The 72089-nt window shown below is 41.5% G+C and overlaps 1 protein-coding gene across 1 annotated transcript; it reads right to left on the reverse strand.

The window, feature by feature from the left end:
- Window positions 1–25985: 25985 nt before the first annotated feature.
- On the reverse strand, window positions 25986–52199 carry gata3 (GATA binding protein 3). The gene is given in 7 exon segments (XM_073066520.1): window positions 25986–28120; window positions 28122–28265; window positions 40020–40145; window positions 44785–44930; window positions 49314–49853; window positions 51233–51612; window positions 52045–52199. Coding segments are annotated over 6 exon segments (1347 nt in total). The 5' UTR covers window positions 51468–51612; window positions 52045–52199; the 3' UTR covers window positions 25986–27964.
- Between the last annotated feature and the right edge of the window lie 19890 nt (window positions 52200–72089).

Consider the following 72089-nt stretch of genomic DNA (forward strand, 5'->3'; position numbering starts at 1 on the left):
AGGAACATTTTCTTCCCCTCTGCCACCAGATTTCTGAACGGACAAAGAACCTACGCTCACTACCTCCATATTTTTTGTTTGCTCTCTTTTTACACTACTTATTTAATTTATATATATATATATCTTGTATAATTGTAATGTATAGTTGTTTTTATTATGTATTGCATTGTACTGCTGAAACAAAGCAACTATTTTTAATACACATGCCAGTGATATTAAACCTGGTTCTGATTCTAACATCATTTAACATCAAATAAACGAAAGGGTAGCATTAACACTGTATCCCTAAATCCCCTTGAACTCAATCAGGATCAGGTTTAATATCGCCGGCATATGCCGTGAGCTTTGTTATTTTTCCCCAGCAGTATATTTCAATACGTTTAGTAAATAGTGCAATAAGAGAGAAAAAAAAGTTTAGTAAACAGTTAAGAATCTGATTTAATCCAGACCAGGAAAGGATGGAAGATTTCACCCATTGACAAGTCATTAATTAAACAGATAAGATTTCATGACTAGCCAGTGGCTTTGTCGTTATCGATAGGCAATCACTAATTTCAAGTGAGCAGCTGAACTTAATTCAGAATCAGAGTCAGGTTTAATATGACTGGCATATGTCATGAATTATTTTTTTGCTTTAGGGCAGCAGTACATTGTAATAGGACGCCAGAAGTTCCTCCCGATGCACAAAGTGTAAAAGAAAGGTGAGAGTGGATATTAGACGACTGGAAAATGATGCTGCAGAGGTAGTAACGGGAGGCAAGGAAATAACAGATGAATTGAATAAATACTTTGCATCATATTTCATTGTGGAAGACACTAGCAGTATGGCATCGGGGGAATGAAGTATGTGAAGTTACCATAAATAGAGAGAATGCTTTAGAAAGCTGTAAGGTCTGAGGATAGATAAGTCACCTATGCTGTATAGCCCAGAGTTCTCAAAGAGGTGGTTGAAGAGATCATGGAGGCATTAGCAATGAACTTTCTAGAATCTCTAGATTCTGGAATGGTTCCAGAAGACTGGAAAATTGCAAATGTCACTCCGCTCTTCAAGAAGGGAGAGAGGCAGAAGAAAGGAAATTATAGGCCAGTTAGTCTGACTTCAGTGGTTGGGAAGGTGTTGGAGTCGATAAGTAAGGATGAGGCCTCAGGATGCTTAAAGGGACATGATAAAACAGGCTAAAGTCAGCATGGTTTCTTCAAGGGGAAATCTTGCCTGAGAAATCTATTGTAATTCTTTGAAAAAGTATCAAGCAGGATAAACAAAGGAGGATTGGATGATGCTGTGCACTTGGATTTTCAGAAGGCCTTTGACAAGGTCCAACACGTGAGGCTGCTTAACAAGCTACAAGCCCATGGTATTACAGAAAAGATTCTAGCATGGATAAAGCAGTGGCTGATTGGCAGGAGGCAAAGAGTGGGAATAAAGGAAGCCTTTTCTGACTGGCTGCCAATGACTAATGGTGTTCCACAGGGGTCGGCGTTGGGACCAATCTTTTTCCTTTATATATCAATGATTTGGATGCTGGAATTGATGGCATTGTTGAAAGGTTCGCAGACGATATGAAGATAGGTGTAATGGCAGGTAGTTTTGAGGGAATAAAGAAGCTACGGAAGGACTCAGTCAGATTAGGAGAATGGGCAAAGAAATGGCAGATGGACAGTTTCGGGAAGTGTTTGGGCATGCATGTTGGTAAAAGAAATGAAAGGGTTGACTATTCTCTAAATGGAGAGAAAATACAAAAAAACTGAGACACAAAGGGACTTGGGAGCCCTCATGCAGGATTCCCTAAAGGTTAATTTGCAGGTTGAGTCAGTGGTGAGGAAGGCAAATGCAATGTTAGCATTCATTTCAAGAGAACTAGAATATAAAAGCAAGGATGTAATGTTGAAATTATATAAAGCCCTGGTGAGGCCTCACTTGGAATATTGTGAACAGGCTTGGGCCCCTTATCTTAGAAGGGATGTGCTGAAACTGGAGAGGATTCAAAGCAGACTCATGAAAATGATTCCAGGATTGAATGGCTTGTCATATGAAGAACGCCTTACAGCTCTGGGCCTGTGAGGTGAGGGCATCCGCCAGGTCAGGTCAGAGTTGACTGTGGATATTGTGTCCTAGCTGTCTAGATACACAAGCCTGGGCAGTACAATATGGAGAGCAAGCTGCTACCCATGTAGCAATCTCCTCCTCTCCACACATCTGATGAACCCAAAGGAATGGCAGACCGATATGGATTGGTACCAGCAGCATCACAGGAGTTGCCAGTCAACATTGAACTCAATGTAGGTCTCTCTTAGGTATTCCTGCTCTGGATTTTTCCCTCAGGGTTTACTCCCAAAGCCTTCCCCACTCATGAGTGGATATAGCTGCAAGGCAGTGGAGGTTTGAGTTCAGATTTTTCCTTCTCCTAGATGAGCTGCCTACCATGGCTAGCAATCCCCCATCTGCCTGAAGTGACTGGTTTTTAGGCACCAGTAACCCACCTTTACCCCTCCTCCTATCAGTAGAAACAGTTCTGTCAGGCTTAGTACCTAAGCCACACGTGAAGGCCAGGAGTTGTACTTGGTTGTCCGAGGCTATTTAATAAGTAGTGGAAGCTAGTTGCCATTACCACCCCAGCTATAACAACCTTAAGCAACCAGTCACTGGGCCTCAATTCACTAGAGTTCAGAAGAATGAGGGGTGACCTCATTGAAACCTATCAAATGGTGAAAGTCCTTGATAGAGTGGATGTGGAGAATCTAAAACCAACGAATACAGCCTCAGAATAGAGGGGCATCCTTTAAGAACAGAGATTAAGAGGAATTTCTTTAGACAGACGGTGGTGGTGAATCTGTGGAATTCTTTGCCACAGGCAGCTGTGGAGGCCGAGTGTTTATGTATATTTAAGGCAGAAGTTGATTGATTAGGGTATGAAGGGATATGGGGTGAAGGCAGAAGATTGGGGCTGAGAGGAAAATTGGATCAGCCTTGATGAAATGGCAGAGCAGACTCGATGGGCCAAATGGGCTAATTCTGCTCCTACATCTCATGGTCTTATGGTCTAATACATAAAAGAATACTGTAAGGTACGATAATAAAAAAACATATCTATAAGTAGTGAAATAGTGTTGATGGGTTCATGGACCATTCAGAAATTAGGTGGGACTTCCGGTAAGATGGCGATTGTTTAGCTGCTCCGAACTTTTGTTCCGTTACTGTCTCTATCTTTGCACTAAATGTCTCCATTTTTTAAACCTTAGTTAGGAATTTTTTCGGTATCTCTTACTTGCCTGTGAACATATCTAACTTACAATGTCTAGCAAGAGTTCTAAATCCGGGAGAAAGGAAGTTCCGGTTCTTTCAGACGAGACCCTGGCTGCGCTCGGAAAGCTCCGAGACGAAATTTTAAAGGAATTTAAAACCGCTTTCAAACAGTTGGAAGAAAAACTGGATCGGATCAACGATAAAGTGGACAAGCATGCCGAACACCTATCTCGCATCGATTCAACGTCTGAAGATTTAGAAAGTCGTGTTCGATACTTGGAGACTCTCTGTTCCAGCTTAGAAGAAAAATGTAACAAATTCCTTTCCAAAATGGTGGATCTCGAAAATAGCAGCAGACGCTGCAATCTTAGAATTCTTGGATTGCCAGAGGCGACCGAACATGGACCAACGTGAAGTTTTTCGCCAAGTTTCTCTGTGAGATATTCGGGAAAGATTTGCTTCCGAACCCACCTGAGCTTGAACGGGCACACAGAGTCTACGTTCCCTCCGGAATTCTGGGCTCCCGTCCACGACCAGTAATCTTGTGCTTCCATCAATACCAGGTAAAACACAGTCTGATTGTAGAGGCACGTCGCAGGGGATCTTTTACTTTCCAGGATACAACCATTCGCTTTGTGGAAGATTTTGCACCCCAGACCTTAAAGATGCGCACTGAGTTCAAAGGTGCAATGAAAGTACTTTTTGAACGTGGTTTGAAACCCTCTCTTCGTACTCCTGCCGATCTACAAATCAAGCTTAATACTGGAAAATACAAGTGGTTCAAATCAGTGAAGGAAGCTGAAGCATTTGTGGCAAGTCTTCCGGCTATCCAGTCATCTTCGGAATCTGATCGGACATCCTAAAATGGTGGATAAGTACTCCTCGTAGTAAAATTACTTTTTCTGGACTCAGACTTTACTTGAATCACTCAGACATTATTCATTGAAACTCTAAGGGCTGTTGACAATCTCTCCCGGGATTTGGTGTGTGTGTAATCTATTTTTATTCTTGTATAACTTTATCTACAGAGTTCTACAACTGACTCTAACTTGTTTTGGAGGTTCGAAGTCTTTAGTGAAGGTCTCCCCGTTTGTTGGTTCACAGTTTAATTGCTGATTTATTTTTCCTTTTTTTAATATTTATTTATTTTTTCTTTTCTTTTCTTCACCCCTTTTTTCTAATCTCTGAATTTTTTTCTCTCCTCTCTGTAAATGGTTGATAAATACTCATCTTGAATTTATAATTTTCCCTTTCCTCTCTTTTTTTTTACCTTTTTTTTCCCTTTCTCTTACTTTATTCTTCAATAATTTTTCGCGGGTAGGTTAGTTTTGGTTTTCTTCCGATTTTCTCTGTATTAAGTTTTATATTTCTGCAGAAGGTGTTCTAATCTGTAGTTATGTTTTCTAGTGCATAAACTAGTTACTATTTGCTATAGTATTTATATGGAACCGTTGTTAATGACACAGATCTGGAAGTTGTATTTGGGTTACTTTTTTTGGTAGAGCTAGCTACTTGTTTTGGTAGCCGTCTAGTTTTGGGTTGTGTGGGTGGGGTGAATTTTCCAGTTCCAACATCACTCACTGTATTTATTGTTTCTCCTTATTGCTCAGGACATGTATATGTTTTGATTTTACGAATCTATGTTTACGTCTCTGCTCCCAAACTGCTATTGTACTGCTTGACTTTTTATATGCCTGCTGCCTTTTATGCATTAGTAATTGATAATGGCTAGTGCACTTAAATTCGTGAGCTGGAATGTAAAGGGATTGAATCACCCTGTTAAAAGGAGGAAGGTATTCTCACATATCAAACAACTCAAAGCTGACATTGCTTTCCTTCAAGAAACTCATATTCGTTGTTTTGATAACTCCCGGCTTCTGTCAAAGTGGGTGGGTCAGCATTTTCATTCATCCTTTGCCGCTAAAGCTAGAGGAGTCTCCATTCTTATTAACTCAAATATTCCTTTTGAACTCCATAATAAAATATCTGATACAAATGGCCGTTTTATTATTGTTTCTGGTAAACTATATAACACTAAAGTTGCACTAGCAAACCTGTATGCCCCCAACTTTGATGATGTTAACTTTTTTGAACGGTTTTTTTCCTCACTACCAGACTTAAACTCATACTCTCTTATACTGGGTGGTGACTTCAACTGTTGGTTGGATCCTAAACTGGATCGATCGTCCTCTGTTACCAGATCACCTACTAAATCTGCCTTAGCTATCCAATCGTTTCTCTCTAATTTTGGTATCTCTGATATATGGCGTTTCCTCCATCCTACAGAGAGAGATTATTCTTTTTTCTCACATGTTCACCATACCTTCACTAGAATTGACTATTTCTTACTCGATAACCAACTTATCCCATTTGCCCACTCTTGTGACTATCAGAGTATACTGATTTCTGACCATGCCCCAATTACCCTCTCTCTGAACTTTCCTGGTCTCCCTCAGAGGAATAAACACTGGCGGTTTGATTCAACTTTATTATTGGATGATGATTTTGTAAAATTTATTAAGGATCAGATAACCTTTTATTTTAACACTAATACATCACCTGAAGTGCCATCCCAGATTGTCTGGGATGCCATGAAAGCATATCTGAGGGGTCAAATAATCTCTTACACAGCAAATCTCAACAGAAGATCCCGTGCAGATCGATCAGACCTCATTAACCAGATTAAAGATTTGGATCAAATATATGCCCAAACTAAGAACCCTGAATTATACAAGAAGCGCGTTGAACTCCAAACTAAATTTAACCTTCTGTCCTTAAGCATGAAGGAGGTGTGGGATGGGATGAAGATCATCACCGGATGCGGTGCAAAGCGGGGGGCAAACATAAGTGGAGATGTGGAGAAAGCGAACCAGCTGAACAACTTCTTCAACAGGTTCGACAGCACAATCTCATCCTCACCGCAGAAATCCACACCAGGCTTACTTCCCTCACAGGAAAATAGCCACTCACAGGAGACCTTGCCCACGCCCAGGATTACAGCTGCACAGGTGGAAGGTCAACTGAGGAAGATCTGTACCAGCAAGGCGGCTGGACCGGATGGAGTTTCCCCACGATTACTGAGGGCCTGTGCGACTGAGCTGGGAGAACCACTACAGCGCATCTTCAAAATGAGCCTGGAGCAGAGAAGAGTACCCAGACAGTGGAAAACATCCTGTATTGTCCCGGTACCGAAGAAACCACAACCAAAGGAGTTGAATGACTTCAGACCTGTTGCCTTGACGTCGCACGTGATGAAGACCATGGAGCGGCTGATAATACAGAATCTGAGGCCACAAACCAGGCACGCCCAGGATCCTCTTCAGTTTGCGTATAAGGAGAAGGTGGGAGTGGAGGATGCTATCACGTATTTGCTGCACAAATCACTCTCTCACCTAGATGGGATCAGTTGTGCTGTGAGGATTACATTCCTTGACTTCTCTAGTGCCTTTAACACCATCCAGCCCAAGATCTTAAGGCACAAACTAACGGAGATGGGAGTAGACTCTCACATGGTGGATTGGATAGTGGACTACTTGACAGATAGACCTCAGTATGTGCGGTTGGGAGACTGTAGGTCTGACACGGTGGTCAGCAGCACAGGAGCGCCGCAGGGAACCGTACTCTCTCCGGTCGTGTTCACGCTGTACACATCAGACTTCCAATATAACTCGGAGTCCTGCCATGTGCAGAAGTTCGCTGATGACACGGCCATAGTGGGGTGTGTCAGGAATGGACAGGAGGAGGAGTATAGGAAACTGATACAGGACTTTGTGATATGGTGCAACTCAAACTACCTGTGTCTCAATATCACCAAGACCAAGGAGATGGTGGTGGACTTTAGGAGATCTAGGCCTCATATGGAGCCAGTGATCATTAATGGAGAATGTGTGGAGCAGGTTAAGACCTACAAGTATCTGGGAGTACAGTTAGACGAGAAGCTAGACTGGACTGCCAACACAGATGCCTTGTGCAGGAAGGCACAGAGTCGACTGTACTTCCTTAGAAGGTTGGCGTCATTCAATGTCTGTAGTGAGATGCTGAAGATATTCTATAGGTCAGTTGTGGAGAGCGCCCTCTTCTTTGTGGTGGCGTGTTGGGGAGGAAGCATTAAGAAGAGGGACGCCTCACGTCTTAATAAGCTGGTAAGGAAGGCGGGCTCGGTCGTGGGCAAAGTACTGGAGAGTTTAACATCGGTAGCTGAGCGAAGGGCGCTGAGTAGGCTACGGTCAATTATGGAAAACTCTGAACATCCTCTACATAGCACCATCCAGAGACAGAGAAGCAGTTTCAGCGACAGGTTACTATCGATGCAATGCTCCTCAGACAGGATGAAGAGGTCAATACTCCCCAATGCCATTAGGCTTTACAATTCAACCGCCAGGACTTAAGAACTTTTTAAAAGCTATTATTAATGCTTTTTGAGATAGTGATTTAGATGCATATCATATTTTTTACTGAGTTAAGTATTGTATGTAATCAGTTTTGCTACAACAAGTGTATGGGACATTGGAAAAAAAGTTGAATTTCCCCATGGGGATGAATAAAGTATCTATCTATCTATCTATCTATCTATCTATCTATCTATCTCAACCTGTCAAACGCCAACTTCTTGAAAGCAAGAGTCGCTTTTACATTCATGGGGATAAGTCTGGTAAATTCCTAGCCAATCAGCTGAGGCGTTCCAAAGCCAAACAACATATTACAAAGATCCGGAAGGAGAACGGAGACTTTACATCGGATCATTTAGAAATTAATGACGCATTTAAAATTTTTTATTCTCGGCTTTATTCCTCTGAATCTCTGAATGACAATATCTCTGTTGATCAATTTTTACAGAATCTGAATATCCCCTCACTTTCATCTGATTTCAAAGCCAAACTCAATGCGCCTATATCATCAGAAGAAATATCTTTTGCAATTTCTGCACTGTCCTCAGGGAAATCTCCTGGACCTGATGGGTTCCCTGTAGAATTTTATAAATCATTCTCTTCACTTCTTTCTCCTCAGTTACTTTCAGTATTATCTGACTCATTTAATTACGGCAAATTGCCACCCTCTTTCAATGAGGCATCTATTATTCTTCTTTTAAAAAAGGGCAAAGACCCAACAGAGTGTTCCTCGTACAGGCCGATCTCTCTGCTCAATGTCGATGTAAAGATCTTAGCTAAAGTGTTGGCTCATAGATTAGAAACCGTTATTCCCTCCATTATCTCTGATGACCAAACAGGCTTTATTAAAAACCGTCTCCCTTTTTTTAACATTCGGCGTCTATTTAATATCTTATACTCAGCTCCAACTGGGACTCCTGAATGTGTTATTTCCCTCGATGCGGAGAAAGCATTTGATCGTATAGAGTGGAACTACCTTTTTGCAGTCTTAGAAAAATTTGACCTTGGCCAAAGTTTCATCTCTTGGATCCAATTGCTGTACCTGTGTCCTACTGCTTCTGTTTTAACTAATTTTCAGAAATCCCAAGTATTTAATCTCAAACGTGGCACCCGTCAGGGATGCCCCTTAAGTCCCTTTCTCTTTGATTTGGCTATAGAACCTCTGGTGATAGCATTTCGAAACTGTCCTGAATTGACCAGGATTTGGAGAGGGGGTGTTGAGCATAAAGTTTCTCTCTATGCTGATGACTTATTACTCTTTCTCTCAAATCCGTCTACATCCTTACCTCTAATGTTTTCACTTCTTGACCAGTTTAGCCAGATCTCTGGCTATAAACTTAATTTACATAAGAGTGAACTTTTCCCAATTAATAAAGAAGCACAAGAACTAATATTTTGTGATCTCCCTTTTAAAGTAGTCCATAATCAGTTTACTTATCTTGGAATTACAGTCACAAGGAAGTTTAAAGATCTCTTTCGTGAAAACTTTGTCAATCTTTCATATGCTATAAAACAGAGTCTGGTACAATGGTCACCTCTATCTATGTCTTTGGTAGGTCGTATTAATGTTGTTAAAATGTATGTTCTCCCCAAATTTTTATACTTATTTCAATCTATCCCAATTTTTATTCCTAAATCTTTTTTTGATTCCTTAGACTCTATTATTTTGTCATATCTGTGGCAGAATAAGCGCTCTAGAATTAATAAAGTTTATCTCCAAAAATCTAAAAAAGAGGGTGGCATGGCTTTACCTAACTTTCGCTTATATTATTGGGCAGCTAATATACGTTGTGCTACCTTCTTGTCTTTCTTCCACGGCCAACCCGAGTGCCCTAACTGGGCGGCAATGGAGTTGAGCTCCACTAAAGAATTATCTATCTCTGCACTTCTTGGCTCTGCACTCCCTAGTAGTCTGCCCAGATCAATAGCTAATCCTCTGGTTAGACACACTTTGCGTATGTGGACTCAGTTCAGGAAATGCTATGGTTTCCAGGGGTTTTCCGTTTCTAGCCCTGTCGCACATAATCACCTTTTTTTACCTACTACGTACGATTCGGCATTCCATGTTTGGTATAGGAAGGGCATTAGACATTTTGAAGATCTTTTCATTGATAATCGCTTCGCTTCTTTTCAGCAGCTCTCTGTTAAGTTCAACCTGCCTAATGCTCATTTTTTCAGATATCTCCAAATCCGGCACTTTATTGCTCCTTTAATTCCTAACCTTCCTGAAATGCCTGCGAAAAATGCTATGGACCTATTTCTTTCCATTAATCCACTAGGTAAAGGTTTAATATCAATTATCTGAGATAAACTAGCAGCCTTACGACGGGCCCCTGTGGATAAAATTAAAATGGCCTGGGAGCAGGATTTAAATATCTCCTTATCCGAGGAGAGCTGGGACTCAGTTCTCAAATCGGTTAACTCAACCTCCCTTTGTGCTCGCCATTGCCTTTTACAGTTAAGATTGTTCATAGAGCCCATATGTCTAAATCTAAACTATCTCGATTTTACCCTGGCATTAGTCCGCTCTGTGATAAATGCAAGAGGGGCGTGGCCTCTCTCATCCATATGTACTGGTTCTGTCCTAGCTTGGAGAAATTCTGGAAAGATGTCTTCACTACGTTATTGTGTATTCTGAATCAGCACCTAGAACCAAACCCCTTAATTGCTTTGTTCGGTTTCTGGGGCGAGACAGATTTACGTCTGAGTCCGACCAAATGCTGAATATTATCCTTTGCCTCTCTCCTGGCTAGACGCTTGATCCTCCTTAGATGGAGAGATGTCGCCCCGCCCACTCATGCTCAATGGCTTAACGACATCATGGCCTGCTTGGACCTCGAAAAAATTCATTATTCAGTTCTTAATTCGGATCTAAAGTTCCATAAGGTCTGGGGACCTTTTATCGAGTACTTTCATAACCTTCCTCTTGACTAGGGTTTTTTTTTCTTTTTTTTTCTTCTTTTCGGTCCCTTGCTTTCAGCTCCCTTTTTTTTCTGGTAGTAGGCATTACTATCCTCTGTTGCTAAGTGTATTCACAGTCTGGGAGTTTGACTGTCCTGACTTATACTCTCTATATTGTGTTGTGGTCGGTCTGGAGTTGTTGTCGTTTTTTTCTTGTGTTGTGGGGCTTGGGGAGGACACTAAGCTTACTTGTCTTTAATTTAGGTGCTTTTTTGTTAAATTCTCTTCCTTTGTAACATATTGTTATTGTATGCTTAATTTTGCACTGTATTAATGCTCCTCACTGGGATTTGGGGTTTTTAATTTGTAAAATGTTTTGAAAAACTAATAAAAAAATTTAAAAAAAAGAAGAAATCAGGTGGCAGAGGGGAAGAAGCTGTTCCTAAGATGTTGAGTGCGTGTCTTCAGGCTCCTGTACCTCCTCCCTGATGGTAGTAATGTGAAGAGCAGGTGCCCTGAAAGGTGTGGTTCCTCGGTGATGATGTCATCTTCTTGAGGCATCACCTTGACTGTCTTGATATCCATAAAGATATCCATTTCTGCCATGAATTTATCAAGCAGCTATGTACCTACGACTCTGTTAAGTAGACAATCAAAATATTTCATGACCTTCATGAGTCAAGGAACTTCTTCTCAACTCTGGTCCTGAATGGTTGACCACTTAGTTTCCGACTGAGGCTCCGGGGGGTTCCCAACCTCGAGACCTCAGTTAATGGTACGGGTGCATGGCTTAAGAAAGGTAGGGAACCCCTGCTGTGGCCAGTGCAGCCAGGAGAAGCATTCACCTCACTTCCACCTGGTTCACAAATAGGTGCATTCCAATGAGGTCACCTGTCATCCTTTTAAACACAAGAGTGTACAGGGACAGTGTAATTAATAAGATGAAACTGCCAGCCAAGGAATTAGTCTGTGAATTTATTCTGCATTCCTTTTATCACAGCCTTGAATATAGAACACAACAGCACAGTACAGATTCTTCGGCCCACAATGTTGTGCTGACCTACTCAAAGATCAATCAAACCCTTCCTTCCTACATGGCCCTCCACTTTTCTATCATCCATGTGTCTTAAAAGTCCCTAATGTATCTGCCTCTACCACCACCACTGCCGGGCATGATGATGCTGCCTTCTAGAGGCACGGACTCTTGAAGATGCCCTTAATGGTGGGGAGGATTGTGCCCATGACGGAGATTGCTGAGTCTGCATCACTCTGATGCATCTTGTGGTCCTGTGCTTCAGGGCCTCTAAACCAGGCTGTGACACAACCAGTCAGAGTGACCTCCACTGTACGTCTATCAGAATTGGTACATGTCTTTGGTGGCATGTTAAATCTCCTCCAAAGCCCAAACAAAGTAGAGCTGCTGGCCTGCCTTTTTCATGATTGCTTCGGTGTGTTGGGCCCAGGGGCAGATCCTCCTCGAGGTTGACTCCCGGGAACTTGAAGCTTCTCGCCCTTTCCACCCCTGACCCCTCAATAAGGACTGGTGCGTGTTCCTCCACATTCCCCCTCCTGAAGTCCACAATCAATCCTTTTGCCTTGCTGACCCAGAGTGCACTGTCGCATCCCTTGGGTTCATGGTTTGGGATTCTAGCCAAGCACCATACGAGGGCTATAATATTTAAGGTGATTGGAGGAAAGTATATGAGGGGGTCTCAGAGGTAAATCTTTATTCAGAGAATGGTGCATATGTGGAACAAACTGTCAGGGGTGGGGGTAGAAGCAGGTACACCAGGAGCATTGAGGGAGGGAAGGGTTAGATTGATCTTAGAGTAGGTTAAAATGTCGGCACAACATTGTGGCCCAAAGGGCCTGTAATTTGCTGTAATGTACTAAGTAACTAAATAAAATCATTAGGAGCTTTTTCTTTCTGCTTCACCTCCTTAAGGCTCAGAAATATTTCTTTACTTCCTCCCAACGTGCATACTTCTAACTTGTGAAGTCATTGTACCTCTGTGCCAACGGGGTGTTGAAATAAAGAGATCCTGGCTTGCACAGCTTCAGCGTGTGCTTCTTCCCCCGGCTGCCTGGCTAGTATTTCAATGAGATGCTCAATCCAAGAGGCTCCCTACTACTGGGTGTCTGATGTCAGGAAATGGTTTCACTTGTAGGAAGACGGCTGAACCACATAACACCACGAACTCTGAAAGTTCTCTCAGCATACGCTACCCACAATGCCCAGTACAGACAAAGCTGGAATGAAGTCAGGCCAGAAAGTGCACACAAGTGGCCCCAGAGTAACCGCTAAGCTGGCTGCATGAAGGAAACACATTTTCTCCGAGCTTTTAGAAATGTACCAACTGACTCAGCAGTTGTGTCGTGGTTCATCATGAAGGTCTCCAGAATACTCACTTGAAACGATCAAAGGACCTACTTCTATGCCAACCAGAAATTCTGAAGTGGGCTGTGGCATTGCTTTATGAGGTTGGAGTTAGCCAGAGGCTTGTGCTACTGATCTAAAAACATGAGTTCAAATCGTACCACTGCAACCAAGAGATTTAAATGTAGGTAAGATTCAGGATTGTGTAAAGTCATTTCCATTACACGTGTAAAGGAGAACAAAGTAATTGTTACTTGGGATCCAAAGCAGCACAAAACAGAAACACAATAAGATAAAGAACACAATAATGATAAATACATAAGATAGCTTATATACATAAGTGATTGAATGCCCATTAAGTGACACTAGGCACAGGAGTGTCTGTACATAAGTGAATGATGATGTCAATTCAGGCCTGAGAGGCCAGCGTTGGGCATTTTCATGCCTCACAAGGCGCGGAACGAAAGACTGTGTGCCGCACCACCCCTCACACAGACATTTCGCAGTATTTTTCTTTTATTTTAAATGGTCGGGTTGCGAGCTCAACACTCAACCTGGCACGGATGGAAAGCGTACTCGGGAACGGCCCGACTGGATTCGAACCCGGGAACCTCTGTTCCAGAGTCCAGCGCTGATGTCACTGTGCCACCAGCCGACATACGGCGACCGACAAGAAATGATAAAGTGGTGGTGGTTGGGGAGGGGGGGGGGGGAGGTTGTGGAGGGGTTGATCAGCCTTACTGCTTGGGGAAAGTAATTATTTTTGAGTCTGGTGCTCCTGACATGGATCTACATAGCCTCCTCCCTGATGGGAGTGGGACAAACAGTCCCTGAGCAGGGTGTGTGGGGTCCCTCATGATGTTACTGGCCCTTTTACTTTTCTATATATACATCGCTGATGGCGGGTAAGCTGGTACCAGTGTTGCGTTGGCGAGTTTTGACTACCTGTTGTAGAGCCTGTCCGCCACAGTGCATTTTCCGTATCATGCAGTAATGCAGCTTGTTAGGACGCTCTCTATTGCACAGCTGTCGAATGACATGAGTATTGAAGTGCACAGGCTTGCTCCCTTCAATATGATAAATTGGTAAATTGGTTTATTATTGTAACATATTGTTTAAACTATTTAGTTTTTTTGTAACATTTTTATATGCCGTGCACTGTACCGCTACCGCAAAACAAATTTCACAAACTGTATCTGTGAAAATAAATTAGATTCTGATTTTAAAATAATATGTGACCATAATAAACCAAATTACCAGATTTATTTTAGAAATCTACATTTAAATCTCTTCACTGCTGTAGTGGGATTTGAACTCTCAATGTCAGATCTGTAGCCCAAGCCACTGACGTACAGCGAAAAACCTGTCATGCAACCATCCATAAAGATCAAATTACAGAAGCGTTGAGGTAGAACAAGGTTAAAAACGATAACAGAATGCAGAATAAAGTGTAACAGTTATGGAGAGAGTGCAATATTTTGTAAGTAAAACCGGGTCATCAGTAGCAGTGTCCACAAAACTACTGGTTTGCTCCAGTCAAATAATAATGTGATTTTCTCTCAATGACTTAGAAAGCCTCAGGCAGTTGGCAACGAACACCTTCCCCTGCCCTCGTCCTGAAAAACCTCTTCGCAACAGATTCACTAATCAGAACATAAGACATAGAAGAAGAATTAAACCATTTGGCCCATTGAGTCTGTTCCATCATTCCATCATCTTTCTCAACCCCCTTTTCCTGTCTTCTCCCCATAAACTTTAATGCCCTTATTGATCAAGGACCTATCAACCTCCGCTTTAAATATCTAATAACTTTACCTCCAACAACTGTCTGGGGCAATGAATTCCACAGATTCACCACCCCCTGGCTGTAGAAATTCCTCCTCATCCTTGTTCTAAAGGGACCATCACTGCAAGATTTGTATGTGCCCAGGACAAAGAAGTAGGCATCCACCCTGCAGAATACCTTTTCCGAAATCTCCCTTCTGGAAAGTGCCACAGGGTTATTAAAACAAAATCTTCACCCCATCTTAAAAGTTTCTTCCCCCAAGCAGGTAATGTGATCAATCTAGTTAGCCCAGCACCCCCCTCCTCTATTACCTCTGTCAATCCACTGCACCATAAACACTTTAAACCAATGCTGACAACATTGTAAATATACAGTGTGCTGGTATTCATGTATTTATGCACATTTTATTCCATATCTGTACATTAGCCTGTAACTTATTTTATATAATTCTTTATTTATTAGAATTGTTAAATGTTGTCTTTGTTACATGTCATGCCAACACATCACAACAAATTCCTAAACAATAAATGCATATGGCGAATAAAGCTGATTCCTCTTTTCTGAAGCAAGACAAGGTTTTCACTGTATTTTGGTAGTTGACAATGATAAACCAATTCCAATTTCATTTCCAAACTTTTGAAGGCAATCTATCTGGACATGTTTAGAAAATTTGTGCTGGCACAAAAGGAATTGAAAATATTAGACATGACTCTGAAAGAAAAATGCAAATTAGGAAGATGATTAAGAACTGACTTATTATGTGAATAATTTGCTGAGAGGCTGAATCTTTTTTCCTACTCATAAATATACTTGTGATAACTAAGAAAGGAATTGTTGACCTAAATATCTAGGAACAGGACTTGAGGTCAAAATCAGATTGCTGGCATTGAGAAAGCTTTGTGTTTGCATTCAAATCTAAAAATGTAATCTATGTAATTGTGGCTACATGTCACACGAATACACTCAGTGGCCACTTTATTAAATACCTCCTGTACCTAACAGAGTGCCACTGGGTATATGTTTGTGGTCTTCTGCTGCTGTAGGCCATCATCTTCGAGGTCTAACATGCTGTGCATTCAGAGATGCTCTTTTGCACACCACTGTTGTAACACAACAGTTATTTTGAGTTACTGTCGCCTTCTTGTCAGCTTGAACCAGTCTGGCCATTCTCCTCTGACCTCTTTCATTAACAAGGCATTTTTGCCAAATGAACTGCCACTTACTGGATGCACCATTCTTTGTAAACTCTAGAGATGTTCTGTATGAAAATCCCAGGAGATCAGCAATTTCTGAATACTCAAACCACCCCATCTGGCACCAAAAATCATTCCATGGTCAAAGTCACTTAGATCGCATTCCTTCCCCATTCTAGTATTTAGTCTGAACAACAACTGAACCTCTTGACAAGCCTGCAGGCATTGAGTTGCTACCACATGATTGGCTGATTAGATACTTGCATTAACGATCAGGTGTACTAGTGTACCTATAAAGTGGCCACTGAGTGTATGAGGAGGGCTTCTATACATACAGAGCTTGGAAATTCCTTTAACATAACATAACACTGTTTTTAAAAGGTCACAGTTTTCAATTGCAAGATACTCAGTTTCAGATCCCAGATTTATTTATCACATTTATTTACTTACAAGGATGTTGCCAGGATTTGAGGACCTGGGTTGTAGGGAACGGTGGAATAGATTAGGACTTTATTCCCCAGAGCGTAGGAGAATGAGGGGAGATTTGATAGGGGTATACAGAATTATAAAGGGTATAAAAGCAGGCTTTTCAAGAGTTTGGATGAGACTAGAACTAGAGGTTACACGTTAAGGGTGAAAGATGAAATATTTAAGGGGAATATGAGGGGGAGCTTCTTCATGCAGAGAGTGGGGAGAGCATGGAACAAGCTGCCAGCAGAAGTGGTGGATTTGGGTTCAAGTTCTACATTTCAGAGTAATTTGGGTATGTGTATGGATGGCAGGGGTATGGGAGGGGCCACGGTGTGGCTGCAAGTTGATAGGACTCATCGGATTAATTATTTGGCATGGACTAGATGGGCTGAAGGGTCTGTTTCAGGGCTGTGGTGTTTTATGACCCTATGACTGACAACAACATCAAAACTAACTGCGGAAGGCATCATTTGTGTTAACAGCCAACGCAAGGCTAAAGATGTGCTGGGGGGTGGGGGGGGGGACAGCCCGCAAGTAGAGCCACACGTGACGGTGCCAACATAGAATGCACACAGTGGTCAGCAGATCAAACACGGAAAGCAACACAACAAGCAAAAAAACACAAAAAGAGCAAAACAAGCCCCATTCCTCACAGCCTCGAACCCCAAGACAGATCACCTCTTCAGTATCTGGCCTCCATCGGACTCAGATTCAGATTCATATGTGCAGATGCCGGGCCCATCATCTACCCCAGCATACTATTTCTAGAATTCAGTGCACTGGGGATGGTGAAAGCTGGATTGATTCTTACATTCCAAAGGGATCTTGATAGGACCGTTGAGGAATAATTGCCTCAATTAACCGCCAGGCTAAAGGACAGCTTCTATCCCACTGTTAAAAGCCTGATACGATAAGATAGAATACTTGACCCCAAAATCTACCTTGTTATGGATTTGCACCTTGCAGTCGGCCTGCACTGCACTTTAACACTTCATTCTGCATTGTTTTTGCTACCATTGTATGAACTCTGACCTCAGCGCTCTGTTGTAATGGAATGATCTACATAAATGCAATGCAAAACAGGCCTTTTTTTTTACTGTACTTTGGAACATGTGACAATAACAAACCAATTCCGTTCAATTCAGTGCCATGGGGAAAGAGAGGAAATGGGATTAACACAATGGCTCTGCGAGAAGCCAGCCCAGATGCAAATTGCCTTCTGAGTTCGATGACACCATTTCTTCCTAAGATATTCAAAGTGAGTAGTTTCTGACAACATTGGAAGTTATTATTCATGTTGACTCATACTAGCACTCCACATGGAAAACCTGACCCTTTGCAACAATGACTTTTATGGAATGCAAAATGTGCTTCGAAGGAAACAGGAGCCGTATGTCACCGAACATCAGAAACCACACAATGATGTTTTCACGACGAGGTGAACATTACAATGAAGCCCACGTCACTCCCCCGAATGCTCACACTTTAATAAATGCAGGTGTCAATTGAAACTATAACAGTATGCTTTTGATCATTCACAACAGCTGGCTCACTAATGTAGCCTCTTCGCCATCAAGGGTATTGTCAAGAGGCTATGCCTCAAAAAAATGGACCCTCCCCTTCAGGGACATGCCCTCTTCTCAAGTCTACCATCAGGGATGAGGTACAGGAGCCTGAAGATCCACACTTGACAGTTAAGGAAGAACTTCTTCCCCTGTCAGTAGATTTCTGAATGGTTTGCAAACTCGTGGTCCTCAGCCATTTTTAAAACTATTTGGTAATTTATTGTAATTTTATGTCTTTGCACTATACTGCTGCTGCAAAACAAATATTTTTACGTCATATAAGACAGTGATGATGAATCTCACTGTGATCCGGATTCTGAGGTAGTTTCAAATGATAATATGGTAAGTATAAATGTGTGAATATGAAAATTACAGCTGATTAACTTTACATTGGATATGTGTTGGCGCGTGGCCAAGTGGTTAAGGCGTTCGTCTAGTGATCTGAAGGTCACTAGTTCGAGCCTTGGCTGAGGCTGTGTGTGTCCTTGAGCAAGGCACTTAACCACACATTGCTCTGCGACAACACCAGTGCCAAGCTACATGGGTACTAATGCCCTTCCCTTGGACAATATTGGTGGTGTGGAGAGGGGAGACTTGCAGCTTGAGCAACTGCCGGTCTTCCATAAAAACCTTGCCCAGGCTTGCGCCCTGGAAACTTTCCAAGGCACAAATCCATGGTCTATCGAGACTAACAGAGGCCTACACATACTACTACTACATTGGATATTAGCCTTACATGGACAGGTGCATAATTTTAATGTGATTAGGGGATAGTATGAGGAGGAAAGTATAGCAAATGAAGTTTAATCTGGATGAGTGTGATTTGTTCCACTTTGGAAAGTCAAACGTAAGGGATAAACTATATGTTAAATCATAAACAAGAGATGTTGCAGACATTGGAAATCCAGAGCAACACAGGCAAAATGTTGGAGGAACTCAGCAGGTCAGGCAGCATCTATGGGGGGAAATAAATATTTAACATTTCAGCTCGAGATTGTTCATCAGGACTGGAGAGGGAGGGTAAAGAAGCCAGAATAAGGTGGTGGGGCAAAGGGAAGGAGTACAAGCTGGCAGGTGACAGGGGAGATGGGTGAGAACAGGAGGGTGGATGATTTGAGAAGCAGGGAGGTGATGGGCGAAAGAGGCAGAGGGCTGAGGAAGAAGGAATATGATAGGAGAGGGCAGAGGGAAGGAGGGAGATGGTGGGCAGGTCACAAGGGCGGAGGAGGAGGAGAGATCAATTCTCCCCAGTTTCTATTAACCTCCACTTGAAGTGCATGTGGTGATATGGCTAGTAGAAAATTTGGCCTGTGAGGATTTCACAGCCAAGCCCAGTCATCAACAATGATCAAGAAAGGACCCTTAACTTGTTTTTATCCTGCCCCCAAGTGTTGAAAATCATTGAGCGGCAACAAAACCCTGGCACAGATAGTGGGACGTGCTGCCTCACAGCTTCACTGACACAAACCATAAGATATAGGAGCAGAATTAGGCCACTTGGCCCGTCAAACCTGCTCCATCATATATATAGGTTCCGTCCAGTCCATGTGTTCTCCACATGACCACAGGTGTTTCCCCTGGGTGCTCTGCTTCTGATACACTTGAGATCTGTTTGGAGGCTTTCCAGAGGAGGTTCACCAAAATGATCCTGGGAATGAAAGGATTAATGCATGAAGAGAGTTGGATGGCTCTGGACCTGTACTCACTAGAGTTTAAAGGAATGAAGAGGGATCTCATTGAAACCTGTTGAATATTGAAAGGCCTAGATAGATCTGACATGCAAAGGATATTTCCAGTCAAAGATCAGATGGCACAGACTCAGAATAGAAGGACATCCCTTTACAATAGAGATGAGGAGGAATTTCTTTAGTCAGAGGGTGGCTAAACTGCGGAATTCATTGCCACTGACGGCTGTGGAGGTTAAGTCATTGGGTATATTTAAAGTGGAGTTTGGTAGGTTCTTGATCAGTAAGGTGCCAAGGTTACAGGGAGAAGGCAGAAAAATGGCCCTAAGAGGAAAAATAAATCAGTCATAATCGAGTGGGGAAGCAGATTCAAAGGGCCAAATGGCTTAATTTGGCACCTACCTCTTACGACAAACAAAGTGAAAATCAGCAGGTGCTGGAAATCCAAGCAACACCCTCAAAATGCTGAAGGAAATCAGCAGGCCCAGCGGCATTGATGGAAAAGAATACAGTGGACATTTCGAAATGAGACCTTTCCTCAGGACTGGAGCAAAAAAAAGGATGAGGAATCAGAGTTAGAAGGTGGGGGAGCGGAGGAAGAAACACAAGGTGAGAGGTTAAACCGGGAGAAGGGGGAGGGAGGGGAGAAGTAGAGAGCTGGAGTGAAAGAAATACGGGGCTGGAGAAGGGCGCATCTGATAGGAGAGGACAGAAGGCCATGGAGGAAAGAAAAGGGAGGTGATGGGCATATAAAGAGATAAGGTAAGAGAGGGAATGAGGAATGATGGGGGGGGGGGGGGGGGCGTATTACCGGAAATTTGAGAAATCCATGTTTGGAGGCTACCCATGTGGAATACAAGGCGTTGTTCCTCCATCCTGAGTGTGGCCTCATGCTGACAGCGGCGGAGGCCACGGATTGACATGTCAGAATAGGAATGGGAAGTGGGTGGCCACTGGGAGATCCTGCTTTTTCTGGCAGACGGTGCTCAGCGAAGCAGTCTCCCAATCTACGTCAGGTCTCACCGATACACAGGAGGCCGCACGGGGAGCACCAGATACAGTAGATGACTCCAACAGACTCACAGATGAAGTGTCACCTCACCTATTTCCTTACCTGCCCATCAACTCCCTTGGGTGCTCCTCCCCCATTTCTTTCTTCCATGGGGTGGTTTGAGTTTGCAGATCTCCTGGGAGTTTCACACACAACAGCCTCTGGAATTTACAGAGAATAGTGCAAGAAGCAAAAAGGAAACAGTTCTGTGGGTGAAAATGCCTTGCTAATGAGAGAGGTCGAGAGCCAATAGGAAGGCTGGTTCAAGCCAATAGGAAGGCAACAGTAACTTAATTAACCACACATTACAACAATGGAGTGCGTAAGAGCATCTTTGAATGCTTAACATATTGAATCTTGAAGACGATGGGCTACAACAGCAGAAGACCACTACAGGAGGTACCTAATAAAGTGGCCTCTTGAGAGTTGACCATAAGTCCATCCGTCATTTGGCCCACTGAGTTTTCTCCGCCATTCCACTACAGCTGATTTATTTTCTCTCTCCAACCTGTTCACCTGCCTTCTCCCCATAACCTTTGCCACCCTTACTAATCAGGGGAACCTCTGCTTTAAATATACCCAGTGACTTGGTTTCCACAGCCATCTGTGGCAAGGAATTTCATAGATTCACCACCCTCTAGTAAAAGAAATTCCTCCTCATGTCTGTTTTAAAGAGACATCCTTGCGTTATGAGGTTGTGCCCTCTGTTCCTAGACTCACCCACTATTGGAAGCATCCTCACCATATCCACTCCATCATGATCTTTCAATATTCCTTAGGTTTCAACAAGATCCCTTCTCATTCTTAGTTTCAGTGAATATTTATATTGCAAGGCAGTCTCAGATGTTACACAATGGTGCGTGCCTTCAATCCCATCAACACAGCGCACGTAATTAGAATTAACAGGCACAGAAGGCTAAACCATCAATGAAGGATGCGACGGATGTGGCTGTCAAATGAAAAGATTCAGAATATTGTAGTGATCTGTTACCATGCACAGCACATTGTGCCAATGGCTGTAAACAAAGCCAACCGTTTTAAATGGGTTGTCGGCACTGACTTGTTCTAGAATAGTAGAGACTGGTTCCGTGGGTGTGACATCGGTTGGCCTACAGATCCCTGGCCCAAATTAACAAGAGGCTACGCTGAGGAAGGAGAGTCTTGGCAACTTCACTAATAGATTCAGCTATTGGAATTTGGTAGAGGTAAGTCCAGTGAATGTTCTTCCCAACTTTTCATGAATCTAATATCTGTCAAAATTAAACAGAGTTACTCCGGTGAAAGTCCATTCCATTGCTGAGACACCAGTGTGCTACTCCCCTGTTTTTCAGTTAATAATATACTACATTTATGGTTGCTAAGAACAACACTGATTTTCTGCTGACTCAACAGCTGTAAATATGAGTGTTGCTTCACTTTGGAAGTTCAAGTCACCCATACCCATCTTGGTTAAGGAAAGAACTTGTATTTTTACCTCACCTTTTCAGATGTTTGGATGGCCCAGAGTTCCTTACAGCCAAAGAACATAATCTCATAGTCATACAGCAAGGAAACAGGCCCCTTGACCCAATCATAAACTCAAGAGATACTGCGGATGCTGAAAATCCAGAGTAATACAAACAAAATGCTGGAGAAACTCAGCAGGTCAGGCAGCATCTAAGAAGAAGATAAATTGGCACAATTTGCCCATGCTTGGCCTATGTCCTTCTAAACCTTTCCTTTCCATGTAAATGTTCAAGAATTTCAGCTACTTCCTCTGGCAGCTCGCTCCACATACAAAAGACTGTCTGTATGAAGAGGTTAATCCTCAGGTCTCTTTCACATCTTTCCCCTCTCACCCTAAACCTACGCTGTGTCTGATTTTGATTCCCTTTCATAAAGGTTTTCTACTGTAATCACCCTGCCTGTGACAAGGAACTGCAGAAAGTCGTGGACACCACTCAGCACATCACAGAAACCAGCCTCCCCTCTACGGACTCTGTCTATACGTCTTGCTGCCGCAGTTAAGCAGCCAGCATGATCAAAGACCCTACCTACCCCGGAGTTTCTCTTTTCTCCCCTCTCCCCCATTAGGCATGGGATACAAAAGCTGAAAGCACGCACCTCCAGGCCCAGGAACAGTCTCTATGCCATTGTTATCAGACTACACATCCACCTGGTTAGAATCTTGCACTTTATCATTTACATTATCGTTTTTCAGTAACTTTCACACTTTATTGTGCATCTTTGCTGTTTTAACATAAACTATTTTGCTTTTTCCTTAATATTTTCTTTAACATTTTACCGTATCTTGAAATTTTTATTAAATCTAGACCAATGATTTGATCTGTATGGACACGAGGCAAGACAAGCTTTTCACTGTATCTTGGTAAATGTGACAATAATAAACCACTTGCAATGACTTTCCCTGGGAAAAAATGACTAAGACATTCACCTTATTGATAACCCTCATGATTTTATACACCTCCATAATTGTCAACCCTCAATCTCCTACACCCCTTTGAATAAAATCCTAGCCTGCCCAACCTCTCCCTATAACTCAGGTAATAATTCTTGGAACATTCTCGTAAAGCTGATATCCTTCCCATAACAGTTGAACTTAATCTAATGTTTAATGACACCAAATGAAATTAACTGTGCCAAAGGACAGGATTCAGGTATCAACTACAAAGAATATAAAAGGAAGGATGGGATGTTGAGGTTTTACAAGGCATTGATCAGACCGCACTTGGGAGTACTATGAGCGAGCCCCTAATCTATGAAAGGATGTGCTGACGTTGGAGAAGGTCCAGAGGAGGTTCACAAGAATTATCGCAGGAATGAAAGAGTTAACAGACGAGAAGAACTTGATGGGGTTTAGCCGAATGAAAGGGGAGCTCCCTGAAACCTATCAAATATTGAAAGGCCTACGTTGAGTGGATGGAGAGACAATGTTTCCTATATTAAGGGAGTCTAGGGCCAGGGAGCACAGCCTCAGGATACAAGGACATCCCTTTAGAACAGAGATGAGGAGGAACTTCTCTAGATCAGGGGCTCCCAACCTTTTTTATTCCATGGACCAATACCATTAAGGAAGGGATCCATGGACCCCAGGTAGGGAGCCCCTGCAGTCTAGAGGGTGGTGAATCTGTGAAGATCATTACCACAGATGGCTGTCAATTGGTTACTTTTAAAGTGGAGCTCGTTAGATACTTGATTATTAAGGGCATACAAGGTTACAGTGAGAGGGCAGGAGAAAGGGGGTGAGAGAGATAATAAATCAGCCATGATGGGATGGTGGAGAAGGCTCGACAGGCCAAATGGCCTAATTTTGCTCCTATGTTTTATGGTCTTATAACGTAGTTAACCCTCTGAGAGGCTTTTGAATTCCAGACCCACTTCAGAAATTTCACCACAAAACCCTTATGAATTGTGGCATTGTGAGAGATACTGGGGTTCCTGAGAAAAATTAATCTGCTCTCTCAGGTGAATGTGGAATATTCTGTGGGTGCTGTTTTGAAGATCAGACATCCTTAACATGCATATTTCCACTCAACAGTTTGAGAAAAAAAATCTGACTGTTCCTTCTGGAAGCTAGTTGTGTCAATATTAATTGCCTTGTTTCCTCCAAACTATATAACTGGATGATTTGGGACAAGATAGACTGGTTCAGTAGAAATGCACATCTTATGTTTTAATCATGTAGACCTCCAAATGGGTGATAACTTTGCATGGGAATTACCTGTTTCTTGATTTACTCATACCCCAATATTTCCTGCAACAATGACGTTATTTTCACTCTGAGCAACTTTGACACCATCTGATACTAAGATGGCACTGGCACCATATGGCAACATTTTGTGGAAAGTTCACAAAATTACTAGATATACTTCTTCTGAACTGCGATCACTCTAATTCTCAGCCTATAACTTCCCTTTAAAAAATGAACTTCTGAACCGAAATGAACTAGCGTTTTCTAATCTCCTGAAAGATTTCGACGAACCTGACCCAGGGAAATGCGGGCACAGCACATAAAGTGGACTAAGTTTGACCAAGAGAGAGCACTGGGGAAGGACCACAAGCCAGATTAAAGTGTTGAGGCCACAGAGCAGAAAGTGAACCAGTGCTCAGCCTCACTACTCTGTGGCAGTCAATCCCCCATCTGCCTGCTTTTGACCCCTCTCCCTCTCTTCTGGTGACTGCCATTGGGACTGTGGTGCAGGAGTCTTGGTCCCAAACCACCAGATCAATAACGGTTGTTGCCCTACAAGGGTTGGGCTCCGGGACCAGTCTGGATGACCTCACTCATCTCAGCGCCGACCTACTCCAAAGCCCATAGACCCAATTACAGGGACTCTGCCTTTGTTATGCAAGTTTTCCCCCCATAAATTCTATTGTGGTTCTGTATTTTCCTATGGATGCCTGCAAGAAAATGAATCTCGAGGTTGTGTAGGGTAAGCAGACCGTGATAATAAATTTACTTTGAAGTTTTGATCTTCCGGAGCCTGGGGATGTGTCAGTATTTGCATGCAATTGCCAGGAACGCCCCAAACAGGACATCAACTGAGGTATTACTGATGTGAGTCTGTAACTGCATTTTGTAGCCAATACATTTACTCGAACATATCTGAATGAGCACAGATGTAAGAAAGGAAACAAAGTCCTACATGCAAACAAAGAGCCAACTGAAGAAATCTATGCAAATCTATCTCAAATTTCTGATCTGCCCACATTTAATGCGCTCAGAGGCCACTTTGTTAAGTACACCTGCTCATTAATGCAACTATCTACTCAGCCAATCATGTGGGAGCAACTCAATGCATCAAAGCATGCAGACACGGTCGTGAGGTTCAATTGTTCAGAACAAACATCAGAAATAGGGAAGAAGTGTGATCTAAATGGCTTTGACTGTGGAATAATGACAGACAGGGTGGTTTATCTCTGAAACTGAGAATCTCCGGGGATTGTCACACGCAACAATTTCTAAAGTTTATAGAGAATGGCGCGAGAAACAGAGAAAAAAAAACATCCAATGCGTGGCAGTTCTATGAGCAAAAATTGCCTTGTAGATGAGAGAAGTCAGACTGGAAGGTGACAGTAACTCAAATACACACGTTTCAACAGTGGTGTGCAGTAGAGCATCCCTGAACACACAACACGTCAAACCTTGAAGTGGATGGGCTACAGCAGTACAAGTCTACAAACATACATTCAGTGACCACTGTATTAGATGGAGGAGGTACCTAGTAAAGAAGCCACTGTGTGTAGATGCACAGCAGATTCATTCAAGTTCCAATGTAGACCTGTAAGGGATGGATCATTACATAAGACAACAGATACAAGCATTTACACTCTTCTGTTCATTTATTAATGCAAGTAGCATAGTATTCCATTCTTTACAAGGATAGGAACAGGTAAGGTAATATCTATTCACCAATAACTTACTTTACTAGAAAAAAAAGAGAAATACTGTATCCTCAAAGCTCCACATCTGAAAGGTACTGCGTAATTGTACAAATAACTTAGAACCTGTTATATTCGCCTTTGCTGCCAGTTTTCTATGTCATATTGCACACCTTTCGGTTTGGCTTTGTCAGTACCTCGAAAACAATAAGAACAAGACTGGAATTATTTTACAACAAAAATAAAAGAGGTGTGATGGGGTGATGTGTGTAAAAAAATACAGCCCACTAAAAAGATGCACAAGGGTTATTATAGAATGCGTCTGCTCTACACCGTGGGCAACAGTGCACAGCACCATCAAGTGTTTTTGGGTGGTTTACTGGCACTGCACTATTAAAAGTTCCGCCAAATAATTTGCTTGTTAACTCCCAGATGTGCTGAATTTAATGAGTTTTTACAGTTATTTAGTCCTTGATTAACTTCTATGTGGTTGAGGTAGAAAAGATTGGACATTTAAAGCAAAAAAAAAGATTTCTTTTAAGGGCTTGTAAATAAATGTTTTATTCACATTTTATTTAAATAGACTGTAGCAGTTAAAAGTGGCAAGAGGAGCTAAGATTTTTTTAAATTTTTTTAATGTTTTTTGTGAAGGAGACGACATTTACAGTACTTAACTCTCAAGGCTACAGAAAGTCTTAGACCAAAACCTGGACCTTACAGGAGGTACACATTACCAGAACCACAGTATTTTGTCACCAGGCCTTAGGCTTCGAGACCAATAGTGCTAACATGCAATTTTTATATTTCCTGTACAACCACAACGCAGAAATTTTGTGGTGAGACGGACAAGCAAAAACAGACACTGTGGTGCCAGGAAACCATCCAAACATCAGCAAACCAAAACAAAATTTAAAAAACCCTCTCAAGCAGAAATCGCGATAGATCAACAAAATTAAGTCTAGTTTATTTTTTCTTTAAAAAATTATCCAACAAAACTGTAGCAGTCTTTTCTTTTAATCCACTAGCAATTATAATTGTTAAATGTATACAACCATCCAGCTTGTACAGTGTGTAATGAAATAATTCTTCTACATCTTCTTCTGGTAGTCTGAATTACTTACAAACAACAGTTACAGGAACTTGTTCACAATGCATTTCATCCAGGGACAATAGACGTCCAGATTCTTCATTGGTAATATCTGTGTATTACACTGATTGCTTGCAACTGATAGTACTTCCTATGTGGAGGCTGAAGGCCAGATAAATGGTCTGTCTACAAGGCAATGCATCAAATAACTTCCGCTGGTGTGAGACAGTAGATCTGGGAGTTAGCTTTCGGCAGTTTTACGAGCAAAGAGGATAGTCTGGCTCTCTTTGGTGAGTTTGCTGTCTCCTCCTGCAGAATCTGTGTGCCTCTCTCTTTCTCTCTCTTGGTGCAACAGTCCACTTATCCACGACTGCTCACGTTGCACAGAAGAAGCCCCACACAGTCTCGTGGTTGACCACTCTTCCTTGTATATTTTTTTTTTACAGGTATTTTCAGGATTTAGGTGGGAGCAGAGGGCTGGGATTTGACCGAAGGTGGATACAAAGAAGGAAGGGTTGGTGGTATCTTGTTTAAAATGGTATTTCACAGCACAAGATCCTGTCTCACAAATAAACAGGTGACAAGACTACGGTGGTGTATTCACAAATGATGGTTGTTGACTCAGTATACACACACAGCATACCGAGTGACTTATAGGTGATGTCTAGGGAAACTCTGTATCTGAGGCAAAGCTTGCTAATTGAAGGAAAGTTTATGGTTGCTCAGTCTCAGAGATTTCCTATCATCTGAAAAGAGACGCATTTTGATTTAATCCCATGTGTGGACAATGTTAATGCAAAGCAGGCATGCTCTGCAGCTTCCCACTGGAGATTTCTACCCCATCGCAGTGACCATACTAGAGGGGTGGTGAGGTCCAAACGACAGACCAGAGGATGGATGAACTGGGGTTGGTGTCGTCAGCACGTGGCCTGAGTGGCTGAATGGTGGGATGTGGTGAATCGGCGACATGTGTCTCGTCAGAGCAGTGGGGGCTGAACGAACTGGCCTTGTCCATGAGGCTCTTTGAAAACTCATCCAGACCATCGTGGGTCTTTTTGCTCTTCTTGGACTTGCTAGACATCTTCCGGTTCCGAGTCTGAATTCCTTCTTTCTTCATGGTCAGAGGTCGATTAATCTACAGGTGAAAGAAAGGAACACATTTTATAATGGATTATTCCCTCCAGGTCTATAGTTCAATCTTTTCCAAGTTCTGGCTACTACTGACAAATACGACAACATATGGTGGACCTTCCTATCTCTCAAATTGAACAAATTATCTTAACATTGAGTACAGAATGCTACAGCACAGTATAGGCCCCTTGGCTAACAATGTTACAGCAACCATTTAACCTACTCTAAGATTACTCTCATCCTTCACCCCTTACATAACCCTCTATTTTTCTATCATCCATGTGCCTTTCTAAGAGTTTATTTAATTGTCACTGTTGTATCTGCCTCTACCACCATCTCTGGCACAGGGTGTTCCACACACCCATCGTTCTCTGTGTAAAACACCCCCTTCTGATATTCCCCTCACATATGTTCCCCAATCACCTTAAAATTATTGCCCCTTCATATTAGACTTAAGTAATGAATAAAGGAAGGTTTGGCACCAACACAACCCTCGGATACCCCAGCACACTTTTTACTATGTAGGGAACGCAACAGTTGATTTCCTGTACAGGAAGATCCCACATAGAGCGTGGTAATTTGCTTTGAAAAGGTTGATCAAGAGATCAATTTTTGGCCAGAGCAGCAGATGAGGGTCACTCTTTTTAAAAAAAAATATGCCACTAGGTCCTTTATTTCCATTGATCTGAGCAATGGTGCCTCAGTCAATAAGTGGTGTGAAAAGTTAGCCCCTCCAAAAATGCAGCTATTTCTAGGAAGTTTACGTGATTGTCAGCCTGTGTAAGTTTGGACTGGCAGGCTAATCAATTCCAGATGGTTGAACTGAATCCCGAGCTTAAACGGTGCGCTCACAGGCAAATACAAATACAGGCATCTACACACACTGAAATTATAATCAGGATCAGAAACAAAACGCCTTTACTTTTTCTTACACTAGATCACGAAAACTAAACAAAAACACCCAATTCCATTGAATGAACCAGCTCAGACTAAAAGCTGAACAAGTTTTTTAAAAAATTACATTTCCAAATTTTTTCAGTTTACTAAATTCAGTTTGTTGAGTTTTGATGCTGGTCATATTTTTTAATAATACTCCCTGTGTACTATATATACGAACTAACAGTTTGAAAAGAGGATTCTCCACTATCTAAAATCAAAACAGAAACATTTACTATCAAAACCCAAGATGATACTTGTATTTGTTTGCCTGTTTCTTTACATACCAAAGTATTATTTACCAAAGCAACAAGTGTTCTCAGGTTTCTACAAGTACAGTCTAACTCATCTTCATTTAGAATCCTGTCATTCAATTGCCATCTTACATAGTTTTGACAGCTGTCAATCAGGTTTTAAGTGGAATACTAACACCTTCAAGATATCACACAGTAAGGTTTAGCCCAACTGGAAGAGCCTATGTGCATGATCAAACAAAGCCCCATCATAAAAAAATATATCACTGAATCTAAAACAATAATAGTTCGTGTGGTAAATGTCAGGAAGTGATCGCACATTTGAAACACTTCCCTCAATAACAATGGCGAGGAACCAACAGAAAGCACATTAAACAGAGGGGGTTTTAGCCAACTTCACCAATAGCTGTCTCCACCTTTCTTACACTTCTCAAAACTGAATTTAACCATCCATAACACCAACATGCAAAAACTTAGCAGACACGTTTGTTTCCCTAACCACCGACAATATACTGTATGTCCTTGAAAAAGCTGAGAAGACATATTTATATCTTTTTATATCCTTGCCAAAGTACTTACTTTATGCTTCTTTCTGATCTACAGTCACCATTTTACACACTGGCTCTCAGCAACCTTGCTGAGGTGATAGTCATACAAGTCAGTGATAATAAACAAGATTCTGATAACAAAGATTGTGGAAGCAAACAATTGGCATGATACCAAAAAAGAGACTTCCTTTTTTTCATGGGAGTGTCAGCCTAAATTTTTGCACTCAAATCCCAGGCATGGGACCATCTTGAAGATGAACCACAGCTACAGTATATGCATTCTATGCAATGGATTAAGACTATAACCACCGATGATTGAGATTATAACCACCCATTTCTTCGAATGCACTTGTGTGTTGTGCAATACCTCATCAGAACTGTTTTAAGTGGAACACCTTTCTAACAAAGGGTCTTTGACCTTAAACTTTCAATGAAGTGGTATCGCAGTGGTTAGTGCATCACTTTACAGCATCAGCCAGCAATCACCAATCAGGGTTCAGACCGCACCATCGCCTGTAAGCAGTTTGTACATTCTTGCCTTGACTGTGTAGGTTTTCTCTGGGTGCTCTGGTATCCCCCCACATTGCAAAGACTCAATTAGGGTTGGTGAGTTGTGGGCATGCGATGCTGATGCTGAAAGCATGGTGACTCTTGCGGGCTGCCTAACAACAACCTCGCTGATTTGGTCTGACACAAACAACGCATTTCAAGGATCGATTTGATGGACATGCGACAAATAAAGCTAATCCCTTTAATCTTTCCACCTCTGTTCTGCCTACACGGATGCTGTCTGACCTGCTGTGTATTTTCAACACTTTCTGATCTTATTTTAGATTTGCAGTCAGCTTGTAAAAGGACTTGATTTTATTCATCATTGGAAGCAGAATTTCAAAATAATAAATTGCTGACTCAGAATTACATACACATTGGCTGTGATCACACCCCAAGTTTTACCTGTAAGAGCAGGCTGAAGTGCTGATCTGCACATTGATCTTGCAACGGTGCTGAAGGCATTGAACACTTTTCTTTGCTGTTTCACACTTCTACACCAATGTCTGCAAGTTGTTTGCACTCTATGCAGCATTGATGGGAAACATCCTATTTTGCTCCCCGGTAGATGACTATTTAATGGCTAAAAGAGCCTGAACTGTTAAGTTTATAGTTCTCTCTTCAAAGAAGCTGCTTTTAGCTCTTTTGCTTCAACCAACTAAGTGCTTAAGCAATGTGGTTTTGTTAAGAACATTCCTGAGAAGGTAAGCAATAAATGCACAAAATCAAATCTATTAAAGCAAACCACTTTTAGAGAGATGAGGGTAGGCAGGGAGGATTTATTTATTTCCAATAAAACCAATTTTCTCTTCCATTCTTTCTCCTGGGAAAAAAAGTGTTCTTAAAATGCACTCGGTGGCCACTTTATTAGGTACACCTGCTTGTTAAAGCAAATATCCAATCAATCATGTGGCTGCATCTCAATGCATGAAAGCATGCAGAGAGGGTCAAGAGGTTCAATTGTTGTTCAGTCCAAACATCAGAATGGGGGAGAAATGTGATCTAAGTGGCTTTGACCATGGAATGATTGTTGGTGCCTTATGGGGTGGTTTGAGTATCTCAGAAACTGCTGATCTCCTGAGATTTTCATGCACAACTGACTTGGGAGTTTACAGAAAGTGGTGCGAGAAAAGCATCCAGTGAGTGGTAGCTCTGTGAGTAAAAATGCCTTGTAAATGAGAGAGGGCAGAGGAGAGTTCAGACTGAACCAGACTGGTTCAAGCTGCCAGGAAAGCAACAGTCACTCAAATAACCACACATTACAACAGTGGTTTGCAATAAGAGCATCTTCAATGGACATGTTGAACCTTGAACTGGATGGACTACAACAGAATACCACATACACACACTCAGTGTCCACTTTATTAGATACAGGAAATAAGTGATAAGATGGCCACTGGGTATATATTGGTTCTGCTGCTACATTCAACATTATATTCTTGCAGAAGAGAGAGAGCTCGTATTGAGAATTAGCCGACCCTTGGCTCAAAATGTTCCTCCGTTGGACCTGACACGCCATCTATTTATTCTACTATTAAGAGCATCACATTCAAGCCCAATCTGGGCTTGCCCAGAGTCACTCTGAGGGACTTTCCATTGAGAGAGTGGAGCGGAGGTGTATATCGCACACTGAAAACACGCAAGGATTGCTCAGTTCCAACCACAGCCCACTAAACTGCTAACAGGGCAAGGAAAGCACCAGCTCCCTAGGAAAAATGTATGGATAAGAAATTCACTATACCCTGCTGATGCTTAACAACCGTGCCCTGACAATAAAAGTCCAAGTTAAGTCCCTGAAAAAGATGGATCACTTACCAAAAGATCTATAAATTCTGGTTTGACTACGTTTGTAGTATTATCTTCATTTCTGGTCACCTCATTATAGAAAGGGTTTCGAGAGGGTTCAGAGGAGATTTAACAGGATGCTGCCTAGATTAGAGAGCATGCCTTATGAGAATAAGTTGAGCAAGCTAGGGCTTTTCTCTTTGGAACATAGGATGATGAGAGGCAATATGATAGAGTTGAATATAAGAAGCAAAGATAAAGTGGAACCAGTGACTTTTTCCCAGGGCAGAAGTGGCTAATATGCAAGGACGTAATTTTACTGTGATTGGGGGACGTCAGCAGTAGTTTTTTTTTAAACACCAAGAGTGCTGGGTGCATGGAGCATTCTACCAGGGTGGTAGTTGAGGCAGATACATTAGGGTCATTTAAGAGATTCTTAGATAGGTACATGGATGAAGTAAATATGGGGGGCTTTGTGAGAGGAAAGCATTCGATTGATCTTGGAGTAGGTTAAATGGTCAACACCACAATTTGAGCTGAAGGACCTGTACATCACTGTAATGCTGTATGTTCTACGTTCATGTCTTGGAAGGCACATCTTAACAAAGGAAGTTATTGATAATCAAATTCACCCTGGTTGTAGGTACATTAGCACCAAAAAAGATTGTTTGAAAAATCAAAACCATAAACCTGGCACTTAGCTAGTCCGCAGTATTTTCTATCCTCCTGTATACTTCTGAGATGTGAACCATTTACAACAAACTGGTGAGATATCACCAGTAGCACATTCATTGGTAAGGCACAGGAACCAACATCAGTTTGCTCTCCAAGGCCAATATCCCTATTACCGAAGCCCTCACACTGTTCTGTTGGGCAAGTCACGTTGTTTGATCACTGAGCACAAGGCTCACCAAACTAACATTCCCTTCCCCCACGCCCCCCTCACAAGCTGGAAAGACAGAAAAGCTCCTCAAATTAATGGGACATCCCTCCTACAACTATTCAAAATGCTGAGGGAGTAAATGCAGTATCATTCCAAACCTCAAGACTGTGCATTGAGAACACACTGAAATCCAGTGTCAATGGTCAAAGGGGTGCTCCACCTCCACAATGACCCACGTACAGGGCCCAACAAGTTGCTCCTATCTCATCTGGGCCAATCAATGTAGTTACTGCATTGACTTCACTAGTCAACCCACAGAACCGACAGCAAATGAACCTCAATCCTAAGGGACTGCCCAAGAAGAGGAGATTATATGTTAATCTATTCCTTCCCACCAAAGACCAGTTTCGGTCAACTAACACTTGATCTGTAGCACATCACTTTCATCCCAAAATCATCTCAAGTCTCTACTGGCCAGTTAATGGGTGAATAAATTTGAGGAATGAAAAATAGATTCTGAAATAGTTCTTTGTGTAGGATGGCCATTATGGACTTCTTAGCATGTTGGGGTTCTGACTGGCTGCCTAACCACCTCAGAAAAGATGATCCATGTTCTTTCTTAATGCATGCTTTTCTTATCTCCTCCAATGGTCTTCTTCAACACCAGTTTATGTAGTCACATTACGTACATTGCTTCCTTTCCACCTTTGTGGATTAAGGATAAGCACCTGTTCTACTTTCTAAACTCCAGTTTTCAACCTCAATTTTTAAAAAATGTTCACTTTTCTAAACAGTCCCAATCAAGAGCTGGGAGCTATTCCCTTCCACACAGACCTCCAAGCACAAGAGCAGCTGCTCGGTTGATCTAAGCAGCTGACTCAAGAAGTCATTCATTCTCTACTTTAAAGGTCAGATTAAAGATTAGCTTTATTTGTCACATATCCCTCAAAACACACAGTGACGTGCATCATTTGTGCCAACGACCAACCCAATTCAAGGACGAGCTGGCACCAGCCCCGCAAGTGTTGTCACGCTTGCAGTGCCAACATTTCATGCTCACAATTTACTAATCCTAATTTTGGCATGTGGGAGGGAATCTGAGCACACAGGGGAAACCAACGCGGTGAAAGGAAGAACGTACAAACTTTCACAGACGGTGGCGGGGATTGAACGCCAACCTGCAAAGCATTACGCTACTGTACTGCCCAAAAGCTCCCTCTCTGAGCCATGATAATCGGATTGAAATGTTCATCCCATATACATGACAAGTAGTATATAATCCTTCAGACTAGTCTGGGAAATACTAATTAAAGCTTTTCTGAAGACTGTCCCTAAAATAGAGGTATTTTCCAACAAAAAAATGTCCCCTATAGTTATAAATTTGCTCCAACACGTAACTTAGTAAGGGAGTCAATCTAAGAACTATCTCCAAAGGCCAGGTAGCAGAAAGTTCTAATACACTAATCTAAAACGTGCCATGGAATACTCTCCAAAGCGAATACACGTATTCTGAAGCATCTCAAATCTAGGTATTTATGCTGAAGTTATGGTTTTCTCAAGTTGTACGTGGAGCACACCACACCAATACACATATTTGAATCTGATTTTGATGAACTTGGCAGTAACTTATTAATTGGTTAAAAAATTGCTAAGTCATTTTAAAAGTATGCGAGTAGTTTTACATATCCCATTGTTAAAATGTTGACTTTGTTTCCTCTTTCCATCTTCCTTATACAAAGTGCACAGCTCCTGATATTTGTTGAAATTCAGTGTGACGTTGGCTTTCATGTAAATAGACAGATATTATCCAGCACTACCATCCATTGCCTGCTACAACTCTGCATGAGAAATCTGGAATGTGATCACTCAAGTTGAGTGTGTTGTCTCCCAAGGGGCTATTCCCTTAATGGAGAACCCTTGTGCATGATGTTGTTTAACATGGAGAGGCTGATGCGCAGGCAGCCAGCACACGGTCGTTGGCAGATCAGGGTCAGAGTCAAATGGCATGGAATGCAAGCCAAATAGGGACCTTTCACTGCTGTAGCCCTCCACGGGGTCTCACCAGTGTCATCATTTTCCGCCAGCTCCACCAAGGAGGTCTTGGTTGGATTGTTCTTTGCCTGAAACCTCCCCCTTGACCTTACTGGCGTGGGTGACCCTACCAGGAGCTGAGTTCCAGACTGCATGCGGGACTCACAAACTTCTCCACCACACCAAAGTGATGATCCTCAGAGAAGATCATCACCTTGCAAACCCGGTAATCAATCTGTACCTAGTGCAATCCTACCTTTCAATGTATTAATGATTAATACATCTTTCCATTTTGACTTAAACTGAAAACTGAGCAAATGTGTCATTTAAACAATGTTACAAATGTGGTAACAATTGACATCTACTATATCGAGATGATTACTAACGGATATTTATTACAGTAACTATTCAAATCAATTACCATGAAAATCATAGCATATTCAACAGCCAAATAACTTGACTAAACAACTATTAGAATCATAGAGCAGTACAGCACAGCTACCTTTACCCATCCATGTACCCATACCTCTCATGTACCCATCCAAACTTCCCTTAAATGTTTCAATTGATGTAACGCTAAAATCCACTGCATCTCTGCATGATTCATTATGGATTTTTATTACAGTATCCATTCAAATCTTGTACCGTGAAAATCATAATACACTGCATTTCCTTGTTTTAACATCAACGTATAACGACATGTGTAAACTCAGCCCAGAGTAGTTTGCCTTTAAAGAAAGATTAAAGATTAGCTTTGTCACATGTACATCGAAACATACAGTGAAATACATGGTTCATGTTAATGACAAACACTGTCTGAATATCTTTTTGAGGGCAGCCTGCAAGTGTCATCACACTTCCAATGCCAACATAGCATATCCACAACTCACTAACCCTAACCCATACATCTTTTTGGAATATGGGAGGAAGCCAGTGTACCCAGAGGAAACCCACACAGACATAGGGAGAATGTGTGAACTCCATACAGACAGTGGCAGCAAAAGAACCTCAAAAAGCTGATTGCTGGCGCTGTAAAGTGTTGAGCTGACAGCTATGCTACAATGCACTTACACTAACCCATTAGACATAGATAAGAGGGAAGAAAAGATTTAACAAGGGATTGTCTAGGCTCCTTTGTCAAACAAAAATAGATAAATGAGAGGAAAACAACATCAAATAATTTGCTAACTGGGATGACTGATGAACACTTCATCACTACGCTTAAAATGCAGTGTCATGGTATATTCCTAGGCATGGAAATAAAATGTTTGCTTAAACAGAGACTGCCGTGTGTGCAAATGATCAGTTTGAAAATTCCTGTCATATCTGTTTAAAATTAAATCAAACCCACAGAAGGGGCAACCCCCAAAGCATCTGAACTTTAATAAGTAAATTCTGGAGGCTAATCATTGTCTACTTCAATGGAACACTTTTGAATCAGTCTCAAAACTAATAAGACAGAACAGAGATAGGCAAACCCCAAATCAGCAAACATTATTCAAAAGCCTGTGGGCTAAAGTTTATTGGCAGCTCCAGTGAAATGCACACCAGATGAAGTCTGTTCACACCACTGCACCATAAAGATTAATTGATTGAATTAGACTGGCGCCATTCACGTGACAATTAACACAGACCTTAAATCCGTCCCAATAAACTGACAACAGAGGTGGTCTCCCCCGCACTGTCCCCAACAATACGACCCTGGTCTCATTTCATGGGAACACAACCAGAAGGTATCATTTCCAATTTTTAAAAAAAAATCTCACACTCACGATTCCATCCTTTTGTCAACCACCATTCCGAAGAATTTGATTAAAGTTGCATGCTGCTCATATGAACACATCAACCAATTCAAGTCAATTACACTCGCTCTGCACTTCAATTCCAACTCATTTACAACTGAATTGCCCTCAATTTCATTTTTACTATCAGTTGCCTACTTTGACTTGCTGAATTTATTTCACAACAGTAACGTGCACTGTTCCTCCAATCATAAGGTGCAAATTCTGACCAAATACATTTCTTCTGTGTAGATTAATTTACATATTAATGGACTTAAATATGATGTTTTTATTATGTTTTATTTTCTAGTCATCCTCACATCTTTCAAGTGGATCGGTGATATCCTAACAAAGCTCGGACTGTTATTTAATTTGTTTTGACATCCACTTCACTTTTTACCTAGTTACTCTATCACCTTGAGTCCATAGCTCAAGCCTTCCCATTCCAGAAAGCCCTTTAAGTTTACAAGAATACTGTTGTCTATTAGGTATGTTCCTGGTTTTATTCCCTTGCCTTAGCATTGTCTCCATTGTGATTTGTAAAATTCACGTTATATTTTTTATATGCATCATGACCCTCTTGTCAACCAACTCAACTCCAGCTGTCTGAGGCAAAGGAGTTAATTATTTCCCAAATATCCCTGGCCTTTTCCAGGGAAAAGGATAGAGACAGACAGAATGTGGCCACGAGGCGACTTCCCAATGCCAGCAGTCCCCCAACAACCCATATATCCATTCCGCCCCCCCCCCCCCAGTCTTCCAAATGCTCGTGCAGGCATTCGTAAGCAGGGAGTACCTGTATCAAGTCGGTAACACAAAGAGATTCTGCAGATGCTGGAATCCAGAGCCACACACACAACGTACCAGAGGAACTCACCAGGTCAGGTAGTATCTACAGAGGGGAATAAACTTTCTATGTTTCGGGCCAAGACTCAGCCCAAAATGTTGACCATTTATTTCCCTTCATTGATGCTGCCAGGCCTGCTGAGTACCTTCAGCATTTTGAGTTTGTTGATCAAGTAACTCCTCTTTGAAACACACTTAAGCTCACATTTTCTATCCCACTATAACTCTCAGTATATAGTACCATTCGCCAGGGGGAGCAGGCCCTTTGGCCCATGACGTCCATCCCAACCAAGATACCCATTCAAGCTAGTCTCACTCTCATAAGAATCACCTTCGCATATAGTCTTCTCTCACACACATGCAAGGACAATCCTGAAGGTGGAATTGTGAGTGGTAAGAGGAATTTCAAGAGGCTTCAATGGGAAGTGGACCTAGCCGACTGAGTGGATGAGGACACGACAGATGGAATCTGAAGTGGAAAACTGAGAAGGCATCTATATTGCTGCACATAATTGAAAGTATTTGTTAAGCAATGGTAGATCGTGTAGTGTTGATGTTCAAAGAACCTGGGTAAGCTTCTACACATTTCTCTGAAAGGGTAACATACAGATGTATCAATCTATTAGGAGGGCAAATGATATGGTCCTTGTTATAACACGAAGAACTGAATACAGGAGTAAAAAAAGATATTACTGTAATTTTATGGGGTTGTGATATGGTTCATGATATTAGTATCCTTCCTTATCAAAGAATGCCAATCCCTGTCACTGTCAGAAAGGAGTTTGGACATTTTCACCATGATCATGTGGGTTTCCTCCTGGTGCTCCGGTTTCCTCCACATTCCAAAGAAGTGTGGGTTAGGGTTCGTAAATTGTGGGCAAGCTATGTTGGTGTCAAAAGCACGTTGACGCTTGTGGGCTTCCCCCAGCACAATCCTTGGACTGTACTGGTCATTAAGATAAATGATGCATTTCTCTGTATTTTTTTGATGTACATGTGACAAAAAAAAGCCAACCTTTAATCTTTACTTACTATTGAAGGAGTGCTGTGTAGGCTTACCGATCTGGAGCTAGGGATGCTGAAGCAGCTAACAATATGTTGGAAGAGCTCAGCAGTTTGAGCGGCATCCGTGGGGGCGGGAGAGGAATTGTCGACTTTTTGGGTCAAAACTGTGCAAGAGGTCTCCTACTCATCTTACTTGCTTATTCTCAGAAACATCTTAATCCAGGAGCAGTGCCTTTTGTGGGATCTTACTGTACACCATTGGGGTACAAGAGCTTCTCATCTTCCTACAACGATCACATCCAAATCACCTTCATAAACACAAGAGGTTCCGCAGATGCTGGAAATCCAGAGTAAAACAGACACAAAATGCTGGAGGAACTCAGCAGGTCAGACAGCATCTATGGAAAGGAATAAAGAGCCGATGTTTCAGGCCGAGACCCCTTCATCAGGATGTCCCGATCCTTCCTGGGATCCAGGGTCCTGATGAAAACTCTTGGCCTGAAACATCGAGTCTTTACTCCCCTCCACAGACGCTGCCTGAGCTACTGAGTTCATCCAACATTTTGTGTCTGTTACTTCAAATGACTATGTGTAAAGTGCTTCTGAAAAGGTTGTGAAATACCACTAGGCATGCAAGATTTTGCTGGCAATTTCTTCTCTTTTATTAAACTGCTTCTTTCCCACTGCCATCAGATTTCTGAATGGGCAATAAACCCATGTATATTTCCTCACTTTTTTTTTCTTTTTATGCTCTCTTCTTGCACTATTTATTTAACATTTTATATATATATATATATATATAGGAGCAGTATATTGAAATACATAATAAAAACATAAATTACAATATATATGCATTTTATTATTGTAATTTATTTTTATTAGGTATTACAATGAAACGCTGTCACAAAACAACATACCTCACGACACATGCCAGTGTTATTAAACCCCATTCTGATTTTGAAGCCCTCTCTTTGCAGTGATTGGTAACACAAATAGCTTAATCCATTCTCCCTAAACACTGGATCACTGAAATTCTCTCCCTCCTCTCCTCAGGGCAATCCAATCCAAAGGCACTGCTAAGAGGGGCAGTGAGAGAAAGCGTGACAGGGCAGCTGAGCAAGATTTGAGGGCTGTACTCACATTGTGGAGTTTGTAGTAGAGCCCACAGGCATTGCACACGGGGTCTCCATTGGCGTTCCGTCTCCACAGAGTGGTGGTAGTGGTCTGACAGTTTGCACAGGATGTGCCCGCCCGTCTGGCAGCAGACTGGAAGAACACAACAAGAATGTTTTTTTAAAATTCAGCATACACGCACACACATGAACTCCGTCAACCAATGCCCTACTTTCTGTGAACATAGTGTTTCACTTTCCACAGTGCAAGAGGTTCTGCAGATGCTAGAAATCCAGAGCAACGCCCCATAAATATTGGATGAACTCGGTAGGTCAGGCATCTATGGAGAGGAATAAACACTCAACATTTATTGAACATTGATGACAAAGGGTCTTGGCCCAAAACACTGACTGTTTATTCTCTCCATTGATGCTGCCTGACCTGCTGAGTTCCTCCAGCATTTTGTGTCTGTGTTATGTTCTGTATTGTCCTTGCCCTAAATAATATCACCAAAGAGCATAACTTCCTTTCCTGTTTTCATTATAATGGAGCAAGTTGCTTCACAAGCAAACTATATTGACTTTATATCTGTGTCATTTGGAAACCTTAAAAAAAAACACAAAATTCTTAAATAACAAACACAAAATGCTTGAGGAAATCAGCAGGTCACACAGCAGCTATGGAGAGGAATAAACAGATAAACAGTTGAAGTTTTGGGCCGAGACCCCTCCACAGGACTGGCACTGCCTTGGGGAACTGTGTGTAAACTTTACACAATAAACTGCTGGAAAGGGACTGCTTCATGAAGCCAAAGCCCACGAAAAGCTGAATCTGTACAAATACTTCCCTGTAAGAATCTGATGCTCTTGCAAATCCCTAGATGGATGGTTAACATCCAGGCATGTGATCAGAAACATGGTAAATTGGACCCATCAAATGTCCCATACATTAAACCATTGCTTCACAAGGAGGACACTTAAGCTGTAATTATATAATGTAGAGCTTATATGTTTTTGTTGGCCTTAACCATGTTTAAAGATTTTTTTGAAAATTAGCTTTGTCACCGTACATCAAAACATGCAGTGAAATGCACCGTGTGTGTCAATGACGAACATAGTCTAAGGATGTACTGGGGGAAGCCCACAAATGTCTCCGTGCTTCCAGCACCAAAACAGAATGCCCACAATTTACTAACCCTATCCCATACGCCTTCTGGAATATGAGCAGAACATGGAGTGTCACATACGGTCACAGGGAGAACAGACAAACTCCTTACAGATAGCCAGATAGCAGCTTGCTTAACAATTCCTAACCAAATAAAGCTTTTTTACAATATTTTAAAAAATACTCGGCAAAAGGGAAGCAGTGCTATCATGAGGGAAAACGTTGTAGTTTGTAGTGTGGTGGTATTAGACAAGACAATGCCACTGGCTCAGTCTACAAAAAGACCCTGGTGTTTGGATGAGATGGGAGTGGGAGAGGGGAAGTGAAAAGAAAAGCATCTTTCCAATTTTCACAGCTCCATCTACGATATGTTGTGTTCAGTTCTGGTCACCTTATTATAGGAAGGGTGTGGAAGCTTTAGAGATGGTGCAGAGGAGATTTACCAGGATACTGCCTGGACTAGAGAGCACGTTTTATGAGGATAGGTTGTACGAGGGAGGAACCTTCTCTTCAGAGTGAAGGGTGATGAGACATGACATGACAGACTGTGTTTAGAATGAAAGAGGCATAGATGAAGTGGTCAGCTAGAAACTTTTTCCTACGGCAAAAATAACTAATTAGAGAAAAGTATAGAGAGGATGTCAGAGGTAGTTTTTTTTGAAAAACAGAGAGTGATGGGTGTGTGAAATGAGTTACCAGGGATGGTAGTTGAGGCGAACATATTATAGACATTTAAGAATCTCTTAGTTGGGCAAATGGATGAAAGAAAAATAGAGGCTTTGGGGAAGGGAAAGGGTAGATTTATCCTAGAGTAGATTAGAAGTTTGGCACAACATCCTGGGCTGAAGGGCCTGTACTATGCTGTACTCTTCTATGTTCTAGAAATTTTCATCTGCACAGCCCACTTAATTCTTGGCCCTGCTGATCTGTTCCACATTACCAGCAACAGAATGTGAAAACATCTTTTTAAAAGAACATTTACTGGCCTTTTAAAAATAACAAAAGCAATGGACACAATTCAAAGGATGCCTGACTGGAATACTTCTTAATACATGTTATTGTACTGAGTAATCAGAGCAGTCAGGGCTAATAAGGTGCCACATATTTTTCTGCTGATGACATAGACTTTGAGCTGATCCTGTTTGGACTGTCACCCGAAACTACTTCACCAAACTTTAGTCCTTCCATTCTTCCCCCACCCCCCTCCTGATTTCTTGTTCAAACACCTTTGTGTTTTGAGGTCGGGAAGTGATATTGTTGTAGAAAGCAGTTATCTCGGCTAGGCAGATATCCGGCAACCCTTCCATAGGAAGTCAGCTTTTTACATTAGAGACCAGGGGAGGTGGGGGGTAGGGACAGACAGTACTAAAAGGAGAGACCTGCTGCCAAGTAAATGCACAGCAAACACTTCTCTCCCTCGAAGGTTTTCCTATCTTAATGAGGCTGTGAAAGATTGGAATTCCATTAAGGGGTCAATCATTAAAATCAACATTTTCACAAAGGCACAGAGGGAGTGGGATGGTTTGGTCACGCCAGTGCTGTTGGGACAACATTAAATTCATGCAGATCAATTTGGGGGCAAATTATTGGTTGTGGGTTTTTTTCCTATTTGCACAGTTTGACTTCTTTTGCACATTGGTTGTTTGTCCATCTTTGCTTATGTGTATTTTTTCGCTGATTGTATTGTATTGCTTTGTATCTACTATGATGCCGCAGGAAAAAGGACACCGGTTAACACAATGCTATTACAGCTCACGGTGTCAGAGTTTAGAGTTCAATTCCGGCACTGTCTGTAAGAAGTTTGTACGTTCTCCCTATGACCGCGTAAATTTCCTCCGGGTGCTCCGGTTTCCTCCCACTGTCCAAAGACGTATTCGTTGGTAGGTTAATTGGTCACTGTAAATTGTCCTGTGATTAGGCCAGTGTTAAATAGTTTGGTTGCTTGTTGGGCCAGAAGGGTGTATTCTGCACTTGCTCTCTAAATAAATAATAAATAAAATAAAATGTATCTCCAGATAGTATATGGTGACACATACGTACTTTGCTAACAAGTTTACTTTTAGCTTTGAAATTTTTGCTTGGTTCTTTGGTGGAAGGCTGAGGTTGTGGGTGAGGGTGGGGGCAGTGAGGAGGTTGGAGGGTGTGAGGGTGGGGGCAGTGAGGAGGCTGGGGGCATGAGGGTTGGGGCAGTGAGGAGGCTGGGGGGCAATGTGGTCTTAAAAAGCAGGTCTGGCAAAATGACAAATTTCCTCAAGACAGAACAAAACAGATTCCAATGAAGTCTGTGCCAGCGAGACAACAGTTCACGGTGAAACATTACTGATGATCAGGGTACCAGCAGTAATTGGCATTCAATAGGACTGTCAGTTGGTTTAGACCATGAGACGTTGAAGCAGAATTACTCTATTCGACTCATCAAGTCTGCTCCGTCATTCAATCATGGCTGATTTATTTTCCACCTCTACCCCATTCTTCCGCCTTCTCCTCATAACGTACATCCTCTCCACATCCACTTTATCCAGGCCTTCCAATATCTGATACATCTCAAGAATCTCCACTTTAAATATACCCAATGACTTGGCCTCCATGGCCGTATCTGGCAATGAATTCCACAGATTCACCACCCTCTAACTAAAGAAATTCCTCCTCATCTCCTTAAACGATGTCCTTGTATTCTGAGGCTGTGTACTCTGGTCCTAGTCTTCCCCCACTATAGGGCACATCCTATCCACATCCATTTTATCCAGGACTTCCAAAATCTGATACATTTCAATGAGATCATTAGGAATGGTTTGTTACAACTTGCAAGAGCCGGTTCCTTAGATACACTGGATTATATATTATTATTGTGCTCATTTTCAAAGACTATTATTTATTTGTTTTATTTTTTTTGTATTTCCACAGTTTGTCTTCTTTTGCATATCAGTTGTTTGTCAGTCTACTCTTGTGTGGTTTTCATTGATTCTATTGTATTTCTTTGTGAATGCCTGCAGGAAAATGAATCTCAGTATAGCATATGGTAACATATATATGCTGATAATAAATTTACTTTGAACCTTTATTATCTATATTTAAAATTGAATAAGCAGATTGTATCATGGGCGTATCATGGGGGGGGGGGGGGCGGGATTGGCAAGTCTGAAAGAATGAGGTGGATGAGTTTGCAAATGTCCACAGACGTGACATTGGAAACCAGTAAGTACTGCTGTGATCTTTTCAGGAAGTCCATATGGTGTTTAAAAACATCACACATGTTAAGAGTTTGGGCAAACAGCCTTCAAAATATACATTATTCGATTTCCAATTTAAAGTTTAATTTGTATTTGAGATGACTAGTTTAAAGTTTCTGCCAATGAACAAGATAAAGCTTTCAAAGCAAACGCAGGAGAAGTGAGACGTCGTTTCTCTTTAATGTGTGGTACTAGAAAACAGCAGTGTGGACCACTGCTACTCTGCCTTCCAGGACATTCTAAGAACTGGGTGAAATACTGGAGGTGTGGTGTCAATTACCACATATCACACCCACCCCGCGCCCCCACCCTCCCCCTCCAAACACGCCCTAAAATAAACTTACTCAGATCAGGAAATGAAAAGCTGCTGTTAGATCATTTAATCCCCTGCTACTTACCAGTCTCCGCTTAGGTTTGATAAGAGGTCGGTTCTGCCCGTTCATCTTGTGGTAGAGACCGCAGGCATTGCACAGATAGTGCCCAGTCCCGTCCCTCCTCCACAGGGGGGTCGACGTGGCTCCGCAATTCACACATTCTCGACCTTCTGAAACAAAATCACACCACAGTCACTTCCAGTCGCAGACAACTCGCCACAGATGATGAGATGAGTTGCTCAGGTGAAGTGGATACAGTTTTGGATACATGTGTCTCTTTACGTGGCAGAGTTGCCCAATATATTAACCACTAGCCACATGTGGCTAATTGGAAATCCAGATGTGGATAATTGCCTTTCAGTTGAGTAAATAGAACATGACCAGCACACCGTTCTTGGACCACGTGACCCCAATATTCACTTGGGCTTGTTAGACATTAAACGTTTATTTTGCGGGAGAACTGGAAGCAAATGCTTTGTATTATCTTTATTTTTTTGCCGTCCTGAGCTTTCCATTTCCTTAGTTACTGAATGGCAGGGGGTGGATGTTCAGCTAAATAAACAATCTTTAAGGGCGATGTTAGTCCCAAAGTTATCTCTGAGGTAAATTGTTTCGGCGCAATTTATTCGCTGAATCTGACACTCGGCCACTATCCTAATCACAGGCTCCCTTTTGTTTTCGTTTACTTTTCGGTGCATCCCGTTATAAAACTCCTTGTGAAATGTTTTAGCGTTATTTATGGTCGTTAATGCTTTTCAAAACTCCTTAAAACGATTCTTTATTTAATTTCTTCATAATGCGCCTGGCGCCACAGAGGACATCAAGCTACAGTGACGTGTGTTTTAACTCACATTTTTAGGCAAATATTTGCAATGTACTGAGAAGACAATTACATTAGGCTGAGTGCAGTCTTTAACTTGTAGGTCAAAATATCTTAAAGCTATTTGCCATTTTTTTAATGATCAATGTTTGAGGGTCAATAGATGACTAAGTCATTTACATTTTAATGACAGAATGGGAAAATATTTCTATATTTCTCGATTTTTATATCTAGTTATTCATTAATCAGTTTATAGCGCTCCTGTGCACCAGAAGCGTAAACATATTAATAAATAACGTCAAAATGACTGTACATACACACAAAAATTAAAACAATGGAAAATTGAACATTTTTTTTACATTTTTCAATAAAATGCAAGTCAACAAAAATGCCACGGACACTGCAAAAAAAATAATCTTAATCTAGAAACAAAAGTGTCAACTGTATTAGGCAGGCTGTCGCCATCAGCAAAAGTGTACATCATCTATTGATAATGGCTACGTGACCGTTCCTAGCTGTCGACAGTTGACATCTTTTTTGACAAGAATATGCCATATACTGGACAATGTCCTGACCTACATAAAGTTGCACACCTATTAAAATGTCGAATGCACATATCCCCAGATCACTACAGCTTGCTCGGTCAACTTCCAAATGGTGCAATTTACAGTCACGAAGTATTTTTTCGCGATCCCCTGAAAAAACAGAAGGGGAACGGTCAATGCATTGGTACTGTATTCTTTATGTCAGTCCGAGGAACACTCGGACACATCAAAAGGGAATTCTGTGCATTAGATTTTTTAATAAACATTCAAAAAAGAGGGCGAGGGTTATCGTGATTAATCTGCTCTTTTTGATGCAAGATATTAATCCTACAGATCGAAATTCCGCCCCTGTCACTGGGCTATGCTAAGCGTTAAATCGAACTAGTCAAGAGTCTTAAACACAAGAGATTCTTCAGATGCTGGAAATCCAGAGTAACACACACGAAATGCTGGAGGAGCTCAGGAAGTCCTGATGAAAGATCTCGGCACGAAACGTCGTCCTCTTTATTCCTTTCCAGAGATGGTGTCTGGCCAGCTGAGTTCCTCCAGTGTTTTGTGCGTGTTAGCTAATAAAGCCCTGTGTTTTTTTTTGGGGGGGGGCACTCAAGCATCAAGCAATGAAAAATGAAAACAAAGTCAGTTCATAAATGAATTGTAAGGGACAATATGGAGAGCTGAGTGTTTTCTCGAAAGGGGGGTGGTGGGGGTGGGGAGGGGGGCGGGTGGCGGCTGCTGAAACTGACACGTCCCCGATGTCTTAGAAGTAACCTTTGTATTTTCAGCGGCGCGTGTACGTGGTGGCAACCGCAATAGTTAAAAAAAAGTTAGTTGGTAGCATCATCACGACTACACATTACATCCTATCATTTCCCAACGTTGCCGTCATTATGTTCTAAGTCGCTATATACTTATACCGACGGTTCTCGTGTTCTGTATTCCTAGCTGTTTCTTTGCTAGCCTGGCCGTTCTTGAGTGTTAGAGGTGAACTTTTACACCGCATGCAAAGGAGGTATTGAATAAATACGTTAAGAAGAGGCATCCGCACCCTAACCACAAACTCTAACCGTTTTTCCAAAAAGTTGCAGCTCATGTTCTCTATAAAAAGTAATACAATTGAGGGCAAGGCCCTCTTAATCAATCTGCGTCCCCGCATATTTTGTGCCTTTAAATGGTTGTAATCCAGTTTTACCTTTTTAATTGTTAAAAAAAAGATATTAATTATAACACATTTTCCTGGTTTGGCTTCTCCAAACCGCAAATACCTTTCTTATGCATTAAAAAAGTCTCTCATAAATAGAACGTTAAAAAAAATACATCACGCTGCGCGTCAAAAGTGACCTATTTTAAAACATTTTTTCCTAACCTATATCAACTTACGCCTAGTCTGCTGCTGTGTACAACATTACAAGAACAGCTTTGTCGAAATCTAGCTGATGCAAGTCATTTTCAATAAATTAGCCCAAGGACTTTACTCTGCCATACAACTAGCTATTAATCTCACAGTAATCCCACCGATGTACAGAATATAACCACGGAAGAGTATCTTGGAAATGCCGCTCATTCAATAATTTGATGCAATGATATATAGCATACGTTTATTTAAGTGTATTATACATTTCAGAATCATAAATATTTTTACAGAACTTGCATTACAAAAATATTGTTTGGGGGGGTGGAGCTGTTATAGAATACTCTGAGGTGTCTTTGTCCGTTGCCTCAATGGTAGATTTATTGGTAGAGCCTGATTTGCTAATAAATATACACACAGTATATACTTGCTTTCATTATCAATCCATCTGTTGCGTTAATGAGTGATGTTCAATTGTGCTGCTAAATTTCCGCCCGCCTCATCTTCCTGGGTCACTGTGGCACCGGGGAGCACAGTTAAGCCTTCAATTGGTGAGAATCTGTCGGTTCTCTATAGCCCACCCTTCTCTGTCCGCTGCTCTGTTTTGGCCTGTTCCATTGCCGCATCCGGAATCTATTAAAGTTCCCGACGCTGGGTAAACAATGTAACTGTCGCGTGCATCAGTTTGAAAATAATTGGATTAACTAAAAATACCGAGACCCGAAAAAAAAGGCCAATCCATGTGTTACATCGGCGAGACAGCCCCCAAAATCTGGTCGCGGGAGCTGCCACACGCCGGGGGGAGGGGGGGGGGGTACTCTAGATTTTAAAAAAACGACTCCTTCAATGATAAAAGCGAGTACAAATCACACATTACAAATCACGCAGCGCGAGGTACAACATTTAATGGGATGAACAATCTGGTTTCCCCATCCCCCCCCCCAACCGTTAAGAGCCTTCGAATTGGAGGTAGAGAATTATCACAGTTGATAACGACCTGTGAATTACAGTACCTGCGCTACTCAGCGAGGAAATGGGAGGAGTGGTTTGATATTAATACAGAGATATTTCCAGTGTTTGGTTTTGAAGTCTGTCAGCATAGTAGGCAATAGAGATTCACATAAATTTGATATCATTGCACTCCTTCGTTAGTTTAGTTTGCATCTGCTATCTTTGTGTATCTTTTATACACACTGGTTAACGTCTACAAATGTGTTTGTTGGAGTTAAGGGTCAATACTGGAAGTTGTTTTCAAGGTATATATGTTCCCAGCATTATTGCTAATAATGCTATAATTACAGGGTATAATTACAGGGTATGTTCGGACAAGTTATGGGTCAAGTCTGGACTCTTAGTCATTTTCAAGGTATGTATGGCCTTGCACTATTGCTAATACTGCTAAAATTACAGGTTACATGTCTTATCTGAAGTGCACTGATCATAAGCTAATATTAGCTCCTATAGGGAGAGTTTTACCTTATGAATTCGGATTTAAATATTATTCTCAATGGGCAAATCAAAGTTCTATTGCATAACTTGTCTACATGCTCCTTAGTAGCCTATAATATATTCTGCAGACAGGTGTTTATTCTGTGAGATAATCTTCATTATTTGAAGTAAATATTTTTTCTCTGGTTTGCTTGTGTTTATTAGTGCACTGGTGTATGCCTGCTCATTCAAATATTATCCTGCATAATTCCTATTGCATTTTTATATATTGATATCACAGGAATAGTTGTCAATTTCATAAGGCAATGTTGACTTCATAGTGCCTCCAAGTGTTTGGTCACATTTAGTGTAGGGCTGATGCTATGTTGAACAAGGAAGGAGGCATGCTTACCTGTGCTAGAGCGTGCTTTGGGTCTTGCTTTGGATGAGAAACTTGGGGGAGACGTTCCGAGCAGGCTGCCAGATGGGAAGAGGCTGGTGCCATATTCAGGGACGTAAGATGGGTAAGTACTCAGAGGGTGGTGGGCGGCAGTTGAGCACCCTCCTAATGCCATGCTGCTTCTAGGGTGAGAGGATCCCGTCTCCAACTTCATGCCCTCTGCCAGGGACACCTGGTACTTGATGCACTCCTTGTCCTCCTGGCGGCTGCTGCTGGTGGACCCAGGGGTGGAGATAGTGGGGTCCGGGGAGACATCCTTGGGTGGGGTGGGGGGGAAGGTGAAGAGATGAGGGCTGGAGTGTCCCGCTGAGAGGGATGCTGATGAGGACGGAGGGTAAACGGAAAGTGCTCCAGGGGAGCTGTGGTGGAGAGGGGCCTTGCTGAAAGCACTCAGGTTCCAAGGAGAAGCATTGTGATGAGATGCAAGGGCTTTTCCTCCATCGAGCCAGGACAGAGAGCTATGGAGCAGAGGAGGGCGGCAAACCTGACCCCCTGTAATGTCAAAACAAAAGTATGGATCAGTATAACACAATGCACTTTTTAACAGAAAATCGACTGAAACTTGTTTTCAATTGTATTTGTTTCAGCTGTCACAATTCCAATCTCAATGTTATTTAAGAATCATTATTCAGGCTTCTCCCCCTTCCTTCCTCTCCAGTCCCGATGAAGGATCACAACCGGAAAGGTCGACTGTTTACTCTTTTCCATAGATGCTGCTAGGCCTGCTGAGTTCCTCCAGCATTTTGTATGATTTTTGTGTGCATTGCCCCTATGAAACGTTGTCTCAATGGAACCAGTTTTTTAGTTAAAGTTCTATACTCATATAGATCCACATTGATTGCTACATTAAAATTGCCCTATCCATAACTAATGTTAGCTTACTTTCCCTTAATTCTTTAGATTCGTTCTTATAGCGTGCATGATAGTTTGCTGACGCTACGAAATTGTTTTGTTTCCTGCTTTCTAGGCGTTCTGTACATTCAATTCCCTCAGCATAATATATATACTGTAATATTGATGCCTGGACAAGATGTCCTAGACAATGGCTGTGTTAAAGAGACCTTTTAGACACATATTGGAGCGTGTTGAAAAAGATAATTTTTTTTGAATGTGCAAGTTGATATGCTAAACGGCAAAGAGCAGTAACATAGTCCACAAGAAGTGTTTTCAATTTATAAAGTATTTCGTTTTCCCCCTCACTGTCAGCATCGGCCACTGGAAGTGACAGATTTTAAACGCGATCAACAGGTCACAAATAAACGCCCACGCGGCTTAATAGCCAAAGGAGAAAAAAAAATGAGCATTTTGTACTCGGGGTCCAGTCAGTCCACCTTTAAAATATTAAACTCTGCAGCAAGCTAAACTAAACGTAACGATCCCTAATGTATTAGAAATATTCGTTCCAAATGGCATCAGAATTTACTGCCCTTTTTAAAAATAACTTGCAGTTTCAAGACGTAGAGAAGAGCACCTCTCAATTACATCCGGGAAGTGCTCGCAGAAAAAAAATGGCCCAAGAGCCCCTCTTATTTTTTTGTGTGTAGATTTCGAACATCAGGTCAATTTCAGATTTATTTTTTTTAAAAACGTTGACCTCCGGGGTTTGAGGCTCGTTTGACAAGCAAAACGTTCTCAATGGGATACTAGAAGGCATTTTTTTTAATGTTCCGTAGTGATAAATTTGCTTCTTCTCCCCAATTGCTCTATGTAACATGTTAATACAGGCCTTTCTTAATTTAAAAAAAACCTCACTAACAGTGAACTTCATCATTCCCTAGCCGTGTGCGAGCCCCCTGAAATAAGCGTGGATTGATAACACAAATTAGAACCACTGGATGAAGAATTAAAAACGACCTGGACGCAAGTCTTACCGTGGTGGGGAGCGGGGTATCTTTGTACGGCTGCCCTGACCGAGTTTCCATAGTACGAGGCAACGTGGTTGGCTTGGCCGTCGATATTGAAGAGTACATCCACTTCTTCGGACGGGAGGTACGGCGCCGAGTCAACATAGCCATGGCCAAGACCCGGGTGGTGAGAATCGGGATGTTGTCCATTTAACACTGCGGGATGATGGTGACTCATCCAGCGAGGCTGATCGACTTCCATCGCGATCAAACTTCGGAACAAGCTTGGATGCTTTTTTTTTACAGAAAGTTTGTGTCTGTATATATATTTAAAAGAAGTCCAATATTTGGTCTCTTTAGATTAAAGAATCCACACAGTGATCCTTGCCGTCTGATTCCTCATACACCTGTGCGGCAGAGAAGGGAAATAAAATAATTAGACGCAATTAACACCTGACTTGAAAACTGGCGCAAAATCGAAGAGGGAGAGAAGCAAATGCATCTAAAATCGAAAGTAATGCAAAAAGTCGGGATCTGCCACGAAACACAGAGTGAAGATTACATTCTTAACTTAATAAAGATCAGCGTTTAAATATATCGTACTAATATTTCACATGAATCGAATTCTTGATTGTCTCGTTCATCAAATAAAAACTGTTCAATAATTCTAAGAACTGTCATACTTCATTCCCAATAAATGCGGCTCCAAGGACATTGCATCTTATACTGTTGACATTTCATAACATAAAATAAACAGTGTTACAGCAAGGTTCTCCTTCAAAGGAAAGCTTGGGGTGAAATTAATTTGTTATTATTTTGCAGAAGAATGCAAGACAAACCTTGTTGCTGGCTGAGAGGGTTTTATCAGCGGCGCATACTAGCCGTGGCTCCAGAGCTGACTGATCAGATTGTGTTTATGTCCCAGGTTTTTTTTACAGTGAAGGCATTCTCTCTGAACTGGCTGATGGCGCCAGTCGGCTACAGCACGGCGGGTCGGAACTTAAAAAACAACCCACCCCCTCGCGGCCAATCAGAGACCTCCTCTGCTCCCGACCTCTGCAGGCTCTACCCCTGAGCTTGCTCTTTCATTGGTCCAACCACCCACAGCGTTCCGCCCCCCTGCCTTGCCCATTGGCTGGGCTAGGAGCCGGGGGCGGAACCAGCCTACCGCCATTCCATTGGCTGATTGGAGGGCATCGTCATTCCGCAGAATGAAGGAGGAGCCCGCTGAGCATAATATGAGAAAGTCTCCTCCTACTGGGTCATGGTTGGTTGGACCTGGGAGAATGATCATCTGACCAATGGCTTGCAGAGAACTCATTTCTTCCGCAATTAAACTCGATCGAGGTTTTCAAAATAATGTCAATAAAAGCAAAAAGTAAAAATATCACTTTTTTCTTTATTCTATCCAAACTTGGAATGGTTTTGTGTCAAACTCCCGGCAGTCGTAGTGCACCTGCAATTAACAGCAAAAGAATCGAAGTCTTCACGTTAAAACTGATCTCGAATGCCTCCGTAATTACAAGAGACGAATGGTGATTGAGAAAAGAGGATCGTTTTTAACGAGAAAAAATAATTACCATCCAAGAAGCACACTAGCAATTGGGAAATAAGGACCAGATACTGTTAAGATTATCACTTGCCCACGTTTCCTTTTAGGAAACGAGTTCATGTACTTGCTTTCAAAGCGAAAGGTTGCAACAGGTGATCCTCTGACTGGGTGCACCCGCGACAGGTAGGCACAGTGATCTGCCTTCGATAATCATTCCACTCCACTGCATCGCAATAGGAGGGCCGCGGGCTGGTATTTAGTGTCTTAATTCCCCGTTTGGCGGGTTCTGGCCAACAGATTGACAGTATGTAATTGGGGGAATGGGAGGTTGCTCTTTTGATGCTATGCATTTTACTGAAATACCCCGCCATACCGACGCCACTTGGCGTGACGTCATTAGCTGAATAAACAGGGAGGAAATGAGTGGAACACAATGAGGGAGAAAAAAATAGAAAAAATATTTTAAAAGACTAACATTCAACACGAGAGGGGGAACTAAATGCGGTTTTTTCTATGTCATTTAGTGATAAAGAAATAAGTACTGGTGATTCTGAACAAAAAGTTTTTCTCCTGAACTTTTTAATCTGCTCATTCGCCTTTACAGGCTTGCGCCCGCTGTTACATGAAACATTTGACGAAGGGGAGATTCACTGACCATAATCTGGCATTAGGGTGAAAGTGCATTCCTGTATTTCAGATCTCTACTGCAATATTAAACAACAACGTATTCTAATTTCACACACGGTCTTTGAGTCCGCTTGATGTTAGCTATTCTTGGCATCCTGGTTCTCCAGCTGACCTCGCGAAGTGGTTGTTCTATAATGTATATTCCGGATCAGTTTTCACAATCCGAGCACAGGAAAAAAATCTATACGATATACCTTTCGAATTTTTCCCTACATCTCTTACTTTCACCCCTCCCAAAAACAAATTTAAAAATCTCGCTTAGAATGATACAATAGTGAAATTGGCGATGGTTTCCAATCCGACAAGTTTGTCAATAGCTCCCTGTCTGACGATAGATAGCAACAAGGCGAGCCATACTGATTTTACTGTGTAACCTCTCTCAACGTATTGTTCGTCAGTATGATCATGTTCACCGCCCTTTATAAATGGCCCGAAAGGTGTCTTCATGGGATAGTTTCCGATCAAAACCCAACGGAATCGTATCACTGACTTGCTCTGCCCAATCATCCTTTTCAGATTAACCATCTTCCGTCCATTTTATAACACACAAAATGCTGGAGGAACTCAGCAAGTCAGGCATCATCTACATTCCCCTTCATTCAGCATTTTGAGTGTGTGCTGCTCAAGATTTACAACATCTGCAGAATCTCTTGTGTTAGTGGTCCATTTCATAACACACACAAAATGCTGGAGCTACTCAGCAAGTCAGGCATCATCTACATTCCCCTTCATTCAGCGTTTTGAGTGTGTGCTGCTCAAGATTTACAACATCTCTTGTGTTGGTGGTCCATTTAATAGCACACACAAAATGCTGGAGGAACTCAGCAACTTTCTTCCCCCCCCCCCCCCCCCATAGATGCTGACTAACTTGCTGAATCCCTCTAGTAGTTTGCGTGTGTGTGCGTGTTGCTCAAGATTTCCAGCATCTACAGAATCTCTTGTGTTGATGGTACATTTTATAAGTTTGCTTTCTCAACACAGCGAAAATCAAATCAACAGGCCGGTTAAGCCCTTGAACAGGCCAAACGGGCAGGATTTTAAAATGAAAAGAGTGAAACGACGTTAGCGCGTATCAGCGGTCACATTTTGGAGACAATTGACATTAGCCACTGTAGCGGGGCATCGATCAGATCGGCGAACCTTTACCTCTGCTCGGCAGTCGAACATTTTGACTGTCACCTAATTCGTCTAAAGATGTCATGTGGAATCTAAATAAAGCTTAATAAATCCAAATACAGTAGAAGTCTTTAGTGATTAATGACACAGAGAGACTCGGAACTATAATTACAATCTGTGGACCATAATTTATTGAGACGGGCCACACACACACACAATTCGTTGTGGCTGAAGGACGCGGGGGGGGGTGGGGTGGGTGTTCGATTTGCCAAATTATGGGGTTTAAGGTGTGAAGGTTGGGGTCCTTAGCTGAACACGGCACTGGACGTATGAACGTATGAAGGCAACCTCTTCGCAGGTTAAGGATCACTTGCGATACCACATGGTTTGCGTGCCGACTGACAGAGCCTCACTAATGGGCGCATTTGTTTCCATAATTAGCGCAAAAAAAAAACCCAGTTGTGGATTTGAAGTTTAAAAGGTGCATCACCGGGATCTGCGTGGGCTGTATCTCTCTCTCTCTCTCTCTCTAGATGTGAGATCAAATAAGAGTGTGGGGAGGTGGGATTGGGGATGTGGAAGGGAAATATATATGTATACACATATACATATATATATAATGCCTGGGGAATTTTAGCCATTGATCCGCATCGATTACTTCCTAAAGGCCAGAATACATTCGCTGCTATAAACCACGTGTAAGGGAACAGATCCCAACTAGCCTGCAATTACAGTTTAATTAATCGGGTAGCAGTGGTACCGCGATCATCTCTTGCCTGTCTGTCTGCCTCTCTCTCCCCCTGCATGTAATATTTGGTTTAAATCACCGCTCCCCTGCGCAGGTAAAGCTGTATAAATAGTCCTTGGCCAAGGCAAGGAGGTTACGGCGAGGACACGCAGCCCCGAGGCGCACAACTCCCTTACTGTTAAATTAAGATATTGTAATAAAAATCCTGAAATATAACAACTATCTTGTAATTTGCGTGCGGACTGGACTGGTTAGTAATTAACGGGCAGGATATTTCACGCAGGAAGTACTTTAAACAGTGTTTTATCGTCCTAATGGATTAAAGTAGTCACTTCCCTCCTTTAGAGAGAGAAAAAGCACAAATAACCTTGTATAAATCCTTTAAGGAAGTGAGTAAGAAAAATAAAGTATGCGCGATATATCCTACTTAAACTACAGACGGTATACTGGTGTAGCTCTTTCTAAACAAACCAATATAATGCACAGATTTCTAGATTTATGAACGCCGAATCAGACACTTCACAAGCGAGCTTTTTTCGGATAAAAGATATCAGACATCTGTAGTATAAAAGACAGCCTGGTTTATTTATTGCTCCTCCTACCTTCCTGAGGACAATCTTATTTAAGTGCTAATTCGATTCTTATCAGATTTATTACTTACAGAATGGGTAAAGGTGTTAGTGCGCTGATATATTTATAGTTAAATAGTGACACATAGAGGAGGAATGGGTTTTCTTCAGAAAATTGATAAAATGTTCAACCGAAATACTTTTAAAAACAGCGTTAAATGAGTAATCAGCGATTATGTTGATGCCAAAAAAATGATTTCATGGTTACCCTCGGCCCTCCCTGTCGAAGTTTGCTAGAATGCGGCATGCTTATTTGACGTGTGTGTGTGTGTGTGTGTGTGTGTGTGTGTGTGTGTGTGTGTGTGTGTGTGTGTGAGAGTGTGTGTGTGTGTGTGTGTGAGTGTGTGTGTGTGTGTGTGTGTGTGTGTGTGTGTGTGTGTGTGAGTGTGTGTGTGTGTGTGTGTGTAGTTCTTTGCATACGTCTGTGAACACGCTGAACAATGGTATGTCAACTTCAGGTCCAAGTTCCAGTGAGTTTCGCTTCGTGATTAACGTTAGGTTTGCTTTAACCGAAAGATACAGGGTACTCCGCCGTGCAGACTTTCAAGTGAAGTCCTTTCGTTCCTTTACTACGGTTTCCACGAGTGCTTTAAACACAGGAGCCGTTTAAATGGGAAAATATGAACATTGTGCAGGTAGAAGCCATTTGATTACTAGTTTAATTGGTTCGCACAACATTGTGGGCTGAAGGGCCTGTTCCTGTGCTGTAATGTTCTATGTTCCTTTCAGCGTTTATTACCCTGACACATGAGTGCCGCCAGGAAAGGAGGAAATAATCTTCAGAAGTTCAAAAGTTATCCATTTCCATTTTGGACTGAGCCGCGCGCGGTTGGTAGAGAAAATTCCTCTGATCCGGACGTCCGGAATTGTAGGATATGCCGTTTAGACTGAGATGCGGAGAAATGTCTTAGAATTCCCTCCACCCCTGAGGGCCGTGAATGCTTGCTACTGGAGCATATCCAAGACAGGCTAATGATAGTTTTATTTGCACTGTGCGGGGATCAATGGACCTGGAGTTCGAGTGGGGAGGGCTAGGATCTTACTAAAGACCAGTCCAAACTTAATGGGCCAGATTCTTGTTCCCTTGCTTTTTATTCTTGACTAGACAGTTGCACATTATAATGCAATAGATGACTGAGTCACTTCCATCTCCACTGCACCACCTTTTCTATTGATAATCCATTCTCAGCACTTGATAAGAGAACATTGACCAGGACTTCAGGAAAATATGTGTAAGTTCGGCAACTATGTTTACCCCGATTATACAACTTGCAAAAGTTCTAACTTCAATAAAGCATCTATCTATCTATCTATCTATCTATCTATCTATCTATCTATCTATCTATCTATCTATCTATCTATCTATCTATCTATCTATCTATCTATCTATCTATCTATCTATCTTCATTCAGGCACATCAAACCGAGGAGAGCAACTCTAGGATATATTGAACAATATAGGCCACGATTCCATTCAGTATTGAACATAATTGTCATGCATGTGGGTGTATTCATTGAATTTACACCAGGAATATATTACCGGACGGAAACAATTGCCCTATGATTTTTCTTGTAGAGGAAATAATTGTTTTGTCCCAAACTGGGAGAGCCTTTCGGAGACCAGAAAGGCCCTTGAGGTTCTTAAATAGCGAGGCCAGGTAATTTATACTAACTTTCTCACTCTAACTCGCTAAAGCCGTGTCTCAGTCCCGTTAAGAATCTGATACTTCTCTCAGCCCTTTTCGTCCAACTGACCGCAACGGATACCAAACCCATTAAGGCAGAAGTCTGACAGAGTGAGGGATGGGGTGTTAGTCTGAGCTATTGACATATCTCTGCCTTTGTCAGCTAAGAATATTCGACCTGGCATGTACTGAGATAGTAGCCAATGACTGTGCGGAGATAACTGCGGCAGTCGATTCAGAATTCAAGTGCTTCCCCCCTTTCAGTATCAGAAAGGACCTATCTACCGCCTCTCAGAGGTGACATGGTGTATGGTTAATACAGAACAGTTTAATAAAAGCACGACAACCATCAAAAGAACATCCCTTCTCTCCGACACTGTACTTTCTTTCCTTAATGACGGATGGTTCTACTGAATGACAAGGAATAAAGAACGCAAACATTGTTCAGATGATATTACGTATTTCAACACTGAGTTTAACCGGTTAATGAGACGGTACCTTATCTCTAGCCGTCTCTGTCAAGTTCTGCAAGACCCGCTCTGGGCCGCGGAACTATCTAAGATATCCTTATTGCTTTCTAGACGTCTTAGCACTTGAGACAAAACTCCACGCCTCAACCACAACATATTCATTTTTTTAAACGCAAAACAAGTGTTCTAATTACTAGAGTAACACACGCGCGCACACACACACACACACACACACACACACACACACACACACACACACACACAATTCTGGAGGAACTTGGGCCAGGCAGCATCAGGAGTAAGGAGTCGATTTCTCGGGCCGAGACCCTTCATCAGGACTTTCTGAGTTCCTCCAGTACTTTGTGTGTGTGTGTTATTCTGGATTTCCCCCATCAGCAGAATCTCTTGTGTTTATGTTCTAATCAGCTATCGGAGCACGCGGCGGACTGAGCGCCAGCTTTGCCGGTTAGAGATGGAAGGGAACACGGCCGATGTGTATTCATACTTTCCCCGTCTTACTCAGATCTCTCAAGTATCGAGTCCCACACACAACACACGACAATGTCAAAAGACAGGGTTACATTGCCACCATGATGTCATTTTGCGAAAAGACCAGACGAAAGGAGGGAAAACAGCGGGACTCGTCGAGAGAGTGGTCGGAGACGGGCCCACGGGAAAAAATGTGATTTCCTGCCTTCCAACTCAATGGTCACAAGTTTTACGCTACTGAGTAGCTAGATAGATGCGCGACATTATAGCACAATTGACTAGACATTGTTGTCTTAAATAGAACATTCATTCGAATCGAGGAACAAAGTATATCAGATGCTTATCACCCAAAATGTAAAAGTTTCAAGTACACTCACATACTGTCTAATACATTCTTAGGTAAATACACATTGGTGGTTATGAATAGATTCACGTACATAAGTACATATATGTACACCGTAAGATTTAATTATCTTCATATGCAGGCATTCATCTACATCAACAAGTACAGAGACATTCTGTGCATTTTTATACATCCGTATGCTTAAATATAAACACGCCACTTACTGAAGGTGCCGATGAAGGATCTGCCAAGACAAGAACGCCTTTCTGAAAAAAAAGTGAAATTGACATGAAATTGATCAGCACTTTGACACGAGACAACCGTGACTGTGAAATCACGACCTCTCCCCGCTGTTTGTGTTCCGCAGACAAACGAAAATCCTTAAAGAAGTTTAGAATAAATGTTTTATTCCCAACAGAATGCCGTGGATTTAAAAAAAAACCGAACTGCATGAAATTGCCATATGACGACCAAACGACACCTGACTAATACCTGCACACAAAGAGACTATGGTCAGTTAATAACTTGTACAAGATGTCCTTTATTGAGTCAGTATCAGATTCTAATCTAGCAGTCTGCAGAATTATAAATAATAGCATTTAAGTTGCAATAGATTTGAAAATATTAACCGTATCTTAGAACTAATATTCAGTTTATTTAATAGAAAAATGCAGGGAGATCTCCACACTTTAACACCCGAGACCGGGTTAGATCTGGTTTAGTTTCATATTTGGTGCGGCGGAAACCGAGAATTTGGCACTCGCGTCCCGAGATATCCCACTCGGGTCTTACTTAGACATGACAGATAGTGGCCCCCACCCCAGGTACTATCAAACAACCCGATTAACCTCACGCCTTGGGGAACTGTAAACCTATTTTCAATCCGGCAGTTTTAAGCGAATCCCTGCTGGAGCCGACTGCTTCATTCTCTTGCAGAAATTCGAGTTGCCCGTAAAAAAAATGAATAAATCTGGATTACTTTCACACAGCGGAATGTACACTGCGTATGTTCTGTTGATACTGAAATCGTGATAGTCAAGGGCAGTCCTTAGAGTCCATTTTAAATAAAATCCCGACTATCTTTAATTTGAAGGTCGAAATCAACATTTATCGCAGTTTCACGTCGTCCCTGTTTAGTCGGACCGTTCTTTATTTTATACGGTACCGAGGGGAGATTGTCATGCAGCCGAAATTTATTTCTGCTCTTTTTTTCTATCGACCAGTATACCCGAAACCCCAATGGCTCGCCTGACTTCCAGAGTAATTGATTTCATGATATCCTCGGCCACATTGTTCTGTTGGATTTTCTCGTCGGACTGACAATTGGTTTCACAACATAATTTCATCGCAAATTACTGGTTGACATTCAGAAAGAATACAGCTCTTTTCGACAGGGCTCAACAGCTTGTCAATTCCGCCACGTTTGTTAATCCTATATATTTTCCAGCGTTAACATCGGGGAAAAGAAAAAAACTATTATTAATTTAGCCCGAATGAGTGCCTTCGGGGCTAGCCGCGTTACACGTGCATGAGATGTAGTGAAAATATAAATATTTACTGACCTCTTGAGCTCCTGTGTGGAGATTGGCGCTTGAAGCTCTTTTTTTTCGATCTCTTCCCCAAAAGTATTGCACGGTGATAGTGAAGCGACGAGCAATTAACGCAGAGCCCTGTTTCAGCCAGCGAAAACTCTTCATTCAACCATATCTGCCCACGGAAAGCCAGCCTCTCCAGTTCTCTTCCGGGTTGCTCAGGTACTCAGGTCAAAGCGGGGAATGACCAGAGAGACGCAACGCGATTAAATCTTCTTTTAAACGGTTTGGACAGCAACAAACAAACAGCTGCCGCGTTTTATAAGCGTGGCTCTGATGTACTGGAAGTGTAATATCTCCCCGGTTGTAATCAACTTTCTGTTGTTTATATCATCGATGTAAAAATGTAGAAATGTTTCAGCTATACACTGCCCCGTTCTATTTTGGAAAAATATCGTTTTACTTACAGAATCTAATACACCATTACTGCAATCCCCAGATCTCTACCGATTTTATATAGACGTCCCCCCCCCCCATCTTAAATGAATTTTGTATGTAGGGTTAATTAATAGAACGGATTCAGTTTTTCTTTGCAACATTTTAAACCAGTTTCGTAAATTCTTATTTACAACGGAAAGGTGATCACAATTGTAATAATCTTCCATTTAAATATTCGACACAAAAATATATGTCAGGGGATCCCTTTTAATGCACATCAGTTGAAACAATGTCTTTAATGAAAAGATAATCTTTCATGAGTGTTCTGGACAGATAGTATCACGGAAAAAAATCGTGAAGATTTTGTTACAATTAAGAGGAATTTCCTACACATGAATGAAAGCTGATTCTGAGAAAAGGGTGTCTTGATGCAGGGTTTCGGCCCGAAACGGCGATAGTTTATTCATTTCCATAGATGCTTCCTGACCTGCTGAGTTCCTCCAGCATTTTGTGTGTGTTGCTCGGGATTTCCAGCATCTGCAGAATCTCTTGAGTTTCTGAGAAAAGTGCCTCCTTTTAACCTGCGGTTTTCTTTTGTATTAAGGCAGAATGTTACGGGGGGACTTGTAATATCTTACCCTCTCCCCACGTCAGCCCATTCCTATCTCTGACTAATGTTAATCCATTTATTAATCATTGTGAGTTTCTGATATGTGTTATTTTATTACAGGATCTAATAAATCTAGTGAAAACTGATTACATCCCCGCAGAGCTGATGAAAGCAGTGTCGGTATCGTTCATTGTATCTTCTTGTATGCTAAACGTAAACTGATCGCTGTAATTTCTATCATCAGTAAACGAATTCAATCAGGCTAATAAGTTAAAGATAATTAAGTGGCAACACGAGACTGATAAAAATTCAGAAACAATGCAGATTTTAAAAAGCAAGGAATAATTTCTACCATGCTCAGAACGGACTTGGAAGAAACCGACTTAACATTTATTGCGGAATCTATTACAATGTAGGAAACGTCTTTATTCTCCACACTCATTCAATACAAGGAACAATTAACGGTGACGCACAGGAGTGACGGATTCCGTTAGACGATAACACAATAACGCGTTTCCAGTATCTATTGTTTGCAGACGGCAGGAATATCTGCTGTATAATTATTTGTTTTAATAAAGCGACTTTGTTATGTCTTTGCCAGATTAACGTCAAAACCCGAGAGGTCAAAAGAACGGAAAAGATATTAAACGTAATGTTTTTTTTTAACAAACAAATGACTTGCTCCAATGAAGCTGATTGCAATTGGCCGCCGTTTTCGCTTTTTGTGTGGGCATTTATTTTAATTGTTTGGCGAGATACTACTGTCACCATAACGGTCGGCAGCATCTTTCCACACGGTCCAGTCTTGTGCGTGTGCGCGCTTGAAATAGTCCAGGAGGGTTTTCGCGATGCATATGGAACTGGAGGCAGCAAAGGGCTTTATTTTGTCACACGGAGAATGGAAGAAAGCCAATTTGGGCGATCTGACTGATAGTAGTTGACATATATTAATATGAGTAAGATTTTAGTTACTGTGCACCAATACATTAGACGCTGTTCCTTTGTGTTGTGGCAACCGCCCACTAATCCGTCAGTCTTGTTTGCTTTTCATGTGCTTTTAAAAACATTTTGCGTCTTTTCAATGGCAATTGCATGTTCTATGTGTGTGTGAGAGAGAGAGAGAGAAAGAGAGAGAGAGAGAGAGAGAGAGAGAGAGAGAGAGAGAGAGAGAGAGAGAGAGAGAGAGAGAGAGAAATTGGACATTCACTCCCCCCCCCCCCCATATCCAGATAGTTTAATACCGATTAATAGTTTTTCAAGGAGCACAATAACGAAAAAAAATGCCTTGACTGAATCATGGTAGTAATTCATTTTCGTACAGGATGGATAAAGATTACAACCTGCAACTATTTGTGAGATGTAATTCAATGTGTAATTCTGTCTTCATTTTAAAAACAATCACCACTCAAGAATCTTGGAGTATATTATCATGTATATTAGGTCATGGTAGTTATTTCATTCGGGGAAAATCCCGAGAAACAGGATTGGGAGGAAGTTTCTTCACAGAGATAATTAACATCAACAATTCTCTTGTTAAATCTATGAAAGGTGGCAAATTAAAATCGAATTTTCACTTGCTAAATGTGCGCTACCAAGAAGCAATTGAAACATTTTCTGATATAAGGAGAATATATTTGATGATCTTTTGTTATTACCCACCAATGCAGAAATTCCTTTTATAATTTTATTTGCATGTTTAGTCCTCGAAAGCACCCAGTGTTTGTAAAAGCGATAAAACAGAGTCGAGGAGTATACGAATAAATTCTTATATCTCGCCTCGGAAATGATCTGCTTTGTAATATTTTTATCTCGATCTGACATCGAATTTCACGGTCATCTTCGGGCAAATGATGTAATCATCCCACAACATCTGATTTATGATAGGTCTTAATACCATCTGAATATCCATCCAAACATCAGTGAGACTGTTAATAGTCTCTCTTTCTTTCTCGTTCTCTCTCTCACACACGCACACAAAATTATGTCAATTTTCTTTCTCTCCCCCCCTTTCTCTTTGGGATGAAAAATTTAATTAAATTGTACTAATACCAACAATTTTTCATCTGTGCTCCGTTAGTGTTTTTTTTTTACGGCGAGCTGGGGCTGACTTTTTAAATATTAGTGAAGGTGGCGAATTATAAATTACTTGCTTCTTATCTGTGCTGCTCATGGAGCCGGGATAAGAACGCCTGATTAAGAAAGAAGTCAGAGCCAACGTCGGATTCATAATGATTTCGAATAATGCACCCTTATCTCTGCACTGCAGATAATCAGCCTTTCAACTCCCAGTGTTTTGTTACATTGGGTAATTTATTGCATCTAATACATCACAATGAATCTGATGTAAAATGCGATGGTCACCGTTGTAAAGCCCCCTATTTTTCATCCAGGGGGTAGTGAAATGCCTTACGATTTTAATTGGGAAAATATAGTGGATCTGATAAGGGCAATAATCTGCCTTTGAGTGCTCTAGTGCTGTTTAATTAGTGTGTCAATTTCTTGCCTGAAATTAACAAGATCGACCTGAAATTGCGCGCTTCTCCCTTTCCTAAAGCACCTCAAGATATTTTCATCAGAATGCATGTCTAGAATACTTGCATTAAAAAAAAACAATGATAATTATCATAAACATTAGAGACTGCCGTATCTTTTAAACCGTGCGGCATTATTTTGCATACTCAAAAACCGGATTGGTCAATCCACTGTGCGTTTCGTTTTTCCTAGGGTGTTTGTTTATATCGGGAAATGTTTAGCGGGCATTTTTGAGGGCAAATTTTGAATATGCATTGCTTTGCTTCCGCGGATATTACATTTGACGTTTTAAAATAAAATCGCTGGGCTCTACAGAAGGGACGAAAATAAAACATATTCTATTGGAATATTATTTTACACATATCTTAGATGACATCGAGGACCATTGTGAAGCATATAATGGTATTATAGCACTGCCTGTCAAAATACATGCAATATCCCAAGATAGGTTTTGACAATAAGAACACAGTCGCATTATTGGCAGATACTGATTGAAAAAGAAACATGCTCATTTCGTTGTTTTTAATATATTGATTCCATTAAGAAGTCCCTTGCATTGGCGCCTATAGAAAATCTCGTTCTTATATATATATATATATATTTATTTATACAAGGCTTTCATCCATAAACACTTTCTTTAAACCTCGTGCTCTTAATTTCTCCGCTGAATGACTGGTTTTGTTAGACAAAAACCGCTGGTCGCTCTACACACATACTGAAGAGTGAGGTAATCTAGAACAACGGAAGGCGAGTGGAGAACATACTCTGCACAATTAGAGGTTTATTTAAGCAGTTTCAACGCAGATTTAAACCCGGCGTTTGCATGCTGATTGCGTGGCTCTGAACAGGTCACACGGACACCCGAGGACCCTAACATCTTGCAGGTATTGCTCTGGTCACCAACATCAGGTGTGCTTTTATAGGGCATAGCTTTGCAGTTTAAATCGTCAGAAGATCTTGTCCATTTCGATTGCCTCAACGTCAATTTGGCGGGATTATGCAGCATCACACTAACATTGCAAATAATAAAATAACATTCACCCACACGTTAAATATGACACTTGGGAAGGTATTTATTCATATCAACACCCACATAATCATTGCAATTTTTAAAATTAGCTCTACGATTTAACCCGCATTTTCAATTCCCTGCCAGTAATAAATTTGCATAATATTTGCAACTTTAATTAGTGGATTCGCATCCTCCTCTAAATCCCTGTTTCTCTCTCCTCCGCTGTAATCTCAGCCCCTTCTCCCCCTCCCCAATTCACCCCAACTCAACGCCAAACCCCACCTTTCCTTTGCCTTCTGCACTTAAAACAAAGACAACCAGCTGCGAGAATAATCTCTAAACAAATAATTTTTGATAAAGTCTTTGGTGAAAGCACAAAAGACTTTCACCAGTTTCGAGCACCAGAAAGTGAACCCCACACTTTTGGCAGCGTAGGGTATCCACTGATGAATAGAGACTACAGCGCAACGCAAGGCGCTTCACGTGGGTTGATATCAAATATAGTTGCGTGAAAGTGGCGGGATGGGGATTAAAGGTGGGGAATGAATCGAGGTTCAAAATTGGGAATGTGCCCGTTGGAAGTAAATGGACAACGAGCTCCCGTTCTTGTACACATATTTCTCCTTTCCCACATTTTTAGAAGATAAATCTCATTTGGATCCCAAATCCCACAGATTCCAACGAGGTCTTTGGTTAGACCGTCCTATCTTTTGGAAGTTGTCAGTCGGAACGATGCATAACGCAAACTGAGTGGTCAGTGGGTCTTGGGTCAGTTAATGCATGAGAATGAGGGCTCTATTTGAATAACAATCGCAGGGAAATGTTTGCCGCTGCCACGATAAATCGATGTACCTATTGACCACAACGATATATTTTTAAGCCCTTCACCCCTCCTGGAGTATAGGCCGCAAGCAGCATGTCTTTCAAGTTGTCCCTAAGTGTAGCCCATCTTTTTCCTGTATCCTTCCTCTCCCAGGGATGTGGTCTTTTGTAGCACTGTTTTGTTTACGGGGTGGGGTTGCTAGCCCCATGCCCAACCCTCCTCCATTCGCAGACGGGTTTGGAACTGAGTTTAGGACGATAAATTAAAAAAATGCACATTACTGGTTCCAATTATTACATATTATGAATCTTAGCAAAAATTTATATCGCACACAGGAAGACAGGTTTATTTCCAAATGAACACCTAAATACAATGTTTAAAGCACGTCTAGAAAGCGGATTTATATATGAATGAGGAGGCATGGTGACGGTATACAGCACATATATCAAGTAAAGATCTTTCACTATTATTTAGCGAACTTTTCTTGTACATTTTTAAATGCCTTGCTATAAATGAAATGAAAATATATTGATTTTTAACAGTAAGAATTTTGCATAGCTTTAATAATAGGACGCATTGAATCCAGTCATCACGTAGTCATTAGATTTTGAATAAACGATTGAAGAAATAAGTTTTAACAAGTTAAAAAAAATCTGTGGTTGGCGCAGGGCTAACAATGCTGCGATTTTTACTTTTTCTACTGTCTGCACTATCTAGGCTGCGTTCACTTTTGCTCCATTCGGGAATTCATTATGGTATTATTAAGAGAGTCTTTAAGCGGCTTAGTGAATGGCTGTTTGTGGAGATTCGGGGGATCCAGTAAAAAGGACTCGGTTTCACTACAATCGCTGGAACAAATAAATGCCGTTTAGCGTTTACACTCCGCTTGGCGACGTCTTGTCGGTGGCTATCTGGCGACCTCTCTTTCCACACGGCTAAAATGTCCTCAACTCTTTACAGAGCCCAACTTCGAAGCTATCAGGTTCTACTGATCGCCCTCATTTCATAAGGCTTTGGTTACAGGAATGAGTTGTCCGAAATTTACTTAACTGCTATGGGGTCCCCAATGAGAGTCAGACATCCCAATATCAAATGGCAGGGGTCACCGCATTTCGTTAATGTTTTGCTCTGCGTGTATTTATGCCAATTAGTACCCCCCTCCCCACCCCTTATAGAAAGGAAGCATTTTTTTCCCGTGCAAATTTATTAGACACAAACTGTAAGTGATTTTGTCAAAGGAAACAAAATGCTCGCCAGAAAACACTGATAAATGACCGCTTTATATAGTTCTGGGGAACGAAAGTTTAAATATTGGCCCAGGAGTAATCCAATTGTACTGTTCGTTGGAGGTATGTGATCTGGTTCGTGACAAAGGAAGGGGATCTTCTTGTAGCTAACAAGCAACTAAATGTCTACATTCGTTGCAATGTATAATATATTTAACAACTGATAGTGTATACATTTTTAACATATGCATATGCATATACACATTACACACACATAAAACGATCATATACATGATCATATAGAATCACAAATATGATATTTGTTAATTACGATTATGTATTTATTTATTTATATGTATAATTACTTTATATAGTTTTTATTATTTATTTTAGAGATACAGTTCAGAATAGGCTCTTCTTGCCTAACGAGCCCCTGTACCCGGCAACTCATCTATTAGGCAACACTAGCCTAATCAGGAGACAATTTAGAAAGAACAATTAACCCACGAACCGGCACGTCTTCGGACATATGTATATATAAAGAGCATTGGCGATGGTATTAAGATCCTCAGGTGATGCATACAGAAACCCAGGGTAAAGGTGAAACAATTGTATCACCTTGCTAACTGCCCACCTGGCTCTCCCGCCCAATATATTGTTTCGTGGATGGCCTCCTAAGTCGCGTGCATCCAAACCACCCCCGACCCCGATAGACCACCTAGGAAGAAGATACAGGCACTAGAGATTCCGCAGATGCTGGGATTCCAGAGCAACACACACGAAATGCTGGAGGAACTCAGCATCTGTGGAGAAGAATAAACGGTCGACGTTTCAGGCAGAGAGCCTTCTTGGGGACATACAAGAAGATACAAGTAAAGCCTTTTAGCCTAGGATTCTCTCACCCCCATTGCTAACTTTTTGCTTTGGAACAATGTTTAAATATATTGTTTAATTTTATGGCGCGTTCATCATTTTGCCAAGGGGCACCATATGTTATCACGAATGAATGAAAATGCGCGCGAACATGATGATAGTCTTTCATTATAACGCGGGGTGTTTAATACATGTTACTCGAGCGGCAACCCCGGGATTGAATACTCCAGAACAGCACCGGGGAGCAAGGCGGTTAACGAAATTGAAAGGGACCTACAACGGCAGGAGGAAACTTGCAACGTTTCCGGCGGGCGAACTCTCCATATGAAGTCAGGGCACGTGCGTGTGAACTGTATCGGGTGGTTGAGACAAATGGTGCCCGGTGAGTGGGGAGGTCATGGTCTGTCATTTCCACATGTGCTGCCTGACCTGCTGAGTTCCTCCAGCAGTGTGTGCGTGTGTGTGTGTGTGTGTGTGTGTGTGTGTGTGTGTGTGTGTGTGTGTGTGTGTGTGTGTGTGTGTGTGTGTGTGTGTGTGTGTGTGTGTGTGTGTGCTGTTCTGTTAGTTGATCTACCCGTCATCTCTCAAATAATGCACACTATCTCCTATCCGTCACTCGGATGCGGTTCAGCGTATAACAACACATTATATAACTACACATCATAATCTAGGATTAAGTAAACTGAGAGAATGGAAGATGTTCATCTCTGCAGTTATTGTTTTACGCAACAACCCTGCAAGATTGGAACGGTCTATATTCCACCATCTCCCAACATATTAGAACAAACTTGAGACTCTAAGTCTCAAAGGGTTAAGGGGTGTATTTCTCTCAGTCTGGGAGCGAGTTGGTCTCCAAGCGCCGCAGGATTTAAACGCCGCCAGCATCAAATGATCGAAATAATCTTAAATAAATAAGTAAGCGGTGAATCTGCAGGCATACTAAATTAATGTCGTTCAGGGACTTTCAAGAGACATTTTCAGGGGTTTTGCGCAGTGGAAGGAGAGGCGGCATTAGCTTTGAAACAGTGTATTGAAAATAGATGTAAGTGCAAAAGTTGTACCTTTGGGGCGGTAAGAGGGTTTCCCTGAAATAACTAACTTAAATAATACGGTTTAAGGCAAAGCGAACGCAATGTTGTATGTCATCTTGCAAGTCGCTGTGATTGACACGCTGCTCCTCGGATCGGGTTAATCCCGTCTTCACTTCTGCGTTTTCATAACTCATTTATCCCTCTTAGATTATGACTTTGATCGTTGCCATGGAGAAAACGATAGGACTAAAGCCATTTCCATGTCTGTAAGAAGACCATTATTCCGCATGCATAGGCCATTTTCAAAAAGGTCGTCACAAAGTCATCGGCCGCTGAACAGGTTTACACTCCGGATTTTATTTCCCCCCTCGCTGCCACTCAACCTTACACCTTCCCTTTAAATATAAATGCCCTTGCACCTTTCCTATAAATACGCGCGACAGCCCGTTGAAAGGGGGGGGGGGGGGAGCCAAGGATAAATTTTGCATCTATTTTAATACAAGAAATAATGAGTTACAATACGGAAACAGTGTTAAAAGAAATTTGGGATTAAACTTGATTAATTTCACTACCTGTTGCACGCGCCTGTAATATCACAATATAATTACATTGCATCGTGGCGGGTGGAGTTTGAAATACAAGGAGTATACAAATCTAGCCCTGCAGTATATTCACCAAACAGCCGACGTTCATTAATAATGTACATTGGTCTGACTATCAATAGAGCACTAATTGCTGCAGAATCGATACTGTCAATGTAAGATGCTGAAATTATTCCACATATGGATATAACATTATAATAATATTTGGAACAATTCATGCTTTGGCTTTCTATGTAGGTCATCTTACAAGTGATTCCGCTCACTGGAGTGACAGACTGCTCCTTATTATCGGATAGTAAAATTCCATCTCTGTCAGAATTCAGAGAGATTGCAACCTCGTTTCTCCTTGTTTTTTCTTCACTTATTTTTTTGTCAAGGCGATATAGAAATGCGGGTGATTGTCTATTTTATGTAATAAACGCCCCTGGACTAATTGATGGGCTCCCAATACTTCATTACTGATAAAGACTCTTGGAGTAATGCTGATGTTTAGCAGAGTCTGATAACATTTTGTTAACAAGTAGATAACAGAATAGCAAGATATGTTTGTTTAGCTGTTTTTAGATAACCAGCTGCCTGGTTTAATGATAAGTTTTTTTTTGTAAATGATTGCAAATGGAGAAGCAGACAATCCCGTATTCGATTTGTCATGAAACTGTATCATAAGGAAAGCGTAGTAAAGAGGCTCCATTATACCAGTTTACGATGTTGAAACTGAAGTACCTACCTTCTAGGCTGGGCTTATAAAAGAATGCATCAAGAGGACCGCATTTATTGATACCGCGTGAATTAATGACTGGTTATCTGAATATTAAACACTGTTAGAAAAGGTCTCCACATTAACCAATTAAGCACAATAATGTCTTTAAGAATGAAGATCTAAAATATCATCTGTAACGATTAACTCAAGCAGAATTTGGGAACAAATCGAGTTTGGGCGATTGTTGATAAATAGACTTTTTTAAAAATTGAAAAAATACTTCAAGCAGCTATGTACTTAACGTGGCATTCGCCTACAGAATGGCGAATTTTATCTCCAAATATATTTCAATTTTCCGTGATGACCTCGAAGAAGTTCCAAGTATGCTGAAAACAATACAACTAACTCATATTGTTTATTTTGTTCTTAAACATCTTTAACTGATTTAACTTTTAATTAATTAATAAATTCCACGTTGCAAAACTCAGATTTATTTTTATTCTGACGTCTTAATTCCTTCCAATTTTAATCTGACTTCTTCCCCCTTCCTTTCCAGTCTTGATGAAGCGTCTCAGCCGAAACGTCGACTGTTATCTTCCTCCCTACAATGTAGAGTCTACACAGATGCTGCCTGACCTGCTGAGTTCCTCCAGCATTCTGTGTGTGTTGCTCTGGATTTCCAGCATCTGCAGAATCTCTTGTGTTTCTGACTTATTTTATTGATAGTTCTGATTTCATCCAATGGAACCAAGCAACTAGGCATATTAACTATCTGTGATTCCAATGATTTTCAGTTATTCGGTTGTAAATCCAGCCCAAACACTTTAAAAAAATATAATCCCTAATGTTCCCCGGTTTATAAGCGCCGTCAAACTTAGGTTGACAGTTTGCCTCAGCAACTGTAGTTGAAGCGAACAACAGCAGGGGGCTCTATTCCCTCCCGTGTTCAACCTTTCAATATAGCCCTTAAAGAAATTGCAACTGTTCCCGCTACACATTTGTCCGCTTCTCCCCTTCTCCCCTGAAAAAAACAGTTTCTTTCTTCGCTGTGAGCTCGGAGAAACATCAATGTAATTGAGCAAAAGCGATTTATTTATTCTGAAGTACATTGTCACGTAGAATTTGGACGGAGTAACATTATTCCTTCTGCAGCCTATTTGAGTCTTCTTGCTAAAAGACTCGGTACAATGGAGCCAATGTAATGACTATCCCAGATAATAATACAAACCCTCTGCAGATCAATATTTGTGTAGGAAATGAAACGCGATGTCGGACGTTATCGGGATTATAAACGTGTACCGAACTACTCAAATGAAGCTATTAAGCACTTTAGGAAAATAGATCAACCCGCTATAACGACGTAGGCGATGTTAAAAAAATAACGATAACCCAAATGTTTACAAAGTGCAGTGTTTATTAATTTTTGTGGCATGTCTAATTGCACAGAGGTGCTGTCAACGGATAAATAATGAGAATGTTAATGAATTCCCGACTCTTCGCTTCATTACAGAGACGTGAGGGTGGAGAGGATGTTTCTTAACGTGCGGGGAACCTGGAGAGAACAGACCAAGAAGGGCGTCCCTTTAGAACAGAGATGGGGAGGAATTTCTTTAGCCAGAAGGTGGTGGATCTGTGGAATCCATTGCCACAGACAGCTGTGGAGGCCAAGTCATTTGGTATATTTAAAGTGGTGGTTGACAGGTTCTTGATTAGTAAGGTTGTCACAGGTTTCGGGGAGAAGGCAGGAGAATAGGGGTTGAAAGGGATAATAAATCAGCCACGATGGA

This window comes from Hemitrygon akajei, chromosome 14 (genome assembly GCF_048418815.1).
Source record: "Hemitrygon akajei chromosome 14, sHemAka1.3, whole genome shotgun sequence".
NCBI classification, from domain to species: Eukaryota; Metazoa; Chordata; class Chondrichthyes; order Myliobatiformes; family Dasyatidae; genus Hemitrygon; species Hemitrygon akajei.